Here is a 53773-nt window from a genome sequence, read left to right on the forward strand (position 1 = left end):
GCATGAGAACTTCTTGAGGGCATAAGGGCAAACGTGTGGTCATAACAAAGAGCACATTATAATGCTAGCTAAAGGTCCCCAACCTCTCGGTGTGTGTGTGTGTGTGCAGGACGACACTTGGCACGCTGGACATCCATGCGGGTTCAGACACATGCCTCGCAACAGCAGCTGCAGAAAGGACAGGTGTGGCAGGGACCCAGAAAGTTGGCACCTGCCTTGGAGATACGCCTCACAGCCCCCCAGCACAAGGGGGGAAGAAATAGAGGGGCACTTTTTGCACAGCTGTCCAGTTTCTCCTTGGCCAAGGGACTGGCAGGGGTGCCGCTTGGCAAGTCTCCCCTGGCAGAGCTAACTGCTGGTGGGCAGAGAGCCCTCCCGCCTGAGGAAGGGAGGTGGGGTTTCACTGCAAAAGGGGGCTGGGTCTATGGGGCAGAGGAGCTGGGGAAAGCAGGAGGGAAAAGAGGGAGGTTTCTGAGAGGAGGGGCGTCCTTCCCACCCTCTCTCTCTTTCTCCCCTCTCAACTGAAGATCCAGTTTCAACAAGTGCCTCTGTCCAGAGAAGGAGCGGAGGAACCGAGCCGTCTATTTAAAGACAGGAAGGGCCCACCCCTCTGAATGTATATCTCCTGCATGTGCTCCCTATAGGCTACCCCCACCCCTTTTGTTGTTGTCGTCGTCTCCCCCTCCCCACCCCCTATTCTCCTGTCCCCTCCGTCTCCTGCACCAGCAAATATGGGGAAAGGGGTAAGTACCGCTGCTTCTGGGGCCCCCAAAGGCCATATCTGGGGTTGGGAGAGAGAGAAGTGGTCCTTCAGGGGTGCAAACAAGTACTGCAAAGGGAAAGTAATGGGGGGGCACCTGCAGGGATCCCTGAGACGGCCAGGGTGTGGGTGCGCGCCTTGTGGAGGAAGGGTCCACAGGCAGAGAAAAGGCAAAAGTTGGAGGGAAGAGATCGGAGCGTGTTTGCGCAGCCTTCTTTGGGAGACCAGAAGGTGCGTTTGGTCCCAAAGAACCGTTTCCATATCTCCCACCCACCTTTGAAGGCAGATTAGCCCCACAGGCCGTGCTGGGCTGGGCAGATTGCGGTCCTCTCTGGGCGTGGTCCGCTTTGGCAGAGAGGGGAGTGCAGGATCGGGTCCACGGATTGCATTTAATAATTTTAGGTCTTGCGCTCACGTAGACTGGCTTGGGGCGTCTTGTTGCTTTGAGCGGAGGAGCAGGGCTGTAAATGTCATGGTGCTGAAATTCACCGGAGTCCCGCGGGCTGCTTTCTGCTGCCCTCTGTCTGTCGTACTTTGAGGAGAGGGGTGTTTGGACTCCTGCTTTGAGTTCAGAAAAGTTTTTCCGCCCCTGGCCAGGAGGTCTGTGCTGTTGTTCTTGCACCTACAAAGTGTGGCCTTCGCTTTGAGCCTCTAAGGAGAACTTCGCGGCCGGTGGCGGCGGCAGCTGGCAAAATCTGCCACCCCAGCTGTCAGAAAAAGTATTTCGCTGTCAGATTTTGCAGGGTGGCAGAGAGAGGTGCAGGAGAACAAAGTTTGTTGTTACATCCATGTCACAGGATGTGCTGGTTTCTCACATTCGGTAGAAAGGCATATTTAAATATAATATTCTGTAAGACAAAAGCGTCTGTTGGAGTTTCTTCCTTTTAGACTGTTGATAATTCCTTGGGAAAGGTGACTGCCAGCTTCCAGCTTCCACAGAACTGTTTGCTGAGTTTCTCTCCTCCCTGATGCAACGTTTGGTGCAATTTGGTGGTTGGGGGAAATGCTCCCTTCTCTGCACCCACAAAACAGATAAAAGAAAAGGCACGCATCTGCCTTCTCTATAGATCGCTTTTTCCACAGTCATGGTTCTCACCCGCAAAGGAAAGAGAAAGGGGTGTTAGCATTTGTTGACCCAGATGTTTGGGACGCCGCTGAGGATTCACCTGTGATCTAGCGCAGCTGGAACTCCTGGGGTTCATTTTCAGATGTATAATTCAGTGCAGAACTCCCGGGGTTCCTATCAGTGCAAATGACTATGATCCTGTGTTCTTTGTCGGAAAGGTAGATGGTGAAACATCGCTGCGTAGTTACTCTCCGTCATCTTCCGGGAGCGCTTGTTGTCATTCACTTTTAATCCTCTCCTAATTAAACAAGATCTTGTCCCCGTGGGAAAATCTGAATCCATGTCCGGTACAAGCCAGGGGATGGATTAGTCGGTCTGGATCCCATTCAGCGTCTTCATTTAGAATCGAGCCATGCAGGGTAGACCCCACAACCTTTCAAAACCTCAACCGGAGAAAGACGATAGTTTTTGTTTGGATTCTGAATTGTAGCTTTTCCGGCGCAACCTTAGGGTCTAGAAACTTGAAACAATACACCATCTCCTGCCACTTCATGAGAAGCCACCGAGGCAGAGAGGGGTGGGAGGAGGCCCCCCAGCTCCTGTCAATCACTAGGCACCAGCCCTCCCAGAATGGGGGCTGGAGCTCAGGGATTTGGGGGCCACTGCAAGGTTGTTGTTTTTTATGCAGTGGAGGCCGGAAAGATACAGAGCGGATTGGAAGAGACAGAGGCTCTGGCTTTCTTCATTATTCTGAATAGTTCTTTTATGCTACTTGCTTTTTCCTATATGAAGTCTCATGAGGAAGAAAAAAATCAAAACGACCAAAGCAATATGAATGTGCCAGTCTTTATTGATGGTCAAATTTGGCTAATTAGAGCAGTGGGTGTTGATTGAGAGAGATTAAAGCTTTATTGGTCATACACACCATACTTGTCTGATTGGAGGTATTTCTCCAGTGCAATTAACCTCTTTTTTTCTTTCTGCTGCACAGCTACACCCTGGGCTGGCCACCTGAATAGTGAATAGTGAATAAATTGCATTTTATTCAGTTTATTTTTTCCCCTTTGTGTTAATTGTACTTCTTGACATGTATCTTTAATGAACCTCAGTAAAACAATTTTTTTGGAGGGGGGGAAGAAAAAGAAAAAGGAAGAGACAGAGGCTGATTTCTGCCCCCTACATTCGGCGGAATGAAACATGAGCTGTGATTCCTGGGGGGGGGTTGGGCTGGATGACCCTTAGGACCCCTTCCAACTTTGCACGCCTAGGATTCTGTGATTGCCCCCTGTCCCATTTCCACGCACCTTTTGCCACAAAGCGGGGTGCAGCCAGGGCCAGGCTGTGTGAGCAAACTGGACCCCTGTTGCCAGAGATTTCTCAGGGCTTGCTCCCCGATAACCCGCCTATTGAGGGTTTGCCCTGCCTTTCTTTGCACAAAGTTTGCTCCAACAGCTCTGAGGCCGCAAGCAGGAGGTATATGATTCCTGTGAAATAAAACTAAAGTCTGGATTGGGATCAGAAAACAGTCAGCTGTTCATCAAGCAGTGATTCTGATTTGCAGACCTTCTGAGTGTCCCTATTTTCCAGGGATGTTTCCAGATTGACAGAAGCTGTCTTGGTTTCTGATTTGATCCCAGAATGTCCCACTTTTCCTTAGGACATCCCCATTTCCATTGCAGAAATGTTGGAGTTGTGGAAACCCTGAGCCAAGGAGATAAATAACAATACAATTTTTAGAAGACATCTGAAGGCAGCCCTGTATAAGGAAGTTTTTAAACGTTTAAGTTTTTATGTATACTGGAAGCCACCCAGAGTGGCTGGGGCAACCCAATCAAATGGATGAAATAATAATAATAATAATAATAATAATAATAATAATACAATAATAATAGAATAGGATGCCCCTATTTTCATTGGTGAGGTGTTGGAGTGTATACAAACCACTTTTAAAGCCATCCAAGTTGATGGTCATTGTCGCCTCCTGTGGCAGGGAGTTCCATAGTTTAACGATGCGCTTCATGAAGAAGTTCTGAGACCCTGGAGGGCCAATGCCTGTCAGTGTGGTCAGTGCTGAGCTAGATAGACCAAGTGTCCAGCTTGGATTAATCTGCTTCCTCCTTTCCCGTGTTTGTGTTCCAAAACCAAGCCTCTTTCGGTCCCTGGCCTGAGAGGTTCTGTCTGTGGAGCCTTTCCAAAATCAAACGGTCTCGTCACACGGGCAGTGGGAGAGGGGTGCCCAACATCGTTGGACTGGGCCCAACCCCTCGCTGGGACCTTTTGGGATCGCAAGAACCGGGCCCAGGAGATGCAGATGTTTATTCAGGAGCAGAAAATAAAAAGAGGACCTCATCGCAACACTGACGGAAAAGTTTCCCCGTTGCCAAGAACAACTCTGGTTTGCCAGGGGTCGTGTTACAGAGAGACCTGGGAACAGGGTCCTGTGTGGCCGTGGGGGGGGGGGACGAGGGAACCCCAATCTCCCCGTGGGGTCCCCAGCTCCGCCACCTTTTGCATGGCTGGCCCCCTGGTTACCACGCTGACCTCTGTTCGAGGGAGGTGGGAATCAACTTCCTAGTCACTTGACCCCTGATGCATTTTCCCTCGTTTAAAAATAGTTGAAAATGTATATATAGGACCTGGGGCTTTGGAATGACAAGGCCTGGCCTGGCAGCAGGAGGAATGGCCGGGGGCCTGGGCTGACCGTCAGCTTCTCCGTGCAAAACGGGGGCATTGTGAGCAGGTCCTCACACCATGCACTCAAAGCACATCCATTGAAATGTGCTGGGAAATGCGGCTTCGCCGGGCACAGAGCTGTTATTCCTGGCAACCTTAGCAAACGAAAGCAAAAGCTGGTGTGCAAATGTGGAGGACAGAACTTGCAAAAAATGAGAAACCAACAGCATATTTGTCCACCCTGTAGTTTGGCAAACTGTTATGAAACTGCCATGGCCTTTGGCTATTTCAATAAACTTATTGATGATGATGATGATGATGATGATGATGATGATGATGATGATGATATTTGTCCATTCCTAGTTTTTACTGATCATTGGGCAGGTGCTGGACACACAGGCCTCCTGGGGCGTGGAAATGAGCAATGCCTGGCCTTTTCTCTGGGAGAAACAACCGCTTTGCTTCGTCCACCACAACCCCCCAAAAGCTATCTAGACACTAGCTTTGCATTGCAGGGGTTGCACCAAATGCGGGGTTGGACCCAGCCCAGTTTCCCCCTCCCCTCATTCTGCACTGTGTCCCCAGCGATTGATATTCAGAAGCGTGAATCCCCCCAGTCCTCTTTTAAAGCCATCCAGCTTGGTGGCCATCTCTGCCTCATGTGGCAAGGAGTTCCACAGTTCAACTCTGTCCCGCCTGAAGAAGCTCTTGCTTTTCTCTGCCCTGGATTTTCCAACGCCCAACTTCACGGGATGCCCAAGAGTTCTAGCGTTAGGAGAGAGGGGCGCAAACATTTCTCTATCCACTTTCTCCATCGTTCTATAAACGTCTACCATCTCACCTCTCCCTCGCTGTTTCCCTGAAGCAGAAATCCCCAAATGCCACAGCCCTTCCTCGCTCCATCATTCCCTGCATTGTTTTGTGCCATTGGATCCGCCGTGCAGTTGTCCCTCCTCACCTCAGCCAAGGGAAGGGCTTCTCTCAGGGAGTTTCTGCCTGGCCCAATTCTTTCTCCCCCTCCTTTTGGGCCAGGATGGGGAAAACACACTTTCTCCCTGTCTCCGGGGGCCCAGAGGAGAGGCCTGCCAAGCCCAGAGCCCGGCAGAGGAGAGAGAAGATGTCTCCCTGGGCACTGAATGCCCAAGCAGGCGGAACAGAGGGGTCTTTCTGCCTCCTTGAAAAGCCCTGGAGGCCTGAATAGGCAAGACTTGGAACAGGAGTGGTTTCGCTCTCTCCCAGCCTTTTCTCTCGCTCTCCGGGGTCCTGGCCGCGCCAAGACATGCTCCGAGTGCTAATGACGTTGCTCCCCTCTTTCAGCATCCTGCCCCCCCAAGTCAGGCCCCGGCAGTGAGTGGTGGTGGTGCAGGGCAGGAAGAGAGGTCTGAGAGTCAGTGTGGCATAATGGTTAGAGCGTCAAACTGCAAGGACCTGGGTTCAAATCCCCACACGGTCATGAAGCTCGCTGGTTGGCCCTTGGCCAGTCACGGCCTCTCAGCCTAGCATCCCTCACAGGGCTGTTGTTGTGAGGATTAAATGAGGACTTGGACCGGGGTGAGACCAGAATTCGAATCCCCACTCAGCCACGCGTCTCATGGGATATGGCAATATTTTGCAGGGTGCTCCTCCAGCCCAAAGGCAGAAAAAAATGCATGTATTTGGGTAAAGCATGCCCCAAAATGCACTCATTATTGAAAATAACATATGAAAAGGTTTCTAGAAAATTGCTTTGCAAAAATGCATATTGCAAACAGGCATGTGCAATCTAGGAGAAATTTGCCTTAAATGTTGATGGATTTTCATGAGGATTCTTAAAATAGGTAAGGGTGCAAAATGCACCCTTTTGATGCAGAAACGTAGGCAACTGAAGGCAGAAAAGTGAGAAACCGAGAAGCCCAAACCGGCAGATTTGCCTGTTCCTATTTTTACTGATGCTGGAAGCACAGATCCTTTGGGGTTGGCAAAATGAGCGATGCCTGGTCTCCTTTCTGGGAGAAATCGAAAGCTTTGCTTCCACCTCCCATGAACTTATTCTATACAAGTGGAGAACCAGCTGTGTTGGCCACTTTCCTGGTACGTCCAAATCTCAAGTGTTTTGCTGAGGTGGGGAGAGAAACATTTGGCCTCCTGTACTTCCTGCGTCCCCTCAGTCCGGAAATGCCGTGACAATAATAGCTTCCCCTGGCAGTCTGTCCAGGACCAGCCAAATAGGATCAGGAGCTCAGTGATGGTGGTGATGGAGGAGGAGGAGGAGGAGGAAGACATCAAAGCTTTTGCGTCAGGCCATTCAAGGCAGGGTCCTGCCTGGGATGTTTGGCAAAGGCTGCTTTGCCGTGAGGCCACTGCTCAATGCACACTCAGGGCTCTAGAAGGAAGGTCGTTGTCTGCTGTTTTGCTGAAAATGAGACTCATGGAGTTGGAAGGGACCCCAGCGGTCGTCTCTTCCAACGCCCTGCAATGCCAGGATCAGAAATGAGTCTTGATTCAGGGCCTGTATATCTTGGCAGCTGCTGTAAATGTCCCAGATTTGTTCGCGATGCTTTTATTTATTTCATAAAATCTATCTACCACTTGCTTGTTTAAAAATGCCCCCAAGAGTCTTACAAAAAAAGAAAACAATTACCGTATTTTTTTGCTCTATAAGACTCACTTTTTCCCTCCTAAAAAGTAAGGGGAAATGTGTGTGCCTCTTATGGAGCAAATGCAGGCTGCGTAGCTATCCCAGAAGCCAGAACAGCAAGAGGGATTGCTGCTTTCACTGCGCAGCGACCCCTCTTGTTGTTCTGGCTTCTGAGATTCAGAATATTTTTTTTCTTGTTTCTTATAGAGCGAAAAATACGGTACGTTATCAACAAGGTGATAATTCAAGACTTCAAAACATTAAAACAGTAGACTAAAAACAGATTGAAACTTGCATCAGCTCTCAAACAAGGCTTGCCTAAACAAGAGTGTTTTGAGCCAAAAAGGGTACTGCGAAGGTGCCTGCTTGATGTCAACAGGCAGGGAGTTCCAAAGTTTAGCTGCTGCCACACTAAGCAATTGAGTTCTTAGAAATTCAGAACGGGGAGGATGTGGCCCCGGGAGCAGTGCCAGTTCCGCCCATTGAAACAGTCATGGATGGGGTAATAATGCCACAAGCTTATGCATGTCTACTCAGAAGTAAGCCCTACTATGTCCAATCATGGCGTTTCCTACTAAGTAAAGCCTGTATATGAAAGGGACACGGGTGGCGCTGTGGGTTAAACCACAGAGCCTATGACTTGCCGATCAGAAGGTCGGCGGTTCAAATCCCCACGACGGGGTGAGCCCCCAGTTGCTCTGTCCCAGCTCCTGCCAACCTAGCAGTTCGAAAGCACGTCAAAGTGCAAGTAGATAAATAGGTACCACTCCGGTGGGAAGGTAAACGGCATTTCTGTGCGCTGCTCTGGTTTGCCAGAAGTGGCTTAGTGCTGCTGGACACATGACCCGGAAGCTGTGCGCTGTCTCCCTCGGCCAATAAAGTGAGATGAGCGCCGCAACCCCAGAGTCGGGCACAACTGGACCTAATGGTCAGGGGTCCCTTTACCTTTACCTTTAAAGCCTGTATATAGGGCTAAAGCGTAATGATCTCTGAAACAGCCACAGATAACACACTCCCAGTCAGGCGATCTCGCAGGCAAACCGGTCCTTGTATACTAACTGGAGCACCTTCCTTGGGGTATATGGCATGTTAGGGGAGGGGTCGCACTTCTGGCAGGGGACACATCAGGCTCCTTCTGGGGTAGTTTGTTCACCTTTGCCCCCCCCCCCCACGCAGCTCTCAATTGAAGCTCCGAGAAACTGTCAGCATGCAAGAGCAGCCACATGCCAGGAACGGCTTCGAATGGCCGGCTAAACTAGGTGGGAGCAGCCGACGGGGCTCTAACCCTCTGTGATTTAGGGACTTCCCCTGCAGGAGAAGACAGGCTCTAGCACAGGGGCCAACAACCTTTTTCAGCAGGGGGACAGTCCACTATCCCTCAGACCTTGAGGGGAGCCACACTCTCTTTTGGAGAGAAAAAATGAACGAATTCCTCTGCCCTTGTGTGTGTGTGTTGAGTTCCAGTTGCAGCGGGTGGTGCAAGACAGAGGAGAAGAGAGGCCCAGGGAAGTGGGCCTTGTGTTTGTGCTGGTTAAATCATAGAACTGTAAAGTTGGGAGGAAACCAGCAGTCATCTAGTCCAACCCTCTCCTTTAAAAAAAAAATTATTCAAAATTAAAACAAAACATATCATCCAGAAATATATCATCATTATTCCCCCCCATTTTTCCTCCCCCCCCCAAAAAAAATCCACCCCCACCCCCCGACTTCCCTCAGTTCCAGTCTTTGGTTTCTCTGAGACGGCTGTTTTCTGCATGTTACAAAGTTGTAGAGATCCTGAAACTATTTAGCTGATTATTATCAATAAAAAGTTTGTGGATGTTTCTTCAAAACCTGCCAAGGAGTCCAGTTCGCTTTGTTGCTTCTTCAAATACTTTGTAAAGGGTTCCCATTCATCCTTAAAGTCACAGTTCTCCTTGTCCCGTAGCTTGTATGTCAGTTTTGCCAGTTCTGCATAGTCCGTCAATTTTTCTTGCCATGATTCTTTAGTTGGGGTTTCTTCAGTCTTCCATCCTTGTGCTATTAAAACTCTCGCAACTGTTGTCGCATACATGAAGATGTTTTTCAGCTTTTTCGGCAGGTCTTTCCCTACAATCCCTAACAAAAATGCTTCAGGTTTTTTAACAAACCCTCTCCAATGCAACCCTCTACAGTCCAAAACCCCCAACAATTGCCATCTCACTTCGCTTTAAAATCCTATGAATCACAGAACTGTAGAGTTGGAGGGGGCCCAAGGGGTTTGCGTTTAAATGAGAAGTGACTTAATTCACCCTTCTCAAAGCAACACACAAACCAAAACAGCTCCAGCGGTTCTCAACCTGTGGGTCCCCAGATGTTGTGGGACTACAATTCCCATCATCTCTGAGCTCTGGCCTTGCTAGCTAGGGGTGATGGGAGTTGTAGTTCAACAACATCTGGGGACCACAGGTTAGGAAAGGCTGAGCTACATGTTTTGAAATTGATGCTTCTCTGAATTTTGCAATGCACCTCTCTGACCAGGGCTGTCTTGCCCATAGAGGCAAGTGGCGTGGGGCACCAGGGCACCAAGTTCTGGAGGGCGCTAGGGAAGAGGCGGAGGCTGGGCAGGGCGCCTCCTGGCATCAGCTCGCTGCTCTCGCCCGCCACACTGAAGCAGCGCCGTGCCTGGGGTCTCCGCTTCTTCCCCGCCAGAGGAGCCACCTTCCAGCCGCTGCCCGCCTCCTCCAGCCCCGCAAAGCTGCCAGCAGTGCCATAACAAGGTTGGCATCTCTGGGAAACAGGGGGCGCTGCTGGAGGGATCTTTGCACCCCGGCGCCGGATATACTTGAGACGGCCCTGTTCCAATCAAACTTTATGCGCAAAAGTATGCACATATTAGGTGGAAATTGTAGATTAAAACACATAATGCACATTGAAACACAGTGGTACTTCTGGTTATGAACTTAATTCGTTCCGGAGGTCTGTTCTTGACCCGAAACTGTTCTTAACTATTTCTGTTCTCATCCTGGGGCAAATTTCTCAACTCGAGGTTAACTCTTCTGGGTTAGTGGAGTTTGTAACCTGAAGTGTTTGTAACCTGAGCCGTTTGTAACTCGAGGTCCCACTGTAATGTCCAGAATGTGCTAAAGTAGGGGGAGTTGCTTGCAAAAATAAATAAATGTATATGTAGTAAAATTTGTGACTATAAGAAGAATTCATCCAAAAAAAGCTGGTAGTTTTTAATGAGGATTTCTTTTAAAAATTCACAAACTGAGTTGAACGGAAGATTGGAGAAATAAATTTGTCCCATCTTTGGTGGGAATGCCCTCAGGGTCCCTGATTTTGGTCCCAAAGTACATCGAGGGTCATGAAACCGACAGATTCGCCCGGCCTTGGCTGAGAGCGCTCTGGGTCTGCCCGGCGGTGCCTTTTCCCTCTTGTCCACTGGGGCTGCTACTGCCATCTTCCTGCCCCTGTGGAGATGGCAATCTGGAAACAGTGGCTCATGTTCTCCTGTCCTGCCCCCTTTATAAAGATCCGAGGAATGAGATCATCACCCCACTCTTACTTACCATCCCAGGCCTCCCATCTGTGGCCACATTGTTCTTTCTTTTATCAGATCAAAATAGGTTGATCGAGGGCACGATGAGATTAAGGGCCACTATCTGAACGATAATCTTAACATTTGATTGTCCTTTTTACCTATTGCTGTCTTTTTAATTGTATATATTGCTTGTTTTATGTTGCTGTGGCTGTTGGCTAATGCGAATAAAGTATATCTATCTATGCCATATAGGGACACGGGTGGCGCTGTGGGTTAAACCGCAGAGCCTAGGACTTGCCGATCAGAAGGTTGGCGGTTTGAATCCCCACGACAGGGTGAGTTCCTGTTGCTCGGTCCCTGCTCCTGCCAGCCTAGCAGTTCGAAAGCAAGTGCAAGTGGATAAATAGGTACCGCTCTGGTGGGTTTCCGTGCGCTGCTCTGGTTCGCCAGAAGCGGCTTAGTCATGCTGGCCTCATGACCCGGAAGCTGTACGCCGGCTCCCTCGGCCAATAAAGCGAGATGAGCGCCGCAACCCCAGAGTCGGTCATGACTGGACCCAATGGTCAGGGGTCCCTTTAACCTTTACCTTATCTATGCCATCTTTGCCCCCTTAGGTGGGACGAGAGTCTGCCCCGCCAGGGGCGACGGCTGAGAATGGAGGAGGGAAGAAGAAGCAGAAGGAGAAAGAGCTGGATGAGCTAAAGAAGGAAGTGAATTTGGTAAGTCAAAGCGCTGGCGGGGGTGGCTGTTTGGGGGAGCGCTGGGTCAAGGCTTGGCATAAAGGCTGGTCAGTGGCCCCTCTAGTCCAGACTCCTCAGAGTGGCCAAGTATCCCTAAGAAACTAGGGGTCCAGATAGACTGCCACTGGAGCTGGAGGTTCCATAAGAACATGCTGGATCAGGCCAAAGGGGGGGAGTCATCTAGTCCAGCCTCCTCTTCTCACAATGGCCAACCAATGGGAAGCCTCCAAGCAGGACCTGAGTGCGAAAGCAGCACTCGCCACAGGTGTTTTTCTGACAGTGGAGGGAGAAGATAGCCATTGTGGTTGGTCGCCTTATTATCCTCCGCGATAAGGCTCCATGGTCAGGGATCTGTCAGGGCCCACAGCAGTAGGCGTGAGAGAAATGAATTTTCACTTGTATTTTAATGAGGAATGAGCTTATTTGCGCTTCTCAACCAATATGCAAACCAAAACACAACCATCTTTCAAAATTCGCACTTATCTGAACTTTGCAATGCACTTTCTTACAAAACAAACCAGTGTGCAAAAATTCATATATTGGGGGAAAGCATGCAGGGGTTGGGGTGGGGGGGAATGAATATATATATATATATATACACACATACACACATACATAAGTAATTTCGTTGTCCCTGAGAGGGGGCAATGACAATAAAGATATTATTATTATTATTATTATTATTATTATTATTATTATTATTATTATTACACACACACACACACACACACACACACACACACACTAGTGAAAACAGCAGACATTAAATTTGGGGGAAATGGCTTGCAAAAATATGAACCTTAAAATTGCATAACACAGAAATACTGTACATAAAAGAGAAATTTGTACTAAAATGCTAAGGATTTAAAAAACCTCTCTCTCAAAACTTCTGCAGTACTGAAATTCATATTGCAAAAATAATAATAATAAAGAACAGGTTTTTTCCCTCCAGCTAAGTCCTGCTCAGGGACACGGGTGGCACTGTGGGTTAAACCACAGAGCCTAGGACTTGCCAATCAGAAGGTCGGCGGTTCGAATCCCCACAACGGGGTGAGCTCCTGTTGCTCGGTCCCTGCTCCTGCCAACCTAGCAGTTCGAAAGCACGTCAAAGTGCAAGTAGATCAATAGGTACCGCTCCGGCGGGAAGGTAAACGGTGTTTCCGTGCGCTGCTCTGGTTCGCCAGAAGCGGCTTAGTCATGCTGGCCACATCACCCGGAAGCTGTATGCCGGCTCCCTCGGCCAGTAAAGTGAGATGAGCGCCGCAACCCCAGAGTCGGCCACGACTGGACCTAAGGGTCAGGGGTCCCTTTGCCTTTAAGTCCTGTTCAGTATAGATCTGCTGAAATGGATGAAAGCAAGTTAGCACTTCCTATTAACTTCAGTAGGTCTACTTGGAGTAGGAATAGCATCACAAACAACTCTGAGAGAACTAAGACTGACCCCCGCAAGCTGGAAGAAGCTACCCCTGTCCCTGCTGTGATGAGGGGGCAAAGTGACGGGGGGGTCATGGAGGGTGGTCTGGCCAAGGACCCCCCCTTCTCTGTGTGTCCGTCTCCTTCTCACAAGAGCAGTCAGGAGGAGAAAGATGTTTTGTGCGCTGACAGCGAGAAGGAATGTCTCTCCTCGGTTTCCCGGATCCTGTTCCTTTTCCGAGGACGTTCAGCTCTTCTGCCCCCCGTGACTAACAGCCTTTCTCTGCCCCCCCCTTGTCCTGTCCTTCTTCTCTCTCCCCTTGCCAGGATGACCACAAGCTGTCGCTGGACGAAATCAGCAGGAAGTACCAAGTGGATCTGTCCCGGGTGAGTCCACGGGGGACATTTACTGCTTCTCTTTGCCATGTACCCTCCAATGCATTTTGCTACTCTTGGGTTTCTGCATGGGGAGGGGCAGGCAAGGGGGTATCAAGGCATCCTGGCTTTCATTTATCCCATGGGGGGTGTTATATGCCAGCCTTCTGAGTTTGCACCCATGTCCAGTGGCTAAATATGCCCAAGAACTTAGGAATCAAGATAGACTGCCCCTGGAGCTGGAGGCTCCATAAGGACATAAGAAAAGCCCAGTTCAGGTCAAAGGTGAGCCCACCTAGTCCAGAATCCTGCACTCTCCTCTTCTGCAATTTCCAGCAACTAATATTCATAAGCATTGCTGGCACCATTTTGGCTACTAGCCTAAGGTTACCAGATTTTCTTCAATGAATCCGGGGACACTTTTCAACTTCTTCTTTTTTAATATATACATAAATTTTTATTAGTTTTTTAACATATCATTTTCAACAGTAGTTAAACATACTTTCATATCTTACACCATCTTTTTTTTTAACTTCCACCAATCACATCTGAAAATCTATTCACTAAATATACATTTCTTACTTCCACAATTACGTTTAACTCATAACTAATATCTCTCTTCTTTCTCTACTTTGCAATGCTTCGTAAATTTCTCCTTACAAAGCTTCTTGTAGTCCTACTGGGACACTTTTTAACTTCAGTAGGAATGATAGGATTTTGTATGGGGACTGATTTGTAAATCCGGGGACTGTCCCCAGGAAACGGGGACGTCTGGTAACCTTAGTCTCCTCTGTGAAGTCTTATCCTCCGTAAAACACATGAATGCCCTAAAGAATCCTGGGAAATATACAGTAGTTTGCCCCCTCACAGAACTACAATTCCCAGGATTCTGGGGTGAGGGGAACAATTTGCTTTAAGTGTTTATGCAGTCGATGCTTCTTGCTTGCTTGTAGAATGGAGACATTTTGTGTGTTTGGAGAAACCTCTGAATTTTGCACGGTTGGAAAGTCAACAGCTGCAGCCATTGGCCTCCAAGAAGTTGCCTACAAGGGAATGTGGCCCTTGGCCTCCCCCTGATTCCACCACACAGGTTAATATGCCCTCTCTTTTTTTCTTTCTTTGTCTCCTTCCATGCCAGGGCCTGACCAACACGCGGGCAGCAGAGATCCTGGCCAAGGATGGCCCCAATGCCTTGACCCCTCCTCCAACCACCCCAGAGTGGGTCAAGTTCTGCCGCCAGCTCTTTGGGGGTTTTTCCATCCTGCTGTGGATCGGGGCCATTCTCTGCTTCCTGGCCTACAGCATCCAAGCGGCAATGGAGGATGAGCCGGCCAATGACAACGTAAGTCTCAGGGCTCCAATACAGACACCCCCAAACTTGGTCCTCCAGCTGTTTGGGGACTACAACTCCCATCATCCCAGTGGTCAGGGATGATGGGAATTGTAGTTCCAAAACAGCAGGAGTGCCAGGTTTGGGGATGCCTGCCCCAAGAGGATAGGTTCCCAACCCAGGCTGGCAGCAGCTCTCCAGGGGTTCAGAGAAGGGACATTGCCAGCCCTACCTGGAAAAGAGGATTCTAGTCCTCATGGTTCTGAATAAAAGGTTGAAATAGGAATGTAGGAAGCTGCCTTAGATTGCATCAGATAATTGGTCCATAGAGATTAGTTCTGCCTACACTGACTGGCAGCAGCTCTCCGGGGTTTCAGGCAGGCGATGTTCACAGCAGCACCTAGATAATTATTAATTTATTTTACAAATTTTATGCACCACTTGGTTTAAAAACAAAACAAAACTCAAAGCAGTTTTTTTAAAAAAAAAAAACACAATAAAATTAGCAGTAAAAAACAGTTAAATGCAACTATTTAAAACATGCAAAAAAAAAGATGCAACAATAAGCTAAAAAACCAGGTTAAAGCACATGTCAGCATCCCTACATATTTAGGCAGGCTTGCCTAAACAAGAATGTTTTTAGCAGAAGCAGTACAGTGAAGGCTCATGGATGGTGTCAAGAGGCAGGGAGTTCCAAAGTCTGGGTGCTGCCACACTAAAAGAGTGATTTCTTATGAATGCAGAAATGGTGCTAGTAGTGCAGATCAAAGCAGTTGCATGAGCACATGTGAGGTAAGGCAATATTCCAAATTGGTCCCAAATTGTTAAGGGTTTTGCATCCTATTGAACTTTGCCTGGTTCCTATTGAACTTTGCCCGGTATCACACATGTATCACGCAGGTCAGGATAAGGGCAGAGGAGGCCCCCTTCACGGGTCAGACCCACATGGGGCTGAGTGGGGTGCCCTCCGGAAGGGGCTGGACTCCAACACCCCACGAGTCAACGTGGCTCTTGCCCAGGGAGGGGGAGGACGGAGTCGGGGGTCGGCTGTCCAACAAGCTGCCTGGTCTTGCAAGAAAAGCGTTGGGTGGGGCTTGTGAGGCGACTAACCTGTGGCCTCCCAGGTGTCACTCAACACCAGCTCCCATCCCCATCCCTGACCCCCTGGCCATGTGGGCTGGGGCTGGAGTCCACCCCTGACTTTGAGGGACTCCACCTCTGGTTTTTAAGCAGAGATCAGAGGGCCATCTGTTAGGGATTCTTTAGTTGTGATTCCTGCATATTGTGGGTTGGACTGGATGACCTCTGAGGTCCCCTCCAATTCTACAATTCTATGATCATGCAGCTTAGCCTCGGAGATTTCTAGGATGGGACCCACAAGCTTAACATGAGTCTACAGGGTGATGCAGCAGCAATAAAAAAGCTAACACTATTCTAGGCTGCATCCACAGAAGTCTAGTGTCCAGATTGTGTTACTTTTATTGTTGTTAGCTGCTCATAAATTATTATTGTTGTTGTTGTTGTTGTTGTTGTTGTTGTTGTTGTTGTTATCAAGGGATGTAATAGGTAAAGGTAAAGGGACCCCTGACCATTAGGTCCAGTCATGACCGACTCTGGGGTTGCAGCGCTGATCTCGCTTTACTGGCCGAGGGAGCCGGCGTACAGCTTCTGGGTCATGTGGCCAGCAGGACTAAGCCGCTTCTGGCGAACCAGAGCAGCGCATGGAAACGCCCTTTACCTTCCCGCCGGAGCAGTACCTATTTATCTACTTGCACTTTGACGTGCTTTCGAACTGCTAGGTTGGCAGGAGCAGGGACTGAGGAATGGGAGCTCACTCCGTTGCGGGGATTCGAACCGCCGACCTTCTGATCGGCAAGCCCTAGGCTCTGTGGTTTAGACCACAGCACCACCCATGTCCCAAGAGAAGTAATAGTCCCACTCTATTCTGCCTTGGTCAGACAAATACCTGGAATACTGTGTCCAGTTCTGGGCAGCACAATTTAAGAAGGATGTTGACAAGCTGGAAGGTGTGCAGAGGAGGGAGACCAAGATGATGAAGGGGCTGGAAAAATAAGCCTTATGAGGAACAGTTGAAGGAGCTGGGCATGTTTAGCCTGGAAAAGAGGAGACAGGAGAAAGGATAGCTTTGGGTCCCTTCCAACTCTCCGATTCCCTGACCCTCCATGCACAGAGCAGCTGCTCAGTCACCAAGCTTTGGTATTTTGCTCTGTGTGGACAGCAGGCCTCAGAAACAGACAAAGGCTGCGTTTGCTTGAGAATGTCCCTCCTGCCTTCTCAGCCAGGCAGAAGAGCGAGGGGCAGGGGATTTTGATGCAAGCAGCGCCATGTGCCCAAAAGGTCTTGGTCTCCGTCCAGCACCTTGGGGTGGGGTTATCCCAGGACGGCTGGTCACTCCCTGGGTCATTCCAGCAGCCCCAGCCCACCTGCCATGGAGCAGGCGGGGAGGTTCATCCTGTCCCCAGGGCGGTATTTGCAGCCCTGCATGCCTGGCCCTGTGTAGGGTTACACTGTAAGACTTCCTGAACAGAAGGGGGGCCCAGGCAGGAGCCTCCAAAACAGAAGGCAGAGGATTTCGCGCTGGGCAAGAACGACCGTGCTGCTGGGCCCCACATTTTTTGTTGTTGTTGTTTAGTCGTTGTGTCCGCCTCTTCATGACCCCCTGGACCAGAGCACGCCAGGCCCTCCTGTCTTCCACTGCCTCCCTCATGCTGGTAGCTTCGAGAACACTGTCCCACCATCTCATCCTCCGTCCTCCCCTTCTCCTTGTGCCCTCCATCTTTCCCAACATCAGGGTCTTTTCCAGGGAGTCTTCTCTTCTCATGAGGTGGCCAAAGTCTTGGAGCCTCAGCATCACGATATGTCCTTCCAGTGAGCACTCAGGGCTGATTTCCTTAAGAATGGATGCGTTTGATCTTCTTGCAGTCCATGGGACTCTCAAGAGTCTCCTCCAGCACCAGAATTCAAAAGCATCCATTCTTCGGCAATCAGCCTTCTTTATGGTCCAGCTCTCACTTCCATACATCACTACTGGGAAAACCAGAGCTTGAACTATATGGACCTTTCTCGGCAAGGTGATGTCTCTATTTTTTAAGATGCCATATAAACCTCAAATTAATAAATGAGGAAGCAGATGAGGAACCTCGCCGTCCACCTTGGGCTGAGTCTGGCTGTTGGCCCAGCTAGCTTCATATTTTCTCCACCCACTGGCTGCAGCTGGTTTCTAGCTTTCCCTCAGGAATTTTTTTATTATTATTATTATTATTATTATTATTATTATTATTATTATTATTACTATTACACACCCTTTCCCCAGACTGGGACTCAAGGCTTATGCAAATTAAAGCAGGCTTATTCAAAAAGCTAAAAGTACCATATTTTTCGCTCTATAACACGCACCCAACCATAACACGCACGTAGTTTTTAGAGGAGGAAAATCCGTAGGCATGCCACCCGTAGGCATTCCCTCCATAACACGCACAGACATTTCCCCTTACTTTCTAGGAGGAAAAAAGTGAGTGTTATGGTGCAAAAAATACGGTATTTTCAGAGCCCCACATTTGTGAATGGGGAGCTCTTATCGCCAGCTTATTTCCTTTGAGAAAAATCCCCTTTTAAAAAGGAATAAAGGAAGGAAAAGGCTTCCTTCTGACAAAAAAATTCCCTCAGTGGCTTAAGTGAGACTCCCCTCAGAAGCCATTTTGGGGTCTGCTCTGTGGTAGATGGAAAAATACAGATAAATGGGGCTTATTCCCTGAGGAATTCATTTATTTTATTCATTTCACGAAATTTATATATCTCTTGACTATATATATATATATATATATATCACTTCAGTCACCTCCCATCCGTGAGAGAGAGATTTATGGAATTGTAAAATTGGAAGGGACCCCAAGGATCATCTAGTCTGTCATTTTTAGATTTTAGATTTTTAGATTTTAGATTTCCCCTGATATTTTCTTTTTTTCCTTCCCAGCTTTACTTGGGGGTGGTGCTGGCGGCCGTCGTCATCGTCACCGGCTGCTTCTCCTACTACCAGGAGGCCAAGAGCTCCAAAATCATGGACTCTTTCAAGAACATGGTGCCCCAGGTAAGAAGGCCCCGTCACGCGTCTCATACGTTTATTTTCATAGAACGGTGGAGTTGGATGGGATTCCCCAGGATCATCTAGTCCACCCTCCTGAAATCCTCTTTAAAAAGAATTCTCCTCCCCCCACAAGGTGGGACCAGGACTGCAGAGGATCCCCTTCTCAATTCACACACTTAAGCAGCTTGATAGCAAATATCACATCCATCCCCTCCTTGGCCCTCCAGCTGCCAAATTTCTTTTCATGCCTCCCTTTTTTCATGTCTAGATATTGTATTTTGGTATTTTCAGCGAAAGGATGGTTTTGAAAATGGGTTGGAGACTAGAATAGGACGAGATCAATGGCTGCTAACATACAACGGGCATTCTCCACTGCCCTCTTGTGGCTGAGACAAGTTTTACGTATTTACTTTTTAAAATGTGTTTGTTTTTTAATTAAAATATTGAAGCAGTTTGCACACACACACACACACACACAGAGAGAGAGAGAGAGAGAGAGAGAGAGAGAGAGAGAGAGAGAAATGATTTCCTATTGAAAGACCAGACAAACGCTAGAACATTAGCAGTGGCGAAGTTTTTATCGGTGGTTGCAAGAACCAATGATCCCTATCTTTAAGTCTGAAGAAAATGCTTGTTTAACCTGGAGGTAGGCTGTCTGAATTGTGCATTGCTTTGTGACGATTTGTTGGGTCTCTGGACTATAATAAAGATTGATCGATTGATTGATTTTAGGGCAAGTCAATCCCTCTGGTCAAGGCTGCCTCTTTTGTGCCACCTTCACTTCTTTCCAGGGATTATTGGTTTGTAATGATCATAGAATCATAGAAATGCATAATTGAAAGGGACCATGAGGGTCATCTAGTCCCACCCCCTGGAAGGCAATGCGGGAATCTTTCACCCAACGTGGGGCTTGAACTCTCAACCCTGAAGTTAAGAGTCCCATGCCCCACTGACAGAGCTAACCGTTGTTTTCATTTTATTTTGTGCTTTGTGTTCTCGTTTCGTATTTTTGTATTGTGAGCTGCCCTGTGATCTTTGTGTGAAGGCCAGCCTGCAAATTTAATAAATAATAATAAAAATAATAATTCAGCTTCTTTATTCTAAAGCATCTTGGTTTTGCCACCTGGAAGGGCAGAGAAAGTCTTCGCATGCTTCATGTTATTGCAGGAATTTATGTATAAGTTGGGGGTGTTGCCCCTCCAGCAGATATCATGCACATGAAGCCCACTACCAAAATCAGCACAATCACTTTTGTGACTTTCGTGACTTGTCCCCACAAAACACTTCATCACAGTTTCTTCCTATCTATTCAAAGGGCCTTTGCTGCACGATACCAAATGTAAGAATTCACTGATCAATGTACCTATGTACTGGCTCACTGGGAAAACTTCAGAAATGCATATAGACATGTGAGCTCAGCTCCTCAGCAGCCCCTCTGCCTGAGTGATAATCCCTGGCCTCCTGATACCAGAGTGCCAGACAGGTAGCCATTCCAGAAATACCAAACCCAGATGAAGGCAAAAGAGTGGGATGAACTTGGCTGGGAAACAGGGAAATGTAAATATCTCTTTTGTTCCACTTGATGGGTGTTTGGTGGAGGGCAAGGGGAGAAATGGGGCAGGGTCCAGGATGCTCAGATTACGGCCACCAGACCTCCCCTTTCATGATGTAACCATGATGTCTGTTGGGGGGGTGCAACACGGGGATTAGCAGCTAATAAAAGTTTGGGGGCTCTTTTGTTTGGGGCTTCCATCTTGTTCCACCTGGTGGCAGGTGGGAGTCCTGTCGCGACAGTCTTCAGTAAAGACCAAGCCGACTGGCTGCTGTTTTGCTCTGGTATTCCTGGCTGGTGTCCTCGTTTTTTGTCCAAGGGAGCCCTCAAATTTCTCCGTTAACAACATTTTGTGCTTTAAAAAGGTGCAAACTTGGGGGTCAAGTACAGGATGGAGAGAGCACCTTGAATGGCATTCACCTACAGCCCTGGTTCCTGATGTGGGGCACCCCACAGGGGGGCAATTTGATTTTTAAAGGGCAGCAATTCAAGAATGAGTTATTCACAGTGAATGGCCCTTTAGGCTTCCTCCACGTGAACACGAGTTCTCTTTTTGAATAATAAGAATTACATGTCAGGATTTTAGAGAGGCTTAGGTGGGGCGTGGCCACAAAAAGGTTGGGTACCACTGACCCACAGGATTAACACCATCTTGTGCCCACAGCAAGCCCTGGTGATCCGGGAAGGGGAGAAGAACCAGATCAATGCGGAGAACGTGGTGGTCGGGGACCTGGTGGAGGTGAAAGGAGGAGACCGGGTTCCTGCAGACCTGAGAATTATCTCCTCGCACGGCTGTAAGGTGAGGCGGCCGAGAGGGAAACGGCACAAAGGAAGGCCCCAGGGGGGATAAAAATCCATGATTTAAAAAATAATAATTCAGATTTATTTTTTTAAATCAGATTTTTAAAATAAAATGCTTTTGGAAGAAAAATCTTTCTAGTTTTCTATTTAAGTTACATTATAGTTCAAAGGCTATTCATCAGGAAGTAAGGATTTGTTTTAAGTTTTTCATGTGTGCTAAAACTCAGTCTAAGGTTTATGTGTGTATACACACACACACACACACACATATATATATATACACACACACACACACACATATACACACACACACACACATACACACACACACACACACACACACACACACACACACATATATACACACACATACACACACACACACACACACACACAGTGGACACTCAGGTTGTGAACATGATCTGCGCAGGAGGCACGTTCGCAACCCAAAGCAGCATGTCCGCGCATGCGCAGGTTGCGATTCGGCGCTCATGTGCAAAGCGCCATTTAGCGTTTCTGCACATGTGCAACCGCCGAAACCCAGAAGTAACCCGTTCCGGTACTTCCGCGTTTCGGCGGGTCCGTAACCCGAAAAAACAGAACCTGAAGCATCTGTAACCTGAGGTATGACTATATATATATATATATATATATATATATATATATATATATAGTTTAGCCACATCAGTTAACAAACATGGATACATATGCTATAATGATATTGTTTTAGTTAAATAAATGGTTTGAATTGCTATTAAGGAAATGATTGGTTTTCTCCTTCCGATAAAGTGCAGCAGAAAAGTTGTTCAAATATAAACAGTTAGCTTCTTAAACCTCACAATAGTTTAATAATTATCTGTCTATGTATTTCTAATAGTATAACCAAATCAGTAATTTTTGATATAACTGTAAAAACTACTCTGAAAATTTATTATTCCAAAAATGAAACCTTCCTCTGGTTGTAAATATTAAGATTATACCAGCAAAAATGAGTCTTTCTGTAAAAAAAGAAGATTTAAATCAAGTCTTACTGACTAGTGATTTAAATCGTGATTTAAATTGATTTGATTTAAATCAAATCCACCCTGGAAGGCCCAGCAGTGAGGTGCAAAATATAGAATCATAGAACTGCAGAGTTGGAAGTGAGACTCACTTAGTTTCACTCCCTGCAAAATGCTGAAATAAATTAAATCATCAAACCATCAGTTCTAGCATGTGTGGGGCCACATAAATGATGTAATTTGGCATCAGAATGATTGGTAATAGTAATTGTATTGTAATTTGGCATTGTTATATTGAGGCTATCATTGGATTATTGTAATTGAAAACAAATAAAAATTGTTATTATATATAAGAAGAAAATAAATGCATATGTTGCCTCTCAAGGAAGGAGGAGCAGGATATAAAACCAGCCGATAAATATGTTCGGGGAAATACACAAAACCCCACATGGTGCAGCTTTTTCTGTTGTCTCGTGCAGGTGGATAACTCCTCCCTGACGGGCGAGTCGGAACCACAGACCCGTTCTCCGGAGTTCACCCACGAGAACCCGCTGGAGACCCGGAACATCTGCTTCTTCTCCACCAACTGCGTGGAAGGTGAAAGGGCAAGGGGGAGGGAGGGGGGAGGAAAATCAGAGGCCGGACCCACCTCACCCCCCCCCCCGGAAGGTCAGACCTGGGCATCATAATCTTTGCTGCCAGGCTGCAGAAATAGTTGCCTCCACTGTCCCTGGCCATTCCCCATGAAACGCTGAATTGCACCCAGACCCTGCCCAGCTTATTCATTCATTAATTCATCTATTCGTTTGCTAGTTTGTGTCAAAAATGATCCAATAGCAGAGTGGACACATACACACACACACACACACACACACACACACACATATGCAAATCTAATGAAGAAATTTACATATATATGTATGCACACACAAACACATACCGTATTTTTCGCCCCATAAGACGCACCTGACCATAAGATGCACCTAATTTTTAGAGGAGGAAAACAAGAAAAAAAATATTCTGAACGAAACAGTGGATGTATGATTTTTTTGGTTCATGCTGTGGCCACAGACATGTGATTTGACGGTGAATTTGGGGTAGCCCAATGCCAAAATCCTGAGGATCCATGTGGATCCGTGCTTTGTAACCACGTTTTTGCACCATTGCGGCCTCACGAAACAGTGGGTGCGTGATTTTTTTGGTGCAGGCTGTAGCCATGGACATGCTATGTGACCTGATGGTGAATTTGGGGTGACCCAATGCAAAAATCCTGAGGATCCATGGGCTTTTACCTCCCGCCTCCCAGGCAGCCTCCTTTATCTCTAGCCTCCCTTATCTCCCTCCCGATCGCTTGCCGATCAGCTGCTTCCTTTCAACACCCCCTTCCCTCTTTTTTAAAAAAAGAACATGATCTGCTTTTCTCCCCTGGGCAATTTGGCTCCAGGGACCACACATTTGCTCCATAAGACTCACAGACATTTCCCCTTACTTTTTAGTAAGGAAAAAGTGTGTCTTATGGAGCGAAAAATACGTACATATATATCTATATCTATCTATCTATCATCTATCTATCTATCATCTATCTATATGCAAATTTAGTGAAGAAAGGAGTGAAAGAGAAACAAAGGAGGGGAAGGAATAAAAAAGAGAAAGAGAAAGATCACCTCACATTTAAAATACAAGAACCATTGTTTCTGTGGTCTGAACATTCTTCCTTCCTGGCTGACATTCCCCCACAGGATTTAGGTAGGTTTCAAACCTGATTCTGACACGTAGCATCAGAATCTCAGGTTAACCTGAGCAACCCAGGAACCAGGCATGCCTGGAACATAGGAATATCAAGAGAGTCTGGCTTCAGGATCAGGCCATCTCGGCTGGCATCCTGTTCTCACAGTAGCAAAGAGCCCCAAAGAACCCAGGGATGCGGATAGACTGCCTCTGGAGCTGGAGGTTCCATAAAATCTTAGGAGTCCGGCTTCTGGATCAGGCCAAAGGGGGCCCAACTAGCCCGGGATCCTATCCTGAGAAAAGGCCCCAAAGGGAGCCCTGCAAGCAGGATTCAAGCACAACAGAAGTGAAAGAGAAACAAAGTTTTTAGGGAAGGGAAGTTTTAGTGTTTAGGGAAGTTTTTAATGATTAATGTTTTAATGTATTTTTAATCTCTGTTGGAAGCCGCCCAGAGTGGCTGGGGAAACCCAGCCAGATGGGCAAGGTGCAAATAAATAATAATAATAATAATAATAATAATTATTATTATTATTATTATTATTATTACCCTCTTCCTTCTTGCGGTTTCCAGCAACTGGTATTCAGGAGCATCACTGCCTCTGATGGTAGAGGCAGATTATAGCTAGCCATCAATAGCCCCCTCCTCCTCCCTGAGTTTGTCCAATCCTCCTTTAAAGGATTCTGTGGCAGGGAGTTCCACAGTTTAACCACGTGCTGCGTGAAGGAGCCGTGGCGCCCGGATCCCAGGTTCACCTGAGGAACACAGGTGCCAGGGACGCCCCAGGAACCAGCAACCTCTCCCCGATTTGGAGGGGGAAAATAAACCCCTTCCCTTTCCCTCCTGTCCTGCGCAGGCACCGCCCGGGGCATCGTCATCTCGACCGGGGACCGGACGGTGATGGGCCGCATTGCCTCCCTGGCGTCCGGCCTGGAGGTGGGCCGCACCCCCATCGCCATGGAGATCGAGCACTTCATCCGCATCATCACGGGGGTGGCCGTCTTCCTGGGCCTCTCCTTCTTCATCCTCTCCCTCATCCTGGGCTACACCTGGCTGGAGGGCGTCATATTCCTCATTGGCATCATCGTGGCCAACGTCCCCGAAGGACTCCTGGCAACCGTCACGGTAGGCTCAGAACTAGGTTCTGGGGGGCACTGGGGGGCTGTGGAAAAGGAGGGCAACAATATACAGTGGTACCTCGCAGTGGCAAAGCTGCATGCTCCGCTACCGGGGGTGGAGAGCAGGCGGGGGCATGGCTGGCACCCCCAGAGGGTGTGGTGCATGCCCCAGGGGCATGGGACGCTACCTGCGAGGGCATGGCACGCTGCCCACAGGGGCGTGGTGCCCCATTTGTGGGGGCATGGCACCTGGTGGAGTGTGCAGCGTGTGTCGGGAGGCCACCGCGATGGTACCCTACCAGAATAATGCTGCCAGGGGCTGTCCGTTCCTCTGCACCCCCGTTCCTCTGCCAGTGGTACCTCAGTTTATGAACTTATCTGTTCTGAAAGTCTGTTCTTAAACCAAAACCATTCCTCAACCGCAGTGCGCTTTCCCTAATGAGGCCTCCTGCCACCAGTGCCATTCTACTGTTCGGATTCCGTTCTTGGACTGAGGTAAAGTTCACAAACCAGGACACCACAGTCATACCTCATGTTACGTCCGCTTCATGTTATGTTCTTTCAGGTTACGTCCTGCAGTGACCCAGAAGTACTGGAAGGGATTACTTCTGGGTTTCGACACTCGTGCATGCGCAAAAGTGCATAATGACATCACGTGCATGTGCAGAAACGGCGAATCGCAACCCGCGCGTGCGCATACCTGCCACTGCAAGTTGCGTTCTTTTCATTTTGCGAACGGACCTCTGGAATGGATCCCGTTCGCAACCAGAGGTACCACTGTACTTCGGTTTTGCAGAGTTTGTAAACCAAATCGTTCTTAAACAGGGCTGTTCTTAAACCGAGGTACCACTGTATCTGGAGGGGTGTAAAATGTTCCCCCAAACCTGCCCTAGAGGAATGTTCCCAGAATGGAGGCAGGATATTCTTCCAAAAACCAGCGGCTGCAAACCACAGGAGGGAAAAGGGCTTTGGTGCTCAGATCCTGTTTGTGGGTTTCCCCAAAGTGGCATCTGGTTGGCCACTGTGAAGACTCTCCCTTTTTTCAATCCTTTCTTGACCCTCTCCCCACCGCCCGGCAGGTGTGCTTGACCCTGACCGCCAAGCGCATGGCCCGCAAGAACTGCCTGGTGAAGAACCTAGAGGCCGTGGAGACGCTGGGCTCCACCTCCACCATCTGCTCCGACAAGACGGGGACCCTCACCCAGAACCGCATGACCGTGGCCCACATGTGGTTTGACAACCAGATCCACGAGGCAGACACCACCGAGGACCAGTCCGGTGAGCGGGGGGAGGGCACATGGGGGGAAGAGCTGCTGCTGGGAAGCAGGGTGGGAGGGGAGTTGGTCTGGGGTGCCCCCGTGACCCCCCCAGCTTTCAAATCAGGACTGAGCCCCTTTCCCTCCAGAGTGCCTGAAGGCGGTTGGAGGATGGATGGCGGCTAACAGATTGAGGTTGAATCCTGACAAGACAGAAGGACTGTTTTTGGGGGGACAGAGGGCGGGCAGGTGTGGGGGACTCCCTGCTCCTGAATGGGGTCACTGTGCCCCTGATGCACAGCCTGGGAGTCATTCTGGACTCCCAGCTCTCCATGGAGGCGCAGGTCAATTCTGTGTCCAGGGCAGCTGTCTACCATCTGGTACGCAGGATGAGACCCTATCTGCCTGTGGACTGTCTCGCCAGAGTGGTGCTCTGGTTATCTCCCGCTTGGACTCCTGCAATGCGCTCTACGTGGGGCTACTTTTGAAGGTGACCCAGAAACTGCAATTAATCCAGAATGTGGCAGCCAGACTGGTGACTGGGAGTGGCCACCGAGACCACATAACACTGGTTCTGAGAGATCTTCATTGGCTCCCAGTACGTTTCCGAGCACAATTCAAAGTGTTGGTGCTGACATTGAAAGAAGAAGAAGAGAAGAGTTTGGATTTGATATCCCGCCTTTCACTCCCCTTCAGGAGTCTCAAAGCGGCTCACATTCTCCTCTCCCTTCCTCCCCCACAACAAACACTCTGTGAGGTGAGTGGGGCTGAGAGACTTCAGAGAAGTGTGACTGGCCCAAGGTCACCCAGCAGCTGCAGGTGGAGGAGCGGAGATGCAAGCCCAGTTCACCAGATTACGAGTCTACCGCTCTTAACCACTACACCACAAAGCCCTAAACGGCCTCAGCCCAGTATACCTGAAGGAGCGTCTCCACCCCCATTGTTCAGCCCAGACACTGAGGTCCAGCGCTGAGGGCCTTCTGGCGGTTCCCTCGTTGCAAGAAGCCAAGTTACAGGGAACCAGGCAGAGGGCCTTCTCAGTGGTGGCGCCCGCCCTGAGGAACGCCCTCCCACCAGATGTCAAAGAGAACAACAACTACCAAACTTTTAGAAGACATCTGAAGGCAGCCCTGTTTAGGGGAGCTTTTCATGTTTAATAGGTTAGTGTATTTTAGTGTTCTGTTGGAAGCCGCCCAGAGTGGCTGGAGAAACCCAGCCAGATGGGCGGGGTATAAATAATAAAAAATTATTATTATTATTATTATTATTATTATTATTATTATTATTATTATTATTCCCCCTGTCCCATCTAACAGGCACCCAGGAATCCAATAATAACAGTCTAAAACACAGCGTGTTCTCTCCCTCCCCCCGCAGGTTAACTCAAATATTTATGGGGGGGGAGATGCTGGCAACCAGACAGCCCCATCCCATGCTCCCACTTTGGGGCATAGCTGTCAACTTTTCCCTTTTTTTAAGGGAAATTCCCTTATTCCGAATAGGATTCCTCGCACGAAAAGGGAAGAGTTGGCAGCTATGCTTTGGGGACTAATTGTTACCACCTGTCTGAGACCCCAGTGGTACCTGCTCACAGTATCAGCCCCCCTCCCCTGCCATAATTCGCTGTTCAAATAGCTCTGACCCCCCACCCCCGGTTCTCTCCCCCCAGGAGCCACGTTCGACAAGCGCTCGCCCACGTGGACAGCCCTGGCCCGGATCGCTGGACTCTGCAACCGGGCTGTCTTCAGAGCAGGGCAGGACAAGATCCCCATCTCTAAGGTACGGGGGGGCAGCAGAGGGAGGTCGGATTCAGCCTCCAGAAAACCTGGGAAGAACTCGGTAGCCCCCACAAGGTTTAACCGATTGTTAAACCACCCTGGGAATTGTAGCTCTGGGGTCTCATCTTCCCTTTCAAGATGGTGGCGCGTTCAGATGCTGCGGCTCTGAGCTCCATGTAAACTCACTGCATACAAGTTGTACAAGTGACAATAAATGTATTTCCATTTCCATTTATTTCGATTTCCTAATGGCTCTCTGCACCCTTAATGAACTACAGTTCCCAGAGATTCTTTGCAGAAAGCCATGACTGGTATCATAGCGCTTTAAATGTGAATGTGGCCCTATAGTTCCCAGAGTTCCCTGGGAAGAAGAGTTGGCTGTTGAGCCACTCTGGGAATTATAGCGCTAGGAGTGGAATTGGGGGGGGGTCTCTTAATGACTCTCTGCACCCTTAACAAACCACAGTTCCCGGGATCCTTTGGAGGAAGCCATAAACTGTTTAAAGTGGGGTGGTAGCTCTTTGCATGAGTGGTGCAGATGGGGCTAAGACCTCACCGACCCCTTACTCACCCTCTTGTTTCAAATTGCCCCCCTGCATGTGGAGCCAAAAGAGGACATTTCCCTCCAAACCCCAGTGTGGGGGGCAGTAGACTTCCTCCCCTGACCCCCTTCCTTCCTTCCTTCCTTCGCCCCCTCTCTCTCTGCCAGAGGGACACGGCTGGGGACGCCTCAGAGTCCGCCCTCCTGAAATGCATCGAGCTCTCCTGTGGGTCCGTCAAGAAGATGCGCGACAGGAACCCCAAAGTGACGGAGATCCCTTTCAACTCCACCAACAAATACCAGGTTGGGCGTGTGTGGCAGTGGTGGTGCAGTGGTTAGAGCATGGGTAGGCAAACTAAGGCCCGGGGGCCGGATCCAGCCCAATCGCCTTCTCAATCTGGCCCATGGACGGTCTGGGAATCAGGGTGTTTTTAAATGAGTAGAATGTATCCTTTTATTTAAAATGCATCTCTGGGTTATTTGTGGGGCATAGGAATTCGTTCATCCCCCCCAAAAAAATATAGTCTGGCCCCCCACAAGGTCTGAGGGACAGTGGACCGGCCCCCTGCTGAAAAGGTTTGCTGGATTAGAGTGTTAGGCTAGGACTTGGGGAAGATGAGGGTTCGAATCCCCTTTGGCCACGAAGCTCACTGGTTTGTGACCTTGGGGGGGGCAGCCCCCACCTCTCTCAGCCTAAGCTACCTCACACTGGACACATGGGGGTGGGTGGGGGGCTGCCACAGTCTCCGTATCCTTGGGGCTACAGGTGGTTTTCACAGTTTCCCAATTTTATTGCGTCTGCCCCTGTTTTTATACTGCTGGGTATTGGCATTTTTTAATTCGGAAACCCCCTAAGCCACTGCAGAGACCTTTGGACTGAACAGCCTTTTAAAAAATGAAGTTTGTAAGTTACTAAAGCAAGTCTTTGCTTTGCCTTGGAGCTCAGAGGGGTCAAGTCCCCAAAGGCAGAGACTAGGAAAAGCTCCATGAAACAAGATCAGAATAATGACGCCCCTTTTTCAAACTGGGATTTCTCCCGTTAATTCCAAATCTGTTCATTCAACCCAGTGCTATGAGTGAAGTGGCTGTGAGGGTCCGCTAGAGGGGGCCAGAGCTCAGCTTAATGGCAGAGGGGGGGTCAGGGCCAACAAGAAAGACCCCCCCACACAATCTTCAGTTCACACATGCATTTTCGTCTCCTGGATTCAGCCTGAGAGGAAGAGCTGAGGCAGTATTCCTTGCACAGCTACCGCCGCCTCTGAAGCCAGGAGGAAGCCAGGTTCTCCTCCCTGGGCTTTTAAGAGCCACTGGGAACTGTGTTTTCACTCTGGGAAAACTCTGTGCTCAAAGGAAGTCAGATTCTCCTCCGCCAGGGCCAGGGCCTTCTCAGTGGTGGCTCCGACCTGGTGGAATGCTCTGGCCCAGGAGACCAGGGCCCTGCAGGATTTAACCTCCTTCCGCAGGGGCTGTAAGACAGAGCTATTCCGCCTGGCTTTCCACTTGAAGTTAGCCTGATCTTTTATTCCCCTTCCTTCCTTCCCTCCCCCTCCCCTTTTATGAAGATCACCCACTCTGGGATCCCACAGCTAATTCTCCCCTGGTCTCCTCACTGGCCCAAATAGGACCAATTCAGCCAGCTAGCCCTGGCAATTATCTAATGTTTATTAGATGGACTTTCCCCCTAAATTGATTTTTGAATCCTGAATTTATTGTTATTCGCGTTTTATACTGTATTTTATGCTGTTTTTTGTTGCATCGATTAAGTGTTTTAAATTTGTTGTTAGCCGCCCTGAGCCTGGTTTTCTGAACCCACAAGGGCGGGGTATAAATAAAAAATTATTATTATTTATTTAAATGCTGAAGTGCCGCAGGAGCACGGGCACATATTTCACGGCAGTGACAAAGGGCATCACGGACGCCGTCCAGAGGAGCTCTGCTAGTTGTCCCCTGTGTGACAGAGGAGTGTTGCTGCTCCCACGCAGAGGGGCGGCAGACACCCTCTTGCTTTTGACTTTCAGACACCTCCCAAGTGCCTTTTTTGGCCAACAGGCCTGTCTGAGCGTCTCTCTTTTAGACCACTCATTTTACCGATTGTTTTGTACTGTTTTTAACTCTGCACAGCGCCCTAATATTTCAATACAGTCATACCTTGGGTTACAGCCGCTTCAGGTTGCGTGTTTTCGGATATGGACGCACCGAAACCCGTAAGTACCGGAACGGGTTACTTCCGGGTTTCGGCACTCACGCATGCGCAGAAGCACTAAATTGTGCTTTGCACATGTGCAGAAGCGCTGAATCACAACCTGCGGGTGCGCAGATGCGGCACTGCAGGTTGCAAACGTGCCTCGCAACCCAAGCGTCCACTGTATATAAACAATGGCATGGAAATCCTTTTACAAATAAAAGTTGGTTTTATTCAGGAACCCCAAGTAAAGAATCCCTGGCATTTGGCCACCCAAGAGCCCCTTTTGCTTCAGAATAGACCTCCACTCAGATATCTCTCTTCCTCAGCTCTCCATCCATGAGCTGGAAGACAAGCCCAACGGCTACGTCCTGGTGATGAAGGGAGCCCCTGAGAGGATCCTCGACCGCTGCTCCAACATCCTCTTGCAAGGCCAGGAGGTGCCCCTCGACGAGGAGATGCGGGACGCCTTCCAGAACGCCTACCTTGAGCTGGGGGGGCTGGGCGAGAGAGTGTTGGGTGAGGAGGCCTGGGAGGTGGGGAAAGGGGGGGTTGGGAGTGTGTGTGCCCCAGAGAGGCAAAGAAAGCACATGATGAATGCATGTGGATCTCTCGAATGGAGTGTGATGACTATTGTGAGAGTTTAGAAACTCACAGCAACTTCTGACACCACGTTGCACTATTGCTCTGGGAAATTATGGCAGAAATTGCCAGCATTTACTCCTTTGTTCTATGCCGGGGACAGAAATCATTCCACTGGATACAACCAGCGTTCGCTGTTGTTGTTTTCAAACTGAAACAATAAGTCATTGATTACCGTATTTTTCGCCGTATAAGACGCACCAGACCATAAGATGCACCTAGTTTTGGGAGGAGGAAAACAAGGGGAAAAAATTCTGAATCCCAGAAGCCAGAACAGCAAGAGGGATCTGGCTTCTGGGATAGCCTCTTGCTGTTCTGGCTTCTGGGATAGCCGCACGAAGCCCCTGAAGGGCAGTGGGATGAAGGCTCCCCCAAGAGCCGCGCTCCCTTTAAAGAGCCGCGTGAAGCATGTGAGCGGCTCTTGGGGGCTTTTCCCCAAGGAGGGAGAAGGGCAGCCGTTCTCCCTCTTCAGAGTAAAGCTCCCAAGAGCCGCACACACGCTCCACACGGCTCTTTAAAGGGAGCGCTGAGCAGAGCCTGCCGCCTGCATTCGCTCCATAAGACACACACACATTTCCCCTTACTTTTTAGGAGGGGGAAAGTGCGTCTTATAGAGCGAAAAATACGGTATTTTCCCCTGCATTGCGTTTCATAGAATGGTAGTGTTGGTAATCCAGACCAGGCCCCTGCAATGGAGGAATCACACCTGAAAAATGCTGTATTGTTTTTAACACTTGCTTGGAAGCCGCCCAGAGTGGCTGGGGAAACTCAGCCAGATGGGTGGGGTATAAATATATTATTGTTGTTGTTGTTGTTAAAGAAGGATCCCTGACAGGTGGCTGTCTGTTTAGCCCGTTCCACTGTTGAACAGCTCTTGCCATCAGAAATTTATTCCTTTGCACTCAAACAAAGGGTGCATAATAACACAACAATAATGTAACAATAATGTATTTAATGGCATAAAAAAACCCCACCACTGGCAACATCAAGACAGATAACATAGTTTTATTGCCCGAAGGCAAACTGCAGCACAGTGGAAACAGATGCAGAGGCGGAAGGGGCTATGAGGTGGGCTGGGCTGCTGGCAATGGATCTTTCTCTGTCTTGGGGAGCAGAGTGGGCGAGTTCTTGGGGTCTCACTCTCCTCCCTCCGTCTCCGCAATCCCACAGGTTTCTGCCATTACAACCTCCCCGAAGACCAGTTCCCCCGAGGCTTCAAGTTTGACGCGGACGAAGTCAACTTCCCCACCAGCAACCTCTGCTTTGTGGGGCTCATGTCCATGATTGACCCGCCTCGGGCCGCCGTGCCGGATGCCGTGGGGAAGTGCCGGAGCGCCGGGATTAAGGTCAGCCATGCTGGGGAGAGGGGCTCCGTCTTCTGCCCTCCCGCTCCCCACCCCATACGCCCCAGAGAAAGCACCTGGGAGACGAGGGGACGAATCCCCCACTTGGCTCTTGGCCACCACTGCCTCTTGTGACAGAAGGAGGACTTGACTTTAGAGTTACCAGACGGATTTGCAGATCTGTCCCCGGACAAATTCCGTCCCGGAATATCCCCAGATTTGCAGATCTGTCCTTGGGAAACGTGGCAGTGGAAGTCTCAGCAGCCTGGAGCCAGCTTGGTAGTGCAGTTGGCTCTGGTTGGCTTCAGGAGCTGCTTGCTGCCATGGCGCCCGCCATTTTTCCTCTCTGGAAGTTCCCATATAATGTGTCTTGTGTGCAACACATCATATGGGGACTTCTGGAGAGCAAAGATGGCGGGCGCCACAGCCGCAAGCAGCTCCTGAAGCCAGCCAGAGCCAACTGCACTACCAATGGCTGGCCGGCCGCAACTCCCAAGCCTCCCCTGATCTGTCAAAAGAAAGGGGGAAGGGGGAAGATTGGGGAAGGCTCGGGAGTCACAGGTGGGCAGCGCGCCATTGCCCAGGAGGGGCGCAAGGCATGCGGTTTCTCTGCTGGGCAAGGTGCAAAGCCCTTCTTTCGCACCCTGTGAAACATTAATTTCACAGGGATTTATATCTAGATGCTAGGAAAACAGGAAGACACAATGAGAGATAAAGGAGGTTCTGTGGGATTGGTGGAAGTCAATGTCTTGTTGTTGTTTTAGTGTTTTAGTATTAACTTGTAAGATATGGATTTGTTGTTGTTTTTTTGTTTGTTTAGCTGTTTAGTTGTTGTTCCTTTCTTTAGTTTTCGAATGTTGGTTTTTGTGTATTGTGTATTGTTATTTTTTGAATTTTTTTGTTTTGTTGTCTTGTGGAAAATACTAATAAAATTTATTTTTTAAAAAAACATGGACAATGGCGCGCCAACTGCCCGTGACTTCCGAGCCTCCCCCGATCTCCTGCCCCCTTCCCCCTTTGACTGATTGGGGGAGGCTTGGGGGTCACAGCCAGCCGGCCATTGCCCAGGGGTTTTTTTATACAATCTGCATGTGTGCTTGGAACCAGGGTCTTTTGCCTCACCATCCCCACGACTGACTCCCTGTTGCTACACAGCTTAAAAAATAAAAAAGTGTCCCCGGATTCATTGTAAAACATCTGGTAACCATACACTTTATCTCTCCTGAATCTTGCAACCTTTGGCTCCACTGGATGAGGGTTTTGTCCTGATTGCTGCCTCTGCCCCTGTTCCCCCAGGTGATTATGGTGACCGGCGACCACCCCATCACTGCCAAGGCCATTGCCAAGGGGGTGGGCATCATCTCTGAGGGGAACGAGACGGTGGAGGACATCGCTGACCGCCTCAACATCCCCGTCAACCAGGTCAACCCCAGGTAGGCCAGCGCTTCCATCCCTGGGCAGCCCCCGCTTCCCCTCCTGGCCTCCTCCAGCCAGGTATCTCGTGGGCTTCCTTTGCCAATGTGGCTTCTTCCTCCCTGGCCCCCTCTCCTCGCAGGGAAGCCAAGGCTTGTGTGGTCCACGGATCGGACCTCAAAGACATGACCTCTGAGCAGCTGGACGAGATCCTCAAGAACCACACGGAGATCGTCTTTGCCCGCACCTCCCCACAGCAGAAGCTCATTATCGTGGAAGGTTGCCAGAGGCAGGTGAGGCAGATGCTCTGTTTTCGTTTTTTGCCAGGTACGCAATCATTTTGTTTTCTTGTTTAATTTTCCCACCAATGCTATTTGCCAGTTTGCAAGGGGAACCCGCTCTGAGTCCTTCCAGGACCTTGCCGTTACGAGCCTGGATACCTGGATACTAGTAGAAGAGAACTCATGACAGGTTTCAGCATCAAGTTAATATTCTCTCCTGTGAAAAGACTGAGGAAAGCCAGACATTTAGAGAAATTTTCCCTAGGGGTTGCTTTTTATGACCCTGCAATGATCTTCGGAGGCCTTTCGTCATGTGCCTCCTATACGAGAGTCAGGAGAGTGGCAACATGAGAAGGGGCCTTTTCTGTGGTGGCCCCCCCATTTGTGGAATGCTCTCTCAGTGAGACTTGCTTGGCGCCTTCACCACATATCTTTAGGTGCCAGGCGGAAACATGTCTCCCTAACCTGGCTGTTGGCTGATTAAACAATCATTGGCCTTTTAAATGCATTTGTGAAAAGAGGGTTATTGATTTGTTTCTGTTTTATTAGGTATTTTGTAGTCTCATTTTGTATTTTCATTTTGTGAACTGCCCTGTGATCTTCAGTTGAAGGGTGCATACAGATTTTAATAATAATAATAATACAGTCATACCTCGGGTTACAGACGTTTCAGGTTGTGTTTTTTCGGGTTACGGACCCGCCGAAACCCAGAAGTACCAGAACGGGTTACTTCCAGGTTTCGGGGGGGGGTCGCACATGCGCAGAAGTGCTAAATTGTGCTTTGCGCATGTGCAGAAGCACCAAATCACAACCCTTGTGTGTGCAGACGCGGGTTGTGAACACTGCGGGTTGAGAACGTGTATCCCGGACGGATCACGTTTGCAACCTGAGCGTCCACCGTAATAATAATAATAGCAACAACAATAACAGTAATATTTCGGTCAGTGCTTCCTGAGCCCCTTTCCCCACATAGAATCATAGAATCATAGAATCATAGAGTTGAAAGAGACCACAAGGGCCATCGAGTCCAACCCCCTGCCAAGCAGGAAACACCATCAGAGCACTCCTGACATATGGTTGTCAAGCCTCTGCTTAAAGACCTCCAAAGAAGGAGGTCCACCACACTCCTTGGCAGCAAATTCCACTGTCCAACAGCTCTTACTGTCAGGAAGTTCTCCCTAATGTTTAGGTGGAATCTTCTTTCTTGTAGTTTGTATCCATTGCTCCGTGTCCGCTTCTCTGGAGCAGCAGAAAACAATCTTTCTCCCTCCTCTATGTGACATCCTTTTATATATTTGAACATGGCTATCATATCACCCCTTAGCCTCCTCTTCTCCAGGCTAAACATGCCCAGCTCCCTTAGCCGTTCCTCATAAGGCATCGTTTCCAGGCCTTTGACCATTTTGGTTGCCCTCCTCTGGACACGTTCCAGTTTGTCAGTGTCCTTCTTGAACTGTGGTGCCCAGAAGTGGACACAGTACTCCAGGTGAGGTCTGACCAGAGCAGAATACAGTGGCACTATTACTTCCCTTGATCTAGATGCTATACTCCTATTGATGCAGCCCAGAATTGCATTGGCTTTTTTAGCTGCCGCGTCACACTGTTGGCTCATGTCAAGTTTGTGGTCAACCAAGACTCCTAGATCCTTTTCACATGTAGTGCTCTCAAGCCAGGTGTCACCCATCTTGTATTTGTGCCTCTCATTTTTTTTGCCCAAGTGCAATACTTTACATTTCTCCCTGTTAAAGTTCATCTTGTTTGTTTTGGCCCAGTTCTCTAATCTGTCAAGGTCGTTTTGAAGTGTGTTCCTGTCCTCTGGGGTGTTAGCCACCCCTCCCAGTTTGGTGTCATCTGCAAATTTGATCAGGATGCCCTTGAGTCCATCATCCAAGTCGTTGATAAAGATGTTGAATAAGACCGGGCCCAAGACAGAACCCTGTGGCACCCCACTAGTCACTCTTCTCCAGGATGAAGAGGAACCATTGATGAGCACCCTTTGGGTTCGGTCAGTCAGCCAGTTACAAATCCACTGAGTGGTAGCATAGTCAAGACCGCATTTTACCAGCTTCTTTACAAGAATATCATGGGGCACCTTGTCAAATGCCTTGCTGAAATCAAGGTAGGCTACATCCACTGCGTTCCCTTCATCTACCAGGCTTGTAATTACAAGAAAACCCTTTTTGTTCCTTCTTCAGCCGCTGCCCTACAAGCTCTGACATGTCTACCACATACATCAGATACCGTAGATGCTATCATTCTGTACCTTCTCCCAATGCCTGACGCTGACCCCCAGTCCCCCCTCCTGTTCTTCAGGGGGCCATCGTGGCCGTGACCGGGGATGGGGTGAACGACTCTCCCGCCTTGAAGAAGGCCGACATTGGCATCGCCATGGGAATCGCTGGCTCCGACGTCTCCAAGCAGGCTGCAGACATGATCCTCCTGGACGACAACTTCGCCTCCATCGTTACAGGGGTGGAGGAAGGTGGGTGGAAGGGGCGCTGCCCCTCCTTCGCCCACCACTCTAACCCCCTCGCCCCATATGTGCCCACCCAACTGATTTATCAGTTTTGTTTAGGCATGTAGAATTGCTGGTGTGTGTTTTCACTCATTTTTAGTTTATTGCTGATTTTGTCTTTTGAATGTTTTAAAGAGCTGCTTTTACTGGTGATTTTATTATGATACGGTACGATACGATAATCTTTATTGTCATTGTCCCATGCAAACAACGAAATTGAAAAAATCTACATCAGACATTCAAAAACCTACAAGCCTGCCATCCCAGCTATCCCAGCCTGGTTAGCCCCCTAAAAACTCTGATACCCCATAATTAAATACAATATACTCCCACAGAGACTACCTTACACTGCGTTTAAAACCAAAATCGCATTTGGATAGAAACTGTTTCTCAGGCGGCTAGTCCTGGCCTTTATAACCCTGCACCTTCTTCCAGAAGGCAGAAGCTGAAAGAGATCATTCTGGGGTGCGCACTATCCTGCGCTATCTCTGCCGCTTTCTTATGGCACCTGGAAGGGTAGATTTGATCCAAGGTGGGAAGAGTGCACCCAATTATTCTCTCCGCAGTCTTTACAACCCTGGACAGCATTGTTTTTTCCCCAACTGTGCAGCTCCCAAAGCACACATTTTCTTTGATGGTGGTTTGTTTGTTTTTACAATTAAGAGGTGTATAAATTTTATGAAACAAACAAATGACCGGCGCCTCCATCCTCTGCCCGGCAGGTCGCCTGATCTTTGACAACCTGAAGAAGTCCATTGCCTACACCCTGACCAGCAACATTCCAGAGATCACCCCTTTCCTGCTCTTCATCATCGCCAACATCCCTCTTCCCCTGGGCACCGTCACCATCCTCTGCATCGACCTGGGCACCGACATGGTGAGCGTCACCAGGGCCCAGGGAGAGGGGCAGGAGACAAGAAGGTTGCATTTAACCAAAATCTTGTCATCCATTAACCAGTGAAAGGAGGTATAGTTCTATGCATAATCTGAACCGGTGGTTCCCAGAATGGGCAGCATATACAGCATGTATTTCATAGTAGCTCATTCCAGTCATCCACAAAAATCTGAAATTGAACCCTAGAGCTTGCAGAGGTTCCGGGGGGGTGGGCAAGATCCTGCTCAAATGCCAACCCTGAAAAACCCTGTGTGGGTTTTCAGTCAAGAGCACCTCTCCCACATGTGGGATGTGAAACACAAGAGCAGTCAAGTACAACATCCCTAGAGTGAACATGTTTACAAATCGGGAGGAATGTTTGTCCAGCCAGCAGGTAAACTTCCTGTTTCCTTCTGGGCTGGGACAGACTTCCTTTGCATGTGACTAGAGGTGGGCGTGGCCTCACCTGTGCAGGTAACGACAAAAGCACAGGGCAGGGCAGCCATTTCTCCTTTTGACTACATGCATCAAAGAAGCAACATCTGCTTAGCCAAAGATGCTCTCTTGGCCTCCAGCCAAGAGAGGACAAAAGAACTGTCTCCTTATGGGATAGTTTCCAGGTGTATGTAAATTTTCTAAACTAAGTCTGCCTTCTGGGATCCGATTGTGAACAGAATGTGAGTGAGTAAACTCTTTTTATACTTTTATAGAAGACTGTGTCGTGTCTTATCTTTTATGAGGGAATAGGGGGGAAATACCAGAACAGTTATTCTAGAGGCTTTAGCGAGCCTGAGCAAACGCATCCGCTGCGAGTTTAAAAAGGGGGAATGTTACTCTGCTAAACTGTGAGCTTGCTAACACAAGTTGGAAAGGCTATAATCAAACAATGTATCCTCTCCTGCATCCCTGAACATTCCCACATATATTTCATAGCAGCTCATTTGAGTCATCCACGAAACTCTGAAATCGAACCCTAGAATTTGCAGAGGTTTGGGGGTGGGCAAGATCCTGCTCAAATGCCGACCCTGAAAATAACCCTGTGTGGGTTTTCAAGTCAAGAGCACCTCTCCCACAAACATGGGGATCACCCCCAAAATATTAACGGTGGGGAAATGGAGCTGGACCCCCTCCACAGCCTTATTTCTGTTTCCGGTTCTTGCTGCCCCACTGAAATTCGCACCCCGCTGCTCCTTCTCCCTTAGGTGCCGGCCATCTCCCTGGCTTACGAGGCTGCGGAGAGCGACATCATGAAGAGGCAGCCGAGGAACCCCAAGACGGACAAGCTGGTGAACGAGCGTCTCATCAGCATGGCCTACGGGCAGATCGGTGAGGGGCTCCCACTGCCAGCAGCCTGGCATGAAGCGCCCAGTTTCCAGGCCACAGATTGGGGAATAAGAAGGGGAGAGCTGTAGATGCCACTATGCCACTGTGGTTAGAGTATAGGACTAGCACCAGGGAGAGACCTGGGTTCGAATCCCCACTCGGCCCTGAAGTTCCCTGGGTGTGAACTTGGCCAGTCACTACCTCTCTTGCCTGACCTACCTCAACAGGTTGTTGTTGTGGGGACTAAATGGGGGGGGGGAGAACCACACACTGGTCACCTTGAGCTACTTGGAGGGGAAAGGGTGACGTATAAATGTCATAAATCAGTGGTTCCCAATTAGCTAAGCGTTGCTTGTTTTTTAAAAGCCAAGCCATGGACGCCATACTTTTTTGGGGGGGAATTGATATCTCTGTTGTAGCTACAGCCCACCCCTCTGGGGTCTGCAGGTCACCAGTTAGGAACCACTGTCCTAAATCAATATTGCAGATGGGGCACTACAGAGACAGACACAGCCGCCAGTAATACAACAACGTTATGTAATAAAAAGCATAATGACCAAGCTTTAATTTGGCATCTATCAGCATTTAAGCAAAATAGGGCAGGTCAAAAAAAAGAGAGTCCAGTGACTTCACACCCGAAAGGAGCCCCAAAGCTGAATACCACCTTTGCAGGCTGTGATTTAGCTGATTCCTACATTGCAGAGAGGATTGGAATAGATGACTCCCTTCCAAATCTATAGTTCTGTGATTCTATGAACTTCTACACACACACACACACACACACACACACACACACACACACACAACCCACCACGCACACACACTATTTTATGCCTAGCCAAAAACTTGTCCATCTCTTTCGAGTTCCTTATTAACTTGAATTCTCTTAATGATTTGTTTATATATTTTTCTTGTGAACTCCTTACTGGGGGTCCCTAGGGCTTCCGAGGGAGAGGCAGGTGCAAACAACGCCCCCCCCAACTGCCCACCCCATGGCAAACCCAGACAGCGTCTCTCTCCTGCTGCTGCCTCCGTCTTCCCCTTCTGCAGATCTGCCCTGGCCCAGAAGGGGCAGCCCAGCCACTGAGGTCCCCTGCCGGCAGAGCTTTGCTCAGGAGGAATGACCCTCTCCCTCCCCCCTCTCCCTTCTCCCCCCAGGTATGATCCAGGCCCTTGGGGGCTTCTTCACTTATTTTGTCATCCTGGCCGAAAATGGCTTCCTCCCCTCCACCTTGCTGGGCATCCGCTTGGACTGGGACGACCGCTCCAAAAACGACCTGGAAGACAGCTATGGGCAGGAGTGGGTGAGTGGGGGCCCCTCTTCTTCTTGAGGGGGCCTCTGCATGGAGATGCAACATCATCCCTCTTCCTTATTTTAAAGATTTTTTCTTTTAATACAGCAGCATTGACATCATAGTTTAGAGGTCCCGGGCCCTAAGGAATCAGATTATCCTCCCCCAGGGCCAGGCCTTCTCAGTGGTGGCTCCGACCTGGTAGAATGCTCTGTCCCAGGAGACCAGGGCCCTGCAGGATTGTCTGAGACCTCACAGCTAATTCTCCCCTGGTCTCCTCGCTGGCCCAAATAGGACTAATTTAGCAAGCTAGCCCTGGTGATCATCTAATGTTTATTGGATGGATTTCCCCCCTAAATTGATTTTTGAATCCTGAACTTATTGTTATTCACATTTTATATTGTATTTTATGCTGTTTTTTGTTGCATCAATTAAGTGTTTTAAATTTATTACTAGCCGCCCTGAGCCCGGTTTTCTGAACCGGGAAGGGCGGGGTATAAATAAATTATTATTATTATTATTATTATTATTATTATTATTATTATTATTATTATTATTACCATTACTATTACTATTATTATGACCAGGCAGGTGCCTTCCCTCTACTCTTCTTGTCACCTGCTAGAAATATTTTTGTTTAAGCCTGTCCAGATGTATAGAAAGTGGATGGTGTGTTTTAATCTGTTTTTCGTCTGTTGTTATTTTTAACTTTTTGAAAGTTTTAAATCACGATTGTTGCTTTTTTATCATGATGATTTTATTGCTTTATCTTCTTTTGAAGCAGAGTGGGGTGGCCCCCCGTCGGGTGTTTTTGAGCTGCGATTCCCGCATTGCAGGTGGAGTTTGAAGCAGGTGAGCCCACAGTTCTGTGGTTCTTTCTCTCTCTGCAGACCTACGAGCAGCGGAAGGTGGTGGAGTTCACCTGCCACACGGCCTTCTTCGCCAGCATCGTGGTGGTACAGTGGGCCGACCTCATCATCTGCAAGACCAGGAGGAACTCGGTCTTCCAGCAAGGCATGAAGTAAGTCCCAGCCTCACCCAAAAGTAGATATGCCTCTGAACTGGGAGGTTCCATGTACCTCTCCTGGGATGTGGGTGGCGCAGTGGGTTAAACCACAGAGTCTAGGGCTTGCCGATCAGAAGGTCAGCAGTTCGAATCCCCGCGACAGGGTGAGCTCCTGTTGCTCGGTCCCTGCTCCTGCCCACCTAGCAGTTCGAAAGCACACCAAAATGCAAATAGATAAATAGGTACCGCTCTGGTGGGAAGGTAAACGGCGTTTCTGTGCGCAGCTCTGGTTTGCCAGAAGCGGCTTAGTCCTGCTGGCCACACGACCCGGAAGCTGTACGCCGGCTCCCTCGGCCAGTAAAGCGAGATGAGCGCCGCAACCCCAGAGTCGGCCACGACTGGACCTAACAGTCAAGGGTCCCTTTACCTTTTTAATGACAGTAAAGAATCATCTCAAAACTTGTTCTGATACAAGTACTTGCCAGAGAGCAGAGGCAGCCCCATGCTTCTTTTTTTTTTATAATATTTTTTATTAAACAATTTTTATATTAACACAAACAAAACATACATAAACAAACAACAAACAATAATAAAACAAAAAACAAGTACCATTTCATGTCCCAATTTCTTAAACCCCACTTCCTCGACTTCCTCTTGCTTCCCGTTTCTGTATTCCAAGTTCTTACAATTATTCAGCGAATCTTCCCTTATTTTACTATAAATTTATGTTAATCATCCCTATTCTCTTTATCTTAACCATTACTAATAGTAACCATTTATTTTAAACCCAACATCATTCTAGCTGTCATTAATTTTATAGTATTTCTTTAAGTAGTCCTTAAACTTCTTCCATTCCTCTTCCGCCGCTTCTCTTCCCTGGTTTCGGATTCTGCTCGTCATTTCTGCCAAACCCATGTAGTCCATCACCTTCATCTGCCATTCTTCCAGTGTGGGTAGATCCTGTGTCTTCCAGTACTTTGCGATAAGTATTCTAGCTGCTGTTGTAGCATACATAAAAAAAATTGTATCTGTCTTTAACACCCCCTGGCCGACAATACCCAAGAGAAAGGCCTCTGGTTTCTTGGGGAAAGTATATTTAAATACCTTTTTCAGTTCATTGTAAATCATTTCCCAGAATGCCTTAATCTTCGGGCACGTCCACCAGAGGTGAAAAAATGTACCTTCCTTTTCTTTACATTTCCAACATTTATTATCAGGCAAGTGGTAAATCTTTGCAAGCTTGACTGGGGTTATGTACCACCTATAAATCATTTTCATTATATTTTCTCTTAAGGCGTTACACGCCGTAAACTTCAACCCGGTGGTCCACAACTTTTCCCAATCAGCAAACATGATGTTATGACCAATGTCCTGAGCCCATTTAATCATACTTGATTTTACCGTTTCATCTTGTGTATTCCATTTCAGCAGCAGATCATACATTTTTGACAAATTCTTAGTACTGGATTCTAACAGTTCAGTCTCTAATTTTGATTTTTCCACCTGGAAGCCTATTTTACTGTCTAATTTAAACACTTCATTTATTTGATGATAATGTAACCAATCTCTCACCTTCCCTTTTAGTTTTTCAAAACTCTGCAATCTCCATTTGTCCCCTTCCTTTTCCAAGATTTCCCAATATCTTGGCCATTTCGACTCCATATTTAGCTTTTTAACTGCCTTAGCTTCCATTGGTGATAACCATCTTGGAGTCTTATTTTCCAGCAGGTCCTTATATCTAACCCAGACATTTAATAGTGCTTTCCTGACAATATGATTTTTGAAACTTTTATGCGCTTTAACCTTGTCATACCACAAATATGCATGCCACCCAAAAATATTGTTAAATCCTTCCAAATCCAAAATGTCTGTGTTTTCAAGAAGCAGCCATTCTTTAAGCCAGCAGAAAGCTGCCGCTTCATAGTACAATTTAAAGTCTGGCAGGGCAAACCCCCCTCTTTCCTTTGAATCCGTTAATATCTTAAATTTTATTCTGGGCTTCTTGCCCTGCCAGACAAATTTAGATATATCTTTCTGCCACTTCTTGAAACAATCCATTTTGTCCATAATTTGTAATGCTTGAAACAGAAACAACATTCTTGGCAATACATTCATTTTTATAACTGCAATTCGACCTAACAAGGAAAGCTTCAGATTTGACCAGATCTCCAGATCTTTTTTCACTTCTGTCCAAGTTTTTTCATAATTATCTTTAAATAGGTTCACATTCTTAGCTGTCATATTCACACCCAGATATTTCACTTTTTTGACCACAGTCAACCCCGTCTCATTCTGAAACCTTTCTTTTTCAAGCTGTGTTACATTTTTCTCCAATACCTTAGTCTTTAACTTATTCAATTTAAATCCTGCCAATTGACCAAACTCTTGAATTATTTCCAAAACTCTTTTCGTGCTAGCTTCTGGCTCTTGCAATGTAAGTACTAGGTCATCTGCAAATGCTCTCAGTTTGTATTGTTTAGCTCCGACCTGAATCCCTTTAACCAACTGGTCCCTCCTGATCATATTAAGCAAAACCTCCAGGACCGATATAAAAAGTAATGGGGAGATAGGGCACCCCTGTCGTGTCCCTTTTTCAATCTTAAACTCTTCTGTTACCACATTATTTACAATTAATTTTGCTTTCTGTTCAGAATATATTGCACCTATACCATTTTCAAACCCTTGGCCTACCCCCATCCCCCGGAGGTTCTTCAACATGAAGCTCCAAGAAATATTGTCAAAGGCTTTCTCGGCGTCCACAAATATCAAAACAGCCTTAGTGTTTATGTTCACTTCCAACTTCTCCAAAATGTCAATTATATTCCTTACATTGTCCGACAAATGCCTTTTCGGGAGAAAGCCCGCCTGGTCTCCATGAATCTCCTCCATCAAGACTCTTTTCAGTCTCTTTGCTAAAACATCAGCAAAGATTTTGTAATCCACATTTAGTAAGGAGATGGGTCGGTAGTTCTTAAGTTGGGTCTTTTCAGTCTCTGTCTTTGGTATAAGTGTAATGTAGGCCTCTCTCCACGTATCGGGTGCCCTTTTCCCCTCCATGATCTCGTTGCAGACTTCCTTCAAAGGTTGTATAAGCCCTTCCTTCAAAACTTTGTAGTATTTGGAAGTCAATCCATCCGGTCCAGGTGATTTGCCCAACGTCATGTTTTGAATGGCATCTTCTATTTCCTGTGCTGATATCTCCTGGTTCAAAATTGTCTTACTTTCCTGGGAAATCTTTTTCAGCCCATTTTCCTCGAGGAATTGTTGTATGTCTTTATCTTTCTGCGGCCCTTGTGTATACAATTGTCTAAAGTAGCTCTGGAAACAGTTCCTAATTTCCACTGGGTTGCATATGTTCTTTCCCTCCACTTCTAAATTTGTTACCGTGTTGAGTTTTTGTCTCTTCTTTATTTGCCAAGCCAGTAACTTGCCACATTTGTCTGCAGATTCAAAGGTCTTTTGCCTCATTTGTTTAATTTTCCATTCTATTTCTTGATTCATCAGTTCCATATATTGTGTTTGGTACAGTTTAATTTCTCTTAAAACCACTTGCGATTTTGGCTTCAGTCTTAGTTTCCTTTCCCCTTCCTTTATCTTTTCCAGAATTTTCTCTTTCCTCTCATTTTGCTTTCTTTTCTTTAATGTATTTTGTTGTATCAAAAACCCTCTCATCACGGCTTTACTTGCGTCCCATATTATTCTTTTTTCTACTTTAGTTCTTAGATTAATTTCAAAATAATCCTTCAAAGTTTTTTGGGCCTTTTTGCAGATCTCCTCGTCTCTGAATAAGGTGTCATTCATTCTCCATCTGAAGGAACCAGTTGTTGTTTGCTTCATCACCATCTTTACTGCGTTATGGTCGGAGAGAGTTTTGGGGCAGATTTCCACTTTCCTTATGTTCGACGCCATGTTGCTAGTCACCCAAATTTGGTCGATCCGAGTCCATGTCATTTTGGCTTCAGAAAAGAAGGTTCCCTCTCTCTCTAATGGGTGTTTTGTTCTCCAGATGTCTATCAAATCCATATTGTCAGTCATTTCAAAAAAAGTTTTTGGTAGTCTTCCATCTTTTGTGACTACCTGTCTTTGTGCTTTATCCATATTTGTTGAAACTACTCCATTCATGTCTCCCATCATAATCAGTTTATAATCCATATAGTCCATTAAAGTCTCATGCAACTTCTTAAAAAATTCTGCTTTCCCTTCATTTGGTGCATATATCCCCACTATCAAAAATTTTTCTCCTTGAGATTGAATTTCAATTGCCAGATATCTTCCTTGGTCATCTTTAAAAATTTGTTTCGGCTGCAAATTTTCCTTTGCGTAGATCACCACTCCTCTTTTTTTTACTTTGTCTGAAGATATAAATTCTTGTCCCAATCTCTTATTTATTAACAGTTTTCTATGTGCTCTTGTCACGTGGGTCTCTTGTAAACAAATCAAGTCCAATTGGTCTTTCTTTAAAGCATGAAATATATTTTTCCTTTTTCGGGGATTGTTTAGACCATTACAATTCCAAGTTAGAAGTTGCAAAGCCATGATGGGGTTATTTAGTTCCTCCTACAGCTCCCAATTGTTGTTCGTCCTTTGTCGGTGGTTCTGTGTCCGTATCTAGTCTTGAAGGATGTCCTTCTCCTGGATAGGTCTCTTTCTGTAGGTCTTCTTCGTGTTCTCCCAGGAACTTGTCTTTATCACTCACTGTTTTTATTCTTCTTTTCTTCCCCTTGTATTTAAAAGACAGGCCTTGGGGAAACTCCCACCTGAATAGTATGTAGTTCCTCTTCAGTAGTGTCACCAGATCCTTGTAAGGACCTCTTGCATCCAAGATACTTTTAGGGATATCTTTAAAGATCTCAATATGGAAATCCTCGATTCGAAGGGTTGTTTGGTAATGCAGGTTCAATATTTTATCTCTCTCTTCTTTGGATCTTAGAGTTATCAAGCAATCTCTGGGTCTATTCTTCCTCTGCCTTATTCCCAACCTGAATGCACTCTCTATTTTGAACTCTTCTTCTTTCAAATCTTGCTTCCAGAAGTCAGAAAACTCTTTTGTCAAATAATCCACCAAGTTGTCTCCTTCCTTTTCCGGCACAAGTCTGATCCTTAGGTTTTTCTCCTTGCGTTGCATATCCTGCATAGAAAGTGTCAGTTCATACTCATCCAGTTTCCTGTACACCGGTGGAAGTTTCCCTTCAACAGCAGTAGCAATTTCCTTGGCTTCTTCAGCTATCTTTCGCGTTGTAGATGAATCTTCCAGTAGTTTCCCAATTGCTTCTGCGTTAGAGTTCACTTTATTCCCAAGGTCAGTTATACTTTTAGTATTTAAATCAATTTTCCCAGAAATTTCTTCAATTTTCTTATTTGTTTCAGCACCTTGCTTCTTTAATTCCTCTAAAGAATCACTTATTTTTCCCAAGGCCTTTGTAAACGCTTCTTCCGAAGACATTGTTTTCACTCTTGCCTTTGTGACAGCTGCAGTTCCCGAGGCCCCTGATACAGAGGCCCTTCTTTGCATAGAAGAGTCCACTTTGTATTGTCTACCAGATCTCAAAGTTGTTTCTTGTGAATCTTCTTTCTGTTTACCATCTGCAGCCCCATGCTTCGTCCCCACCCAAGCACTATTTTGCTCCTTACATTCATTTCAGCCGCAAATCTTTAAAAACCCTAAATTAATATAGCACATGTGAGAGCAAAAACTCAGGGTGTTGTACGTTTCAAAGGGGACATGGGTGGCACTGTGGTCTAAACCACAGAGCCTAGGGCTTGCCGATCAGAAGGTCAGCGGTTCGAATCCCCATGACGGGGTGAGCTCCCGTTGCTCGGTCCCTGCTCCTGCCGACCTTGCAGTTCGAATGCACGTCAAAGTGCAAGTAGATAAATAGGAACCACTCCAGCGGGAAGGTAAACGGCGTTTCCATGCGCTCTGGTTTCCATCACGGTGTCCCGTTGTGCCAGAAGCGGTTTAGTCCTGCTGGCCACATGACCTGGAAAGCTGTCTGCGAACAAACACTGGATCCCTTGGCCTGAAAGTGAGTTGAGCGCCGCAACCCCATAGTCGCCTTTGACTGGACTTAACCATCCAGGGGTCCTTTGAAGGTAAAGGGACCCCTGACCATTAGGTCCAGTCGTGGCCGACTCTGGGGTTGCGGCGCTCATCTCGCTTTACTGGCCGAAGGAGCTGGCGTACAGCTTCTGGGTCATGTGGCCAGCAGGACTAAGCCGCTTCTGGCAAACCACAGCAGCACACGGAAATGCCATTTACCTTCCCGCCGGAGTGGTACCTATTTATCTACTTGCACTTGCTAGGTTGGCAGGAGCAGGGACTGAGCAATGGGAGCTCACCCCATCGTGGGGATTTGATCCGCTGACCTTCTGATTGGCACCCCCTGCGCCACCCGCCTCCCGTTCCTTTCCTTTTTTTACCCTGGTTCATAGCCAACTAATCCCTGATCATAGAAACCTAGAAGTGTGAAGTTGTAAGGGACCCCAATGTTATCCATCCACCCCCTGCAACGCAGGACTTGCAGCTAAAGAACTCCTAGCAGGTGATCATCCATCGGAATATAGGTCACTGCGTTCTCCTGAGTCACACCCTTGCTATGCATCGAGCTCAGCCGGCAGCAGCATAAGAAGGTCTTTGGGGCTTCAGGCAGCTCCCTTCGTTGTCCCAACACGATGTGAGCAGGAGCAAGCTGGAGGGTGGAGCGGGCCCCTTGTGGCCCTCAGTCCTCCTGAGCTCCTTCCTTGTAACCCCCAACCCACCCTCCTCTCTCTTTTCCCCTCCAGGAACAAGATCCTGATCTTCGGCCTCCTGGAAGAGACAGCCTTGGCCGCTTTCCTCTCCTACTGCCCTGGGATGGGGGTGGCTTTGCGCATGTACCCACTCAAGTAAGCTCCTTGTCCAGACCTGGGGGGGTTGGATCGGGGGGGGGGGCTTTGTCTCTGCCCCTTAGCCCTCTCTAGAGCAGAGCTCAGGCTTGTGGGGTTTTCTAGGGCCCATTTATTTATTTATTTATTTATTTATTTATTTATTTATTTATTTGCACAAATATTCATATACCACTGCGTCATCAAAAAATGCCTCCAAGTGGTTTAAAATGCAAAACCACACAATAAAATCCATTTAAAAAAAATTAACAACAGATATCAATGAACAATCGTGGGAAGATATCTTCTTACTCTAAGCACCCGCATTAGGTCCTGGAGCAATAGAAAATGTTTTCAGCCGGCATTTAAGATGTTAAGACGGAAGGCGTGCCTGCCTAATCTCTAGTGGCAGGGAGTTCCACAGGGCCAGGCTGATGATGGCACTAAAAGGCCCGTTCCCCCCTCGTCGCCAAATGAGCCTCACCACATACAAACGCTGGAGAAATTTGTGCAGAAGTGGTAACAAATTCCCATGGAAGATTCACAGACTGATGTGGAGGGAGCTGAATTTTAAGATTGGCTGGAGGAGAAAGTGAGAGGCTTTGGAAACTGGCAGATTTGCCCGTCTCCTGTCCTGCACTGCGCTCAGGAGCTAAATCCTCGGCTGGGCCCACTTCTGCCCACTAATCCCTTTAAGAGCCAAGTTCTTGAGGCGGCCCCATCTGCCAAGCTCTGGCAAGGCCTCAGCGCCAGGAGGGAGCAGCTTGGCAGCTGCTGATCAGAGAAAGCAGAGAGAAAAGCTCCTCTCCGTCTCTCGTGATAACACTGGAACTCAAGGGCGCCCATGGAAGCTGAAGGATGGAAGTCCCAGGGCAGAGAAAAGAAAGTCCTTCTCCATCCTGTGTGCGGTGGAACTGTGGAACTCCCTCTCACAGGAGATGATGATGATGATGATGATTTATACCCTGCCCTCCCCGGCCAGAGCCAGGCTCAGGGCGGCTAACACCAATAAAATAAAATCACAGTAAAAACATAATAGCGGGGAAAGAGAGGGAAGGGGGGAACAACCCAATTTAAAATACAGGTTAAAATGCAATTTAAAATGCAGCCTCGTTTTAAAAGTAGCCCATAGATCAAGACCGTAAGGGGAGGGAAGACATAAGGGTCAGACTGAGTCCAAACCAAAGGCCAGGCGGAACAGCTCTGTCTTGCAGGCCCTGCGGAAAGATGTCAAGTCCCGCAGGGCCCTAGTCTCTTGTGACAGAGTGTTTCACCAAGTCGGGGCCACGGCTGAAAAGGCCCTGGCTCTAGTTGAGACCAATCTAACCACCTTGCGACTTGGGACCTCCAAAATGTTGTTATTTGTGGACCTTAAGGTCCTCCGCGGGGCAGACCAGGAGAGGCAGTCCTGTAGGTATGTGGGTCCCAGGCTAAGATAGTGATGGCACCGAAAGAGGTTAGGGGCTGGGGGAGGGGGGGGAGGAAGGCTGCCTGAGCCTCTTCAAAAAATTTTCAAAAAATTAAAAAAAGGGATATGATTTATAACGAATTGAAAAAAAAACTGTTTAAATATACCTTCCCCCAAAAAACCAAAGCCTTTTTGCCAGGGTTGATAAGAGATGAAATAAGAAAAGCAGATCAGAGACTATGTACGCTACGACTGCCGCCAGAATCTTAGTAGCCCCAAAATGGAAAACTCAGGAAATACCAACACTAATGGAGGGGCAGACAAAAATGGTTGAATATGTAGAATTAGCAAAACTGATCCACAGGATCCGTAACCAAGAGGAAACAAAGTTCAAAAATGAATGGAGTAAATTTGTTGAGTATATAGGTAATAACTGTAGCAGTTTAAAGACTGTAGTAGGATTTAAAATAAATTTTGTGATGTGTATAGGATGCTACTAAAAACCTGCGAAAAAAGAGAAAATTCAGTATGAAAGCCTGTTGAAGGGAGGGAGGGAAGTCTGTGCGCGATAGAGCGTTTAGAAAATAAGTAGACATATGATTGTTGAATTTTAGAATATTCATTTTGTTTGTGTTTGTTAAAGAAAACTCAATAAAAAGCATTTGGGGGAAAAACAAAGCGCTTCTTTTCCTCCCTCTCTCCTCTCCAGAGTGACCTGGTGGTTCTGCGCTTTCCCGTACAGCCTCCTCATTTTCATCTACGACGAAGTCAGGAAGCTCCTCATACGCCGCTACCCTGGCGGTGAGTGTTTCGTCCTGGACCCCCCACCCCAAAAAGGATGTGCAGGGCTTCCCTCGCAGACCCCCCAGTTGGCCGCCGTGAGAACAGGAGGCCGGACTGGATGGACCCCCGTCTTAGGCTCCGATGGGCAAATGGCGGGAGGATGAATTGACCGGTGGCTACTAGCCACAATGGCTACATCCTCCGTCCTCTCTCGGAGGCAGGGCACCTCTGAATGCCAGGGAACGCTCATGTGCTGGTCCCATGGGTTACCTGAGAGGCGAGGTCCAAGCCCGGTCCGTGGTCAAAGGTGCAACGTGGAGGCAGTCCGTAGTAGCTGAAGCTGGGTGCAAGGCAGGGAGTCGGGTGAAGTCAGGAACAGACATGCAAGTGTTGTAAACAAAAATTGCCCTTTTCCCTTATGGGGTATCCAAGAGCCCATATAGAGTCCTTACGTGGGTTCCCTATTGGTAGGAGAAAATAACAGAGGCCAGCCAGAGAATATTGAGAAGCAAAGCAGCTCGTAAGCTTGATCTTTATTGATCTGTTGCAACAGGGTGCCCCCTTCACATGCAGGAAAAGAGGAGGACCCAGAAAAATGGTGTGCAAGGCCTTATAAAGACTTTTGAAATTGCCACCCTGTAGATCAAGACCCCCCCTCAGATACATCACACCTACATCACAGAAAAGGCGGTCTTAAAACAGAAATTTGAATGTTGTTTATCTCCTGTCTGGCAGGTTACTTGATTGGATTGCCTGGGGAGCCTGGCCAGTCTTTTGTAATGATAAATACTTAGTTCCTGGGTCAGGTCACAGGCTCACCCTATTCATGCACAGACAGACATACCCTTAAGACAGGATTTGTGAAGGAAAAGACAATGGGGAGGCTTTTCCATTTTGACCTTGCAGAGAAAAGATTTGGTCAGTTTAGGAATCAAAATGGTTCCAGGTTGGCCTTCCTGTGCTGATCTATGTATGCGCTTGGTTGGTACACTTATGAACATTACCATATATCTAAGGCCATAAAATTCCTATCACACAAGCAGGGAGCCAGGTCGGGTCACGAGCTCAGGCAGGAAAGCAGGGCAGGGTGCAGGCAGGAACTGGCAACCAACAATGTTGCTCCCGCAACATGGGACTGGGGCTGGCTGGCTCTTATCTGCCCTGAGGCATAGGGCAGTCCCGGCCCAAAGGTGACTCGCCTCTCCTGGCCTGGAGGCAAGCCCTCCTCCTGCAGGAACTTAGTTCCCTCCACCTCTCTGCCCTGAGCCTCTGCAGCTCAGGAGAGGCTGGAGGGTGACCGGACCCAGAGGCAACCTCAGCTTCCGCTGACGGGGCTGAGAGTGGAGCACCTGCAGGCAATGGGTCCTCCATCACCTCAGGAGCCAGAGCAGACTCAGCTGGTGCCTGCAGCTGAGGATCCAGCGCAGGTGAGGACCCTTCAGGCTCAAGCCCCAGCCCCGGCTCAGCTGGTTCTGGAGGCGGGGAATCCTGTGCAGGCTGGGATTCCTCAGGTTCAGCCTCCGAGTCCGAATCCCAGGCCATCACACCTCAAGTTGGCTTGATCCAGCGGCCAGGCACTCCCTATGGAGGGCTCCTGTGGCAGCAGAACCTCCATGCCCAGTGGCAGTCTGCCCTGAAAATCAAGATAATGGGGGGACACAAATGGAGAGGTGCCATTGCCCTCGGGTCCTGCCGGTGGGTTTCCCGCTGGTTGGCCTCTGTGGGAGCAGGAGTCTCCTTTGGGCCTGATCCAGCAGCTCTTCGGACATACCTATGGAGCCTCCAGCTCCAGAGGCAGTCTACCTCAATTCCTAGGTTCTTAGAATCATAGAATCATAGAGTTGGAAGAGACCCCAAGGGCCATCGAGTCCAAGCAGGAAACACCATCAGAGCACTCCTGACATATGGTTCTCAAGCCTCTGCTTAAAGACCTCCAAAGAAGGAGACTCCACCACACTCCTTGGCAGCAAATTCCACTGTCAAACAGCTCTTACTGTCAGGAAGTTCTTCCTAATGTTTAGGTGGAATCTTCTTTCTTGTAGTTTGGATCCATTGCTCCGTGTCCGCTTCTCTGGAGCAGCAGAAAACAACCTTTCTCCCTCCTCTATGTGACATCCTTTTATATATTTGAACATGGCTATCATATCACCCCTTAACCTCCTCTTCTCCAGGCTGAACATGCCCAGCTCTTAGGGGCTATTTGGCCACTGTGGCCCAGGGCTGCGGGGCAAAGGGGTCTCCTTTGACCTGATCCAGCCGCTGCAACACCCTCCTCATGTTCTCATGCAAGTGGATCTTTCCCCAACTCAACCGTCTGTTCCAGATGGTTTAATGTTTAATAGGTTATTGTATTTTAATATTCCGTTGGAAGCCGCCCAGAGTGGCTGGAGAAACCCAGCCAGATGGGCAGGGTATAAATAAATTATTATTATTATTATTATTATTATTATTACTACTACTACACACACACTAACTCTTCTCTCTCCCTCTTCCTTTCCCAGGCTGGGTGGAAAAGGAGACCTACTACTAAAAGCAGCAAGTCACCCCCCCCCTTACAACCTGTAGCCGAAAGCCAGACCATGTAGTTGTAAAGAGGCAATAAAAGTTAATTTAACCTGTTCTTCAGGCCTCGTCCCTTGCTGTCCCTTGGGAAGAGGAGACCCTCGTGGTGCCAGGAAAAGCGGGGGGGTCTCACACCTCTTGCATGGTTGGAAGTGGGGCTGCGGGGACAAATCAAAATAATCTGGCAGTTGTCATGTTTGTTTGTTTTTAAAAAAATGATATTTATTAAGATTTTACAGACAAAAATGAGTTACAAAATTAAAAAGGAGCAAGGAAAAAAGTAACAAGGAAAAAAAATAAAAGGTATAAAAATGCAACAGAAAAAATACAAAATACATAGAAAGTAAAAAAAAAACCAATTAAAAACAAATCAGTATCTTCATATCTTATATTTCATTTACTTGTTTCCTGACCTCCTCACACCTCCCTTTTTTGTATTCCAGTTCACATGGTTAATTCAGCAAATCCTTTCCCTCTTTGTTTTTATCTTAATTCTATATCTTAACATATTATAACTTCGTATTTTCATCTAATTATCAATCCATTTTTGCATATTCTTTTTAACCTTATTGCTAAAGCCGTTTCATTTCAATCCAACATCATTCTAACATTCACTAATTTTACAATATTTCTGTAGGTAGTCTTTAAATTTCTTCCAATCTTCTTCCACCGACTCTTCTCCCTGGTCTCGGATTCTGCCGGTCATTTCCGCCAGTTCCATATAGTCCATCACCTTCATCTGCCACTCTTCCAGGGTGGGTAGATCTTGTGTCTTCCAATACTTTGCGATAAGTATTCTCGCTGCTGTTGTGGCATACATAAAGAAAGTTCTATCCTTCTTTAGCACCAATTGGCCGACGATGCCCAGGAGAAAGGCCTCTGGTTTCTTCAGGAAGGTATATTTGAATACCTTTTTCATTTCATTATATAT

At 47.8% G+C, this 53773-nt stretch overlaps 1 protein-coding gene across 1 annotated transcript; it reads left to right on the forward strand.

Moving 5' to 3' along the window:
* Positions 1-506: 506 nt before the first annotated feature.
* LOC128403590 (sodium/potassium-transporting ATPase subunit alpha-2) lies at positions 507-52900 on the forward strand. The gene is made up of 23 exons (XM_053368499.1): positions 507-743; positions 11233-11337; positions 13099-13158; positions 14285-14488; positions 18471-18584; positions 20798-20932; positions 22415-22532; positions 24518-24786; positions 25859-26057; positions 27705-27814; positions 28523-28657; positions 30866-31055; positions 32349-32524; positions 33818-33954; positions 34077-34227; positions 36529-36697; positions 37453-37607; positions 38807-38930; positions 40086-40231; positions 41110-41240; positions 48009-48110; positions 50207-50298; positions 52782-52900. Exons 1-23 carry the CDS (start codon positions 732-734, stop codon positions 52808-52810), a joined length of 3063 nt encoding a protein of 1020 aa, XP_053224474.1. The 5' UTR covers positions 507-731; the 3' UTR covers positions 52811-52900.
* Positions 52901-53773: the final 873 nt, after the last annotated feature.

This window comes from Podarcis raffonei, chromosome 16, assembly GCF_027172205.1.
Source record: "Podarcis raffonei isolate rPodRaf1 chromosome 16, rPodRaf1.pri, whole genome shotgun sequence".
Taxonomy (NCBI): Eukaryota; Metazoa; Chordata; class Lepidosauria; order Squamata; family Lacertidae; genus Podarcis; species Podarcis raffonei.

Coding starts and splice junctions, on each gene's coding strand:
- LOC128403590 (XM_053368499.1), top strand. Junction 14,489..18,470: donor ATGAGCCGGCCAATGACAAC/GTAAGTCTCAGG, acceptor TTTCCTTCCCAG/CTTTACTTGGGGGTGGTGCT. Junction 40,232..41,109: donor ACAGCTATGGGCAGGAGTGG/GTGAGTGGGGGC, acceptor CTCTCTCTGCAG/ACCTACGAGCAGCGGAAGGT.